This window comes from Pelophylax lessonae (assembly GCF_965119305.1).
Source record: "Pelophylax lessonae genome assembly, chromosome: 2".
NCBI lineage: Eukaryota > Metazoa > Chordata > Amphibia > Anura > Ranidae > Pelophylax > Pelophylax lessonae.
The window spans coordinates 326,487,055-326,559,143 of NC_138769.1; the positions used below are offsets into that span (position 1 = coordinate 326,487,055).

Consider the following 72,089-nt stretch of genomic DNA (forward strand, 5'->3'; position numbering starts at 1 on the left):
CTGGGGGAGGGATTTAACTGGGGGGGTGTATGGAGCTGGGGTGGATGTAGCTGGGGGGGTGGATGAACCTGGGGGAGGGATTCAGCCAGGGGGGTGTATGGAGCTTGGGTGGGCATTTGGGGAGGATGTAGCTGGGGGGGTGGATGGACGGACCTAGGAGAGGGATTTAGCCGGGGGGTGGATGTAGCTGGGGGAGGGATGTAGCTGGGGGGTTGGATGGACCGGGGGGATGTGTGGAGCTGTGGTGGGCATTTGGGGTGGATAGAGCTAAGGGAGGGATGTAGCTGGGGGGGGGTGGATGGACCTGGGGAGGTATTTAGCCAGGGGGGGTGGATGGAGCTGGGGTGGGCATTTGAGGTGTATGGAGCTGGGGGGTAGATGGAGCTTTGTTGGGTATTTGGGGTATATGGAGCTGGGGTGGGTGTTTGGGATGGATAGAGCTGGGAAGGGAGGTTGGGAAGGGGGTGAATGTAGCTGGGGGGGTGGAATGAGCTGACGGAGGGATGTAGCTAGGAGAGGGGTGTATGGAGCTGGGGTGGGCATTTGGGGTGTATGAAGCTGGGGGGAGGGATGTAGCTAGGGGGGTGGATGGAGCTGTGGCGGCCATTTGTGGTGTATGGAGCTGGGGGGTAGATGGAGCTTTGTTGGGCATTTGGGGTATATGGAGCTGGGCAGGGTGTTTGGGATGGATAGAGCTGGGATGGGAGGCTGGGAAGGGGGTGAGTGTAGTTGAGGGGGGGTGTGTAGCTGGGGGAGGGATGGAGCTAGGGGGGTGTATGGAGCTGGGGTGAGCATTTGGGGTGTATAGAGCTGGGGGGTGAATGGTGCAGAGTCCGACCCCTGCATTCTGTACATTACACTCCTGTCCCCTGCGCTCTGCACATTACATACTCCTGTCTCCTGCGCTCTGTACATTACACTCCTGTCCCCTGCGCTCTGTACATTACACTCCTGTCCCCTGCGCTCTGCACATTACATACTCCTGTCTCCTGCGCTCTGTACATTACACTCCTGTCCCCTGCGCTCTGTACATTACACTCCTGTCCCCTGCGCTCTGTACATTACACTCCTGTCCCCTGCGCTCTGCACATTACATACTCCTGTCCCCTGCGCTCTGCACATTACATACTCCTGTCCCCTGCGCTCTGTACATTACACTCCTGTCCCCTGCGCTCTGTACATTACACTCCTGTCCCCTGCGCTCTGTACATTACACTCCTGTCCCCTGTGCTCTGCACATTACATACTCCTGTCTCCTGCGCTCTGTACATTACACTCCTGTCTCCTGCATTCTGTACATTACACTCCTGTCTCCTGCGCTCTGTACATTACACTCCTGTCTCCTGCATTCTGTACATTACACTCCTGTCCCCTGCCCTCTGTACATTACACTCCTGTCCCCTGCCCTCTGTACATTACACTCCTGTCCCCTGCCCTCTGTACATTACACTCCTGTCCCCTGCCCTCTGTACATTACACTCCTGTCCCCTGCGCTCTGCACATTACATACTCCTGTCTCCTGCGCTCTGTACATTACACTCCTGTCTCCTGCATTCTGTACATTACACTCCTGTCTCCTGCGCTCTGTACATTACACTCCTGTCTCCTGCATTCTGTACATTACACTCCTGTCCCCTGCCCTCTGTACATTACACTCCTGTCCCCTGCCCTCTGTACATTACACTCCTGTCCCCTGCCCTCTGTACATTACACTCCTGTCCCCTGCCCTCTGTACATTACACTCCTGTCCCCTGCCCTCTGTACATTACACTCCTGTCCCCTGCGCTCTGCACATTACATACTCCTGTCTCCTGCGCTCTGTACATTACACTCCTGTCTCCTGCATTCTGTACATTACACTCCTGTCCCCTGCCCTCTGTACATTACACTCCTGTCCCCTGCCCTCTGTACATTACACTCCTGTCCCCTGCCCTCTGTACATTACACTCCTGTCCCCTGCCCTCTGTACATTACACTCCTGTCCCCTGCCCTCTGTACATTACACTCCTGTCCCCTGCGCTCTGCACATTACATACTCCTGTCTCCTGCATTCTGTACATTACATACTCCTGCACTATATACACAATACTGTACATTATATACTTCTCACTAAAGTCTTCATTGTCTCAACAGTTGCTGGTTGCTATGCAGTCTCTGACTATTTTAATGAAGCTCTTCTTTAAGGTAGGCTGAGCAATCAAAGCATATTTTATGAGTACTAGGAAGTCTGGGTTTTGTTTACCCTATCCCTTAAGCTCCTCCCACTGCTACACAATTGGCCACACCCACAATTTGCCGCGGCGCGCTACGCGCGCCACAGGTTGTATTCATCTTTTAGTGTCCCTCATTGCCAAGTTCAAAAGTTGGGAGGTATGAATCAGCATCTTGATATGTCACACCTGTGAGGTGGATGGATTATCTCGGCAAAGGAGAAGTGCTCACTAACACAGATTTAGACAGATCTGTGAACAATATTTCAGAGAAATAGGCCTTTTGTGTAGATATAAAGAGTCTTAGATCTTTGAGTTCAGCTCATGATAAATGGGGTAAAAAATAAAAGTGTTGTGTTTATAATTTTGCTCAGTGTATAAGGACAGCCTAGTTCCCAGACCACCCGGTGTCCATGACCCCCATATCCATGCTGATCTTCTGTCATCATCTGTGGGAACGCCCACCGAACACACCTACAGCACCTGTTCATTCCGTTACACCCCTCCCTAGCCCTGGCTCAGTCTATTGACATGTACCCCCTCCCAGCTTGGTACATCCCGTCCACTGAACAATCCACGAATAGACGGGAAGGCAGGCTTAGCAAAAGGCAGACCGGGTGCAACCACTCTGCAGACGAGACAGAAGGGAGGGGGGCAGAAAACCTAATATCACAGTCCTATTCAGGGTTTGTAGTCAGAGATCTGCTTGGCAGTTTGAATGTTAGATTCGATTAACAGGGGCATTGCAATTGTCGTGGCGTGGAGAAGTTCGGACTGTGCAGGTGGATGATTGTATCGTGCTCCCCCCTCTTGTTTAGTTTTGGTAGGTTCCCTTTCTGCTGCCCAGAGGAGAGATGCTGGGTCGAAGGATGCTCTATTGTCAGTAAGGGGCAGGGTGTGTGTCTTCCAGCTGCTGCATCTCAGCACACTAGGTGCAGGTGGGTACCCAGGTAAGGAGGTGGTGGATTATTGGCTATCTTTGTTACACAATCATGTCTGTGCTCAGTGTCTCCATGTGTCATCATAGCCTCCCCCCCAAAAAAGCAATCTATCCTTCCTTACCAAGTATGTGCACATCAGTATAGTTCTCCACCTCCTTTATAGATCACCAGACATGTCTTCTATGTAGAATACTCATTAATAACTACACTAACAAACTACATGTATGTTCCATACCTCCAAACTAAGCCACAAGTATACACAATGAATAAGGATCACCATACACAGTACAATCTGACCGTACAATCCACTTTACATGCACCAAAACTATGTAACACAAGGACCTACCTAATCCAATCAGGCAGGTCCTTCCAATACATATTTGTTGGTAGATCTAAAGGAAATTGTACAATTTGATCATAGTGTGTGTGGTGAGTGTAACATGCACTGGTCAGAGGTCATTTTTTTTTTTTAATTCTCTTGCCGTAAAGTAAATATGTTGTAGTATTACGTATCTCTAAAGCTAGACATATTAGACGTATTAGTATCTCTAAAGCTAGACATATGACCTTAAGCAAACCAATATAGAAAACAAACCTAGCAAGTAGAAATTATTAACACTAGCAAATATTTAGCCATTCGTGAACGGTGTCATTTTTGGAGGGCATTGATTGTTGTGATTTTGTAAAAGTAAAATGTTTAACTTTTATTTTGTGTATGCATGTGTTATGGCAGGGCTTGACAAATTTGCTTTGCTCTGCAGGGTGCAGAATGTAGGCCATGGGGTGCAGGAGATACATGCTGGGTGCAGAACACAAGACAAAGGGTGCAGGACATGTGGTGTAGGGTGCAGGGCACTGGAGAAGGGTGAGGTCACTGCAGGATATGGGGTGCAGACCGCAGGACATGAGCTGCAGGACATGTGGTGCAGGGTGCAGAACGCAGGAAATGGGGTGCAGGAGATACACGCAGGGTGCAGAACACAGGACAAAGGGTGCAGGACATGTGGTGTAGGGTGCAGAAAGCAGGACATGGGGTGCAGGGTACCAGGAAAGGGTGTAGGTCACTTCAGGACATGGGGTGCAGGATAAGGGTGCAGAGCGCAGGACATGGGCTGCAGGACATGTGGTGCAGAACGCAGGACATGGGGTACAAGACATAGGATGCAGGAGAGGGGTGCAGGACATGTGGTGTAGAATGCAGGACATGGGGTGCGGGGTACCAGAGAAGTGTGCAGGGCACCCCAGGACATAGGGTGTAGAATGCAGGACATGGGGTGCAGGACACAGAACATGGGGTGCAGGGTGCCAGAGAGGGGTGCAGGACATGTGCTGCAGGGCATGGAATGCAGAAGGCTACAGGGCATGGAGTGCATAAGGCTGCAGGGCATGGTGTGCATAAGGGTGCAGGACATAGTCTGAAGAAGGGTGCAGGACATGGGGTGCTGGACGCAGGACATAGGCAGCAGGGTCAGGATAGTAATGTATTACCCCACTGCCCCTGTGTCCTCCTGCATGTCCTGTGCATCTTCCCTAACAGTGCCTGAAAGCAGAGTGGATGCAGAGGGCAGCCTATGTGCATAAAACTTGTTCCTACTTAACTGGCTGCTTTGCGGGTTTGCTCTGTTTACTACTGTAAGGACACTGTAGTCTTTTTTTTCCAGCACCTTGTGGGGTTCTTTGTGGCAGTGCCGAGACAGCACCATGTTGGAGATTATCTTGCTCCTTCCTCTATGTTCTGCTGGAGGGCTGCCTGCAAGGACACTGGCAGCTGTGGGTGGAAGCAGGAGCCGATGCTCTGTCGCGAAAAGGAGAATTAGAAAGTTCGGCAGCGGGAGCTCAGTGAGGCGAGTCCTCTCATGCCGCGCTCGGCCGCTGTCCTGCCCGGTCCACCCCTGACTTCAAAGGTTGGGTGCCACTGCCTCCTCTGCTTCCCTCATCCTCCCGCCAGGCCCCACTCAGAACCACATTCCTGTCTGAAAAATGTGTCCGGGTTTTCAGGCAGGCACATTATTCATACCAACAGTGAGAATGGCCTGACAAGAGCTCATTTCTAGTCGATGACGACCTGGTGCCTGGGATTTGTCGAGCCCTGTGTTATGGAATAATATTCTTTTTTGTTCAGATGATAAATATAGCAAAAAGGGGAATCGGGGTTGAAAACATTTCTGACACATAAGACATGGCATATGAATGTAAAGTGCACTGTACATGCATAAGCTAGGGACTGGGCGTTAAGGGGTAAATGTACAGGGACTGCGTGCTGAGGTGTAAAAGCACATGGGTTAGAGCAGGGGTGTCAAACTCAGTTTCATTGCGGGCCACATCAGCATTATGGTTGCCCTCAAAGCGCCGGTTGTATCTGTAAGGCTATATAAATGTATTAAGTCTTTAACATATTAAATTATTGCCTCTGCATTCCATTATTACTGGTTTTAGTAATAACATAAGACTTAAGCTGTGAAGGGCAGGTGCAGACTGGCACAGAGCCCACTCACACTCCTGTACAGGTGATGTAAGTCTGAAAAGGAGGATCATTCAAAAGAAACTTGACTGGAGACTGCTCAGACAGAACTTGGTACTGCCATAATGTTCTGTCTGAGCAGTCTCCAATAAAGTTTCTTGTGGATGATACCAGCGGTGTGTGACCCTCCTTTTCAAAATGTATAGAATTGTATTATTCTCATAATAATTATAACCAGATGTCCAGAGCACCCCACCCTGCCTTACATTAGATGTCAAGAGTCCCCCACCATCCCTTACATCAGAGTGCACCCGCTTACCTTGTACTGCTGCTGGGCAGAAGTACTTGACCTCTTTTAACAAAAGGCCAGTAACGCTTTTGGCTGATTACCTTGCCAGGGCCTTTAAATGGTGTTCCTAGACCATAGAAGGAACCATCCAACTGGAGCATCCATGAAGTTTGAGCTCAAAAAAAAGGAATGCCCCACATAGCATTAAATCCAAAAACACTTTATTTAGGATAATGAAATTACACTTCTGTTTCAAAAGATTAAAAAGCACATAATAGATCTTGCTGGCCGGCATGAAAACAAACGCCCACACTTCTGGGATTTGTGGCATGCGAAGCTGTCATTGGGTCATCTTCCCTACGCGTTTCATCACAGACTGACATCGTCCTGGGCCTAGAAGGCTGGATTTGGCCTTCGGGCCTTGTGCTTGACACATGTGGGCTGGGGGGGGGGGGGTGTTACACAAGTGCAACAGACTTGGCACTAAGAGGTTAATGCACTGGGTACTGAAGGGTTAACAGTAAATGCACATGTTCAGGGAAGTGTACACTGAGGGGTCGACACACATACATTGTGAATTAGACAATAAGGGTTCATGCGTATGCCCCGAAAATTTGGCACTGAGTGGTTAACCACTTGCCGACTGCCTAACGCCGATCTACGTCGGCAGTCAGCCCCTCACAGGCAAAGTGACGTAGGGCTACGTCACTAGCTTGTGAGGGTCTAGGGAGCGAGCGCGCGCCCCCGGAGGCGCACTCCCGCTCCCGCGTGGTCACGGACCCCCCCCGCGCGTGTGACCGGCGGACCCGATGTCCGCCGGTCACTCGGCGATCGGCGGGGGAGAGGGAGAATGTCAGGCAGCTTGTGTAAACAAGCTGCCTGTCATTCTCCTTGCTGTTAGGATACTGATCACTCGGATCTAGTATGTAGATCCGTTGATCAGTGTCCATACAGCTCAAGCCCCAGCCAATCACAGTAGAAAGCACGCCCCTAGGGATACACACAGCCCCTCCCTCCCAAATAAAGTTAACCCCTTCACTACCAGTGTATTTTTACAGTAACAGTGCATATATATAGCACTGATTACTGTAGAAATGTCACTGGTAACCCCAAAAGTGTCAAAAATGTCAGTCAAGGGTCCGATCTGTCCGCCGCAATATCGCAGTACCGCAAAAAAAATCGCAGATCGCCGCCATTACACGTTAAAAAAAAAAACAACAAAAATGACAGAAATCTTTCCCTTTGTTAGTAAACGCGATAACTTTTGCGCAAACCAATCAAAATACGCTTTTTGCGATTTTTTTTACCAAACATAGGTAGCATAAAACAAATTGGCCGAAAAAGTAAAAAAATTTTGATTTTTAAATTTTTTTTTTGGGGAATTTCATATAAAAAAATGTGAAAAATATTGCTATTTTTGCAAAATTGACGCTCTTTTTTTGTTTATAGCGCGTGATCAAAAAATCGCACAGGTGATCAAATACCACCAAAAGAAAGCTCTGTTTGTGGGAAAAAAAGGACGCCAAATTCGTTTAGGTACAGCGTCGCACGACCGCGCAATTGTCCGTTAAAGTCACGCAGTGCCGAATCGCAAAATACCCCCTGGTCGGAATGGGGGTAAAATCTTCCGGGGCTTAAGTGGTTAAGGGGTTAAATTTGGCACTGAGTGGTTAAGGGGTTAAATTTGGCACTGAGGGGTTAATGCACATCACTGTAGTGGGCATTAGGTGCTAAGGAGCTAATACACATGCCCTCGAGATTTTGGGGTTGAAGAACCAAAGTGGTTGTAAACCCTCACATACTGTATACCCAGTGAATTGACTGGACTCAGGTGATACAAAGAGATTAAATAAATCCTCCTACGTAAGTTATACATGTTTATTTACAGTCTTCTCCCCTCTACATCCATTCAATATCCAGAATCTATAAAGCCTGTCTGAGCTGTCAGAAAAAATTGGGAGGAGAGCTGAGAGCTCTGAGAGCGGATTGGGGGGAAGGGACACATCCCTTCACACAGCTCACAGAGGAACAGAGCTGAGGCTGTCAATCAGCTGGAGCTCCCTCCCCTGTCCCCTTTTTTTTCTCTTGGTGTCAGGAAAACTTGTCAGAAGTGATTCATGCTGATAGCAGAGTAACGAAGCAGCAGACAGAAATGGCACTTAGTGCTCTGGAGTGAGACAAGTACATTTGATAGATGGATTTGCTTTGTTCATATTTCATGTCTGAGGTTTACATCCACTTTAAGGTACATGTGCTGACTGCTGGGGACTGGACACAGAAGTCCTAATGCACTTGAGCTGGGAACTGGACACTAAGGGGTTAACTCACATTATCTTGCAACTGGATTAGCTTGCATGGGCGCTGAACGGTTAAACTGTATGCTCAGCCCAAACTTGTTTGGTTCATTTTTGATATAATGTGGAAAGAGTATTAAAACAGCATAGGGATTCCTAATATCTAGAGTTCTGTTAACCAAACAGCGACTGCATCCAATCAGGTCTAGTCATTGTTCGGTATTCAGACAGCCACAGGCACTATGGCTATCTGAATTACAATAGCCAGCAGGGGAGATTCCTTTCTCTGCACTATTTACTAATCTATTGGTTTTCTCTTGTTCAGCCTGCGAACTGAATGAGAAAGAGCAATGCGTATATGGCTGGCATTACTCCAAAATCTGAACAAAACAGAGGCCTCAGGATATCAATAAAAGAGTTGAGTATGGTGTAAGTGAAACACTAATGAGGAGAGCAGAGAGGTGGTGCATGAACCAGGAGGTTGTAACTTTCTTTGTGTGTGGGGAGCCACCAGTACTGTTGACATATTCGGATGTGTTAATTTACATAGGAGAGCTCAAATGGGTAGCAGAACACTGAGGAGAGCGGAAAGGGAGAGGAGAGTATGTTGACTAAGGGTGTAAGGCTGAATGGATGTAAAGCGGAAAAAAGCTTTTGGGGCTTGACTCTTAGGATATATGAAGGATAGCTGTGTGTATTGGAGGAGCCCTCTCACTGCTGGCATTGATACTGAGAAGTGAGGCAACCGTGCTGGAGGCAGGAGAACGTTTTAATACTTTAATTGGATAGGAATGATGGACGAAATTAAATTATGAGCTTTTTTGCATTGGGGTGATAGGTTACCAATACTGTCCCATGGTTTCTTACTGTGATTCCAAAATAGCAACAAGCACCTTCCAGGGCATTTGCCATTACTTCTGAGATGAAGCTTGCTGAAGATGCTGTGTACTAGGGATGTTGAATATAATCGCAGCATCGAATCATCAATATTCAGACATTCGTGATTCGCTGGAAGTCGGGCGAATCGATTGCCGATGTCGTCATCCGGCGCTCTGTGCAGTGCTCTGTCTCTCCTGGAGAAACACAGAGGCAGTGTCTGCCCGGTGAGGCCCCCCCTCCCCTTCCAGGTGGAGACTGGAGCAGAAAGTCAGCTGATGAGCTGACAGCCAGTAGAGTGAGGGGGGGGAGGAGCTCGAGGAGACCCCACGTCAGCAGAAACATTACTGGAGGCACCGAAAGGGAGAAGAAAAGCACAGACACACGGAGAATGGAGGAGGGGTAATCAACTGACACTGAGAGCGAGTGCCAGTGTCACTGATCCCATTCCTTCCACCACCATCCCTCTGCCTGATCCCATTCCTTCCACCACCATCCCTCTGCCTGATCCCATTCCTTCCACCACCATCCCTCTGCCTGATCCCATTCCTTCCACCACCATCCCTCTGCCTGATCCCATTCCTTCCACCACCATCCCTCTGCCTGATCCCATTCCTTCCACCACCATCCCTCTGCCTGATCCCATTCCTTCCACCACCATCCCTCTGCCTGATCCCATTCCTTCCACCACCATCCCTCTACCTGATCCCATTCCTTCCACCACCATCCCTCTGCCTGATCCCATTCCTTCCACCACCATCCCTCTGCCTGATCCCATTCCTTCCACCACCATCCCTCTGCTTGATCCCATTCCTTCCACCACCATCCCTCTGCTTGATCCCATTCCTTCCACCACCATCCCTCTGCCTGATCCCATTCCTTCCACCACCATCCCTCTGCCTGATCCCATTCCTTCCACCACCATCCCTCTGCCTGATCCCATTCCTTCCACCACCATCCCTCTGCCTGATCCCATTCCTTCCACCATTATCCCTCTGCCTGATCCCATTCCTTGCACAACTATCCCTCTGCCTGATCCAATTCCTTCCACCACCATCCCTCTGCCTGATCCCATTCCTTCCACCACCATCCCTCTGCTTGATCCCATTCCTTCTACCACATCCCTCTGCCTGATCCTATTGCTCCCCTCCACCATCCCTCTGCCTGATCCCATTCCTCCCCCCACCATCCCTCTGCCTGATCCCATTCCTCCCACCACCTTCCTTCTGCCTTATCCCATTCCTCCCCACCACCATACCTCTGCCTGATTCCATTCCTTCCACCCCATCAGTTTGCCTGATCCCATTCCTCCGCCATCTTCCCTCTGCCTGATCCTATTCCTCCCACCTCCACCTCTCAGCCTGATCCCTCCCCCCTTCCCCACCACCATCCCTCTGGCTGATTCCATTCCTCCCCACCACCATCCCTCTGCATGATTCCGTTCCTCCCCACCACCATCCATCTGCCTGATTCCGTTCCTCCCCACCACCATCCATCTGCCTGATTCCGTTCCTCCCCACCACCATCCCTCTGCCTGATTCCGTTCCTCCCCACCACCATCCCTCTGCCTGATTCCGTTCCTCCCCACCACCATCCCTCTGCCTGATTCCGTTCCTCCCCACCACCATCCCTCTGCCTGATTCCGTTCCTCCCCACCACCATCCCTCTGCCTGATTCCGTTCCTCCCCACCACCATCCCTCTGCCTGATCCTTTCTTCCCCACCACCATCCCTCTGCCTGATCCCATTCCTCCCCACCACCATCCCTCTGTCACTTATTTGTGCATTTAGGACAGAAACCCATTTCAGGTCTTTGTTCAAACAATCTGCTGAGCAACCCAGAATTAGTTTGTGAGAGAGTCGGTCTCTTACGCTCAGCTCTTACGGCAAAGAAGCCTTTCCGTTTTCCCTCTAGATGTAAAGAATGCCCCTTTGTTCTCTGTATTGAACTGAAAGTGAATAACTTGTAGCCCTCTTTTGGGATGGTTATGAGAATTACCCTCCCCAAATAGGATATTGTGCTAAGAGCAAATGACAATAAAAAAATGGAGTTCTTCTGACTTCTTGAGTTATTGGATAAAAACACGGACATTTATCGTGATGCATCGCGGAATCAAATCGAATCGTTGATAGGATAATCGAATCATGAGACCAGTGAAGATGCGCACCCCTACTGTGTTTGTTTATTTTTTTTTTTTTTTAGCGTGGCATAACAAAAAGGTTGGTATAAATTTTGACATAGCCCAAGCTTTCTCTGTGGGCTTTGTACTGTATGTAATCCTTTATAAAGCCATTGTTTACAAGCACCTCGTAGTGTGGTTTACAAGACCTCAATCAACCCTTGCCACAAACGCATGTTTTACTAGTACTGTACTCGCTGTGTGTAGGTCCTTCAAATATTTCTGTGGAGTAACTAACTGGCTTTTACTGATCGTCTTACTTTATTACATCCAATGTCATCTAACTGGGACAAGCATGCAGATATGGAGTGTCTGAGGTCCTTAATCAGGTTACTTGATCCACGGCAGGAACTAAAGTATTAAAGCTACTGGCTCATCATAAAAGTCAGACAACTACAATTTTCAAAAGGCAAGGTCCACAATGGTAGTCTCTGTTTATCTCATGAAAGGTTTACTTTAAATTGGAAGAGAAGTTGAGGGGGAAAAAAAACCTTCTCCCTGCTAGGTAAAGTCATAATGTGCTAGTATGCAACACATATTAGCACATTATGAAAAACCTACCTTGAAATGAAGCCCTCCAGCAGTGCGCTGTCACAGCTGACAGGGCTTCCATCTTCACCCGGTCTTCCTTCTTTGGTTTGCTTTTGAGTGGCCAAGCCATGATAACATCACTCCTGCACATGCTCGTGGGAGTCACTCATAATGGCACAGGGCTCTGGAGGAACAGAAAAGGTATGCTGTTCCTTCAGAGAGCATGAGCCGGTGACTTCACCGGCTGAAGGAACACTGAATATCTCCTAAATGGTGCACGTTTAGGAGATATTCCTTGTACCTACCGGTAAGCTTTATTATAAGCTTACCTGTAGGTAAAAGTGTCCGGGGGGACTTCACTACCACTATAATATGGAATGACCACCATTATCATTCACATTTCCCTCGATCAGGCCTTGCCTTGTTTAATTTTTGCAGATTCTGTTGCATGTGATCTATTCCATCGCTATTTTCCCATACAGATATACAATAAATGCTCTTGTATTCTGTGAGACAGTGATAAATATTATTGTTGTTCAGGGCACCTATAATCTTTATTACTACACGAAGTGTCGGTTCACACTATGGCGATCCGACTTCGGGGGTGACCTGTGAAGTCGCGTGCACTGCGACTTCGGCGCGACTTGCACGGACTTCACATAATGGAAGTCAATGCAAGTCGCTCCGATGTCGCCCCGAAGTAGTACAGGAACTATTTTCTAAGTCGGAACGACTTGAGTCGCTCCTATTAGAACGGTTCCCATAGTACAGAATGGACCGCGACTTGTCAGGCTGACAAGTCGCGGTAGTGTGAACCGAGACTAATGGATCTCAAGAGGGAACTCCTCCTTGATACCACACTTAATGGATCTCAACCAGGGGTCAACTTTCTGTTCAATACATTTTTACTGAAAATATGACACAATACAGTATAAGTACAGACGTGATATAACCAGCTGAATGCAGACTTCCAGAGGATAGCAAGAAGAGACAAAAAGACCTTAAACAATCAATGCAAAGATTTAGAAGAAAACAACAGAATGGGAAAGACTAGAGAACTTTTCAAGAAAATTGAAGATATCAAGGAAAAGTTTTTTTTTTTTGCAAAGATGGGCAAGATAATAGACAAAAATGGCAAGGACCTGATAAAAAAAAAAGAGATGGCAAAAATACAGTACACAGAACTATACAAGAAAGATCTGAATGTCCCATATACCCACAATAATGAAGTCACTGACTTTGAACCGGTGTTCCCTGAAAAAGCCTACCCTCGTCACTTCCGGTGCACCTACGTAATTGAACAGCTGAGGAGCTTAGCATTGCGCATGCTCACAGCTCCGGATACGTCATTGAACAGCTGAGGAGCTTAGCATTGCACATGCTCACAGCTCCGGATACGTCATTGAACAGCTGAGGAGCTTAGCATTGCGCATGCTCACAGCTCCGGATACGTCATTGAACAGCTGAGGAGCTTAGCATTGCACATGCTCGGAGGGTAGGGAATTTTCACGGTAGTGTGTTGTAACGTTACACCACATCAGCTGTTGCCGCAGTTACATTAAAACATCTCGGCTTCAACATGAATCATCTCCGCTCCTACCCCTGTCACTTCCCTGATCTCGGCTACTAAATGTAAAAGCGGCGGCGGGTCTATGAAAATATAAATCACGGAGCAGAGATCTCCGTGATTTATATTTTCATAGACCACCCGCCGCTTTTACATTTAGTAGCCGAGATCAGGGAAGTGACAGGGGTAGGAGCGGAGATGATTCATGTTGAAGCCGAGATGTTTTAATGTAACTGCGGCAACAGCTGATGTGGTGTAACGTTACAACACACTACCGTGAAAATTCCCTACCCTCCGAGCATGTGCAATGCTAAGCTCCTCAGCTGTTCAATGACGTATCCGGAGCTGTGAGCATGCGCAATGCCAAGCTGCTCAGCTGTTCCATTACGTATCAACACAGGTGGCTCTGAGGAAGAGGTTGAGCCTCAAAAGGCGTCAGCCGTCATCTTATTGGATTATGGACTAACACATGGACTATTCCTGACACTGGAGCAACTGAGCTTGTTGTGATCATTTTTCACCTGTGTTTGTGAGTAGCCATTTTATATGTTGCGTGAATAAAGCCTATTATTGAGGATAATGCGCTAGGTGGGTGCGCCCTTTCTTTGTTTCTGTTTGTTCCATTACGTATATGACAGGAAGTGACGAGGGTAGGGAATTTTCACGAGGTAGGGATTTTTAACGTTACACCGGATAGAGTGAAGTTAAGTGGGCCTTCAAAAGCACTGCTAATAACAAAGCTAGCGGAAGTGATGGTATCCCATCTGAGTTATTTAAAATCCTAAAAGATGATGCTGTTAAAGTGCTGCACTCAATATGCCAACAAATTTGGAAAACTCAACAATACCACAGGACTGGAAGAGGTCCATATTACATTTTGATACCAAAGGGCAGCGCCAAAGAATGTCCAAACTACCGTACGATCGCACTCATCTCACACGCTAGGAAGGGTATGCTGAAAATTCTACAAGCTGGGCTTCAGCAGCATGTGAACCAAGAGCTACCACAAGTACAAGTTGGATTTCGAAGAGGCAGAGGAACTAGAGTTCAAATTGCCAACATTCGCTGGGTTATGGAGAAAGCAAGGGAGTTCCAGAAGAATGTCTACTTCTGCTTTATTGACTACAGTAAAGCTTTTGGTTGATTGTTTGGCTCACAAAAAGCTGAACTTTGAATATTTTCCCCACCTAATGTGAAGAGAGGACTCATTGGAAAAAACACTGATGCTGGGAAACATGGAAGGAAAAAGAAGAGGACGACCAAAAACAAGATGGATGGATGGGATCATCCAAACGATGAACATGAAGTTAAGCAAGCTCTGGGAGGCAGTGGAGCAGTGTTAATTTCGTAGACTAAAACCGACTAAAACGTTTTCGTTGACTAACATAATTCAGATGACTAAAATACGACTAAAACTAAAATGGCATTTTAGTCTTAAGACTAAAATACGACTAAAACTAAAATGGCATTTTAGTCAAAAGACTTAACTAAAACTAAATGAAAATTTAGATTTTGAATATTAGATTTTTCACTCCAGGACCAGCAGTAGTATATAATAAGTTTGGAAATTGTAGAGAAATGCTTAAATAATGCATTACAAATTACAATTGAACTACACCCATTCGATTATAGATGACTAAAATGAGCTTTAGTCGACTAAAATGTAAGACATTTAGTCGACTAAAATATATTGGTGTTTTAGTCGACTAAATACGACTAAAACTAAAACACTTTCAGAAGACTAATATGGGACTAAAACTAAAATGCCATTTTTGTCCTAAGACTAAAACTACATTGAAATTTGCTGCCAAAATTAACACTGCAGTGGAGGACAGAAAGGCCTGGCGCGCTATGGTCCATGAGATTATGGAGTCGGACACAACTATATGACTGAACAACAACCACAGACGGGAGGTACACACAGATGTGGTTACAGATATAAAGCCCGTAGGCTGGCCATGTTGGTTGCAAAATAGAACATGGAATGAGTTATTATTATTCTGACACTACCTGCCTGGAGTTTGCATGTTCTCCCTGTGCATGCGTGGGTAGGTTAATTGGATCCTGTATTTTAAAAAAAAAAAATGGCCCTACTGTGTATGTATGTGAGTTAGGGACCTTAGATTGTACACTCCTGGAGGGTAGGGACTGATGTGAATGTACAATGTATATGTAAAGCGCTGCGTAAATTGACAGTGCTATATAAGTACCTGAAATAAATAAATTATAATACAGAATTTATATAGCACCAACAGTTTGCGCAGCACTTTACGATCTAAATGAAGACAGTACAGTTACAGTACAATAAAATACAAGAGGGTTAAGAAAGCCCTGCTCATAATAGCTTACAATATAATAGGCAGTTGAGAACTGGTAAACCCAGCTAAGTGGGACCTTTTTCAGCGGGAACGCACTGAATGTATGTAATGTGAGGGGTTCAGGGTCTATTGATGCCAGCTTGCTGGAGGGGATCTATTTTTGCGGGGCAGTAGGGGTCTATTGTTGCTAAGGAGGTCTATTGATGCTGGTGGAGGATCTACTGTTGCTGGTGGTGAGTCTTATTTTGCTAGGAGGGATCTAGTAATGCTGGCTGCAGGGAAACCTGTTGTTGCTGGGGAAGGGGGTATTTTGTTGCGGGTGATCCATTGTTGCTGGGGGTCTATTGGTGCTGTCTGCAGGGAGATCTGTTATTGCTGCTGGGGGAGGGGTATTTTGTTGTGGGTGGCCCATTGTTGCTGTGGGGTTCTATTGTTGCTGGCTGCATAGAATCTTTTTAACTGCTTTTCTTGTTATCATAAACGCATTCCATACAAATTGCTTAGTACTACAATTGTTACTTGGTTCTGTGTTCTCTAAAAGGGGCAGTACTGGGAGGTGGGTAAGGAGTGGAACCAAAGAATGGTACAGGAGGTGGGTAGGGGGTGGAGACAAGGGGTGACTGAAAGGAGGAGTTTCTGCACATATTCTCTGAGGAAAAAAAGCCCTGCAGCTAAGTATATTGTGTTCTCTATCTTGGGTATCCAGTTTAAAAAAAAAAAAAAGGGGCATGATTATTGATAGTGCTAAATAATATGATATTGACTGCAAACCACAGGAGGCAAATGTTTTTATTGCCAGCAAGCTGCAATTATACTGGTGCAAGTACAGTTACTAGTGGTTAAAATGTGTTTTTTTTTTTTTTTGTTTTTTTTTAATGTGCTAAGTCCTGTACTTGCACATACAGGTCCCTCTCAAAAAATTAGCATATTGTGATAAAGTTCATTATTTTCTGTAATGTACTGATAAACATTAGACTTTCATATACTGTATTTTCTGGCATATAAGACTACTTTTGAACCTCAAAAAAATCCCCCAAAAATGGGAGGTCGTCTTATACGCTGAGTATAATATCTCCAAGGTAACCTAAGTATAAGTATTACCGGTAGATGAAAATTAGGGGGGGTCGTCTTATACGCCCAGTCGTCTTATACACCGGAAAATACGGTATTTTTAGATACATTACACACAACTGAAGTAGTGCAAGCCTTTTTATTGTTTTAATATTGATGATTTTGGCATACAGCTCATGAAAACCCAAAATTCCTATCTCAAAAAATTAGCATATCATCAAAAGGTTCTCTAAACGAGCTATTAACCTAATCATCAACTAATTAACTCTAAACACCTGCAAAAGATTCCTGAGGCTTTTAAAAACTCCCAGCCTGGTTCATTACTCAAAACCGCAATCATGGGTTAGACTGCCGACCTGACTGCTGTCCAGAAGGCCATCATTGACACCCTCAAGCAAGAGGGTAAGACACAAAGAAATTTCTGAACGAATAAGCTGTTCCCAGAGTGCTGTATCAAGGCACCTCAGTGGGAAGTCTGTGGGAAGGAAAAAGTGTGGCAGAAAACGTTGCACAACGAGAAGAGGTGACCGGACCCTGAGGAAGACTGGGGAGAGGGAAATGCCAAAATGCCTGAAGTCCAGTGTCAAGTACCCACAGTCAGTGATGGTTTGGGGTGCCATGTCAGCTGCTGGTGTTGGTCCACTGTGTTTTATCAAGGGCAGGGTCAATGCAGCTAGCTATTAGGAGATTTTGGAGCACTTCATGCTTCCATCTGCCGAAAAGCTTTATGGAGATGAAGATTTCATTTTTCAGCATGACCTGGCACCTGCTCACAGTGCCAAAACCACTGGTAAATGGTTTACTGACCATGGTATTACTGTGCTCAATTTGCCTGCCAACTCTCCTGACCTGAACCCCATAGAGAATCTGTGGGATGTTGTGAAGAGAAAGTTGAGAGACGCAAGACCCAACACTTTGGATGAGCTCAAGGCCGCTATTGAAGCATCCTGGGCCTCCATAACACCTCAGCAGTGCCACAGGCTGATTGCCTCCATGCCATGCCACATTGATGCAGTCATTTCTGCAAAACAATTCCCGACCAAGTATTGAGTGCATAACTGAACATAATTTTTTGAAGGTTGACTTTTTTGTATTAAAAACACTTTTCTTTTATTGGTTGGATGAAATATGCTAATTTTTTCAGATAGGAATTTTGGGTTTTCATGAGCTGTATGCCAAAATCATCAATATTAAAACAATAAAAGGCTTGCACTACTTCAGTTGTGTGCAATGAATCTAAAATATATGAAAGTCTAATGTTTATCAGTACATTACAGAAAATAATGAACTTTATCACATTATGCTAATTTTTTTGGAGGGACCTGTATAAGATAATACCTTCCAATTTAGGGTCAGTTTCCCCTCTGCTCAAACGGAGTGAGAAGCTGGGAAATTTCCTATTTTGAATATTGAAGAAGTGCTTATCTAAAAATCTGCCACGGGGGAGTGTGAAATTACTCACGCAGCTTGTCAAATGACTTCAGTTTACCTTGAGTCAGTTTAGGAACTGAGGAAAAGTTAGATATTCTCCATCAGGAAAAGGCTTCAGGGTTTGTGATTCCAGAATGAAACACGGAAATAATAAACGGTGTATGTGGGGACATTCGTTTAGCTGCCTGTTTGAAGGTGTGTCAATACTGGGTTATTTATGAGGCCTCGTTGAGCAGGAGTTTACTAGAACAGGTGTTTACATCTGTTTGAGGAGCAAGAATATGCCTCCAAAGAATCTCATTTAGCATGCAGAAGTACTAAATGCACTGACTGTGCTGCCTGGTAATACTTGGCCATGTTGAGGGAGACCGAGGTTTTTGTTTTGAATTATACATTTCTGGCCACACTTGGCCTGACTAAGGCTGGCCATACACTATACAATTTTCTTGTTCAACTTTCCTTTAGATTTACCAAAACCATATAATATAAGTTCAAACCTGAACACTTTCAATTTGTATGCAATCAGGCAGGCCCTTGCACTACATAGTTGAAGGTAAATCTAAAGGAAATTGAATAAGAAAATTGTATGGTGTATGGCCAGCCTTAGCCTCAAATTTTGAGATTTGTGTAGTAGGGATAACACCTAGGAGTGCCTGGGCATAATATAGAAATGGCATCATATTGACATTAGCAACTCTCCTGAGCTAAGAAATGCTAAGTGGGTTGCAAGTGATCAATAGGTGTTCAGTCAATCAATCAATCTTGATCAGTAGGCCTAAAGATGGGTAAATGGCATGGAAGAGAGAGAGAGACTGTAGTGATGTGTAGTTGAAGATATGGAAATCTGGTGGGGTCCAGATGAACAATGAAGAGACTTTATAACACAGCTCAGACTAGTCCAAGTCCACGATTCAAGGTGGGTGCTGAACCTCAGCTCGCCACCAGGAGAAGCATGAAAGAAGAAAACAGTCGCACACCACCCCAGAATCCAATGAGGAAAAGTTCTTTATTACCATAAGTGGTACAAGGTACAGCCGGGTAGGAAAGTAGACGCGTTTCAAACGACTGCTACATGCTTGTTCACTGTGAACAAGCACGTAGCAGTCGTGTGAAAGCCGTCTACTGTCCTACCCTGCTGTACCTTGTACCACTTATGTGAATAAAGAACTTTTCTTCATTGGATTTCGTGGTGGTGTGCGACCATTTTCTTCTTTCGGGGTCCAGGTGAAGTCAGCTCTGGCCTGGAGTTGTTGTTGTTGTTGTTGTGTGTGTTTTTTTTTTTTAGGTTTTTAGGGAGTGATATGTTTGGGGCTTTTTGTTTCTTAGATGTTTCTGAATTTTTGGAGTAGATGGAAAAGGTTAGGGAGGGATATTTGTGGCTGTATGTACTAGTAGTGGTACATCAGCTGAGAACTTGGTTAGTTTATGTGGCTATCCTGTTACTTCAATCCCAGAGATGTCATGGTTAAGCCTAATTATTTAAGGGCTTAATGGTAAGTACAAGTAGGGGGCAGCTGTGTCTTGTTCTTCTGACTATGGAAAGCATGTTTAAATGGCAATCGCTGTGTTTTATCAAGGCAGAAGGGCAGAATTATTAGGCCTTAATCCAATACTTTTATTCAAAGTGTTCAATCTGTTTGATTTGCACAAAAAACAACTGGCTCAATTTATTTGCCAGAGTGGTTGCCATTTTTAGCTATATGTACTTGGCTGTTAAAAATTATTATCCTATAAAATCGAACATGTATCAAAGCTTAGTGAATTAAGCAGATCTTCTTTTTTTAAATAGTGCTCTCTCGTATCTGGCCCAGATGTTATCCCAGATAGCTAATGTGTATGGCTTAAAATCTCTAATCATTTTTCTTATTAAACAGTCGTTCTTCTTGACATAACTGAATCTTTTGTAAGGAAGGGTCCATACCAGGCTCAAATGATTCATTAACACAATTCATGCTGATAGCATCAGAAGAGAAGCCGTCACGACTCATTAGGAAATGGTGTTATAACAGCTTGTGGATATGGCATGCTGCTGTATTGTGGAGTAAGGAGGTCTCTTTGTAGCTTTCTTGGCAGACAAAGGTGACTGTCACATGGAAATCAAAGATAGGTCTTTAATGAAGGGCAGGAGTTATACAGAGTGGAGCATCTGTATGCATGTGCAGTTGTGCATTATTTATGGGTTATAGTTCATCTGATCATTTGACATGTTCTCTTTAGAATTTTCAAAGTACGGCTACCCATAGGTGCAAATGTATTTAGTTTTTAACATCAATACATACAGTATATATGAATGTGATCAGCTTGATAAAATATATCTAAATACTTATTTTAATGTTTCAAAAACCTTGATTTTGTGCACAGTATTACCTGTAATTGAAATGTGTATGTGGAGGTAGCCAAATGTGTTTAGCCGACTGCTTAGCTTTAGTGCCGGTTCACACTAACGCGGCACGACTTCGGGGGCGACCTGTGAAGTCGGGTGCACCGCCACTTCGGCGCGACTTGCACGGACTTCATATAATAAATGTCTATGCAAGTCGCTCCGATGTCACCCCAAAGTAGTACAGGAACCTTTTTCTAAGTCAGAGCGACTTGAGTCGCTCCTATTAGAACGGTTCCGTAGCACACAATGGACCGCGACTTGTCAGGCTGACCAGTCGCCTGACAAGTCGCGGTAGTGTAAATGGAGTCTAACTGTGCAGCGAGCATGCTTTAACCACTTACCGCAAAGTGACGTATATATACATATATATATATATATATGTAACTTTGCGGGGGTATACCGGGATGATGCCTCTAGCTAGAGGCATCATCCCGGTACCGTGGTTTAGTGTCAACGGTCGGCTTTCCGTCGGTAACGACCGATGCGGCTCGGGAGCCGCTCGATCGTTACCCGGGTGAGCGGGGGACGTCCCCCTCCCGCCGCCTTCCGTGACTCTTACCGGGGCTCCCGTCCCACCGGGAGCCCCAAGCACCCAGCCGGCGCGTCCGCCGGCTGGATGGAGTCCCGATCAAAGCCGGAAAAAACGGCTTTGATCGGGTCTCCAATGACGTAACCTGGAGGCGGCGTCCATGACGTCACTTCCGGGTTAGTGTGCTGCAAAAGGCGGCATATTTAAAAAATGGATGTATGCAAAAACGCAGTTTTCGGCGTTTTGCATACATGGAAGTGTAGTGGAGGGGTCGAGGGTCTTTTAGACCCTCGATCCCTCCATAAAGTGTACCTGTCACTACATATTGGTGTCACAAGGGATGTTTACATTGCTTGTGACAGCAATAAAAGTGATCAGATTTTTTATTTTTTTTTTTTAAACTGTAATAAATTTAAAAAAAAAATAGGAAAGAAAAATAAAAAATTTTAGCCGCCGCCGTCACCACGATTTTAGTCGCCGCGATCGCCAGAGCGTGAGCAATAATTAAAAAAAAAAAAAAAAAAGAGCTACACTCTAACTCTAAACTGGTAACCGTTAAAAAAAAATTTAAAGCGTCGCCTATTGAGATTTCTATTGACCGTAGTTTGTCGTCATCCCACGGGGGGGGCGCAATTTTAAACCGTAACATGTTGGGTATCTATTTACTCGATGTGACATCATCTTTCACAATCTGCAAAAAAAATGGGCTAACTTTACGGTTTAGTATTTTTTAAATGCAGTGAAATGTGATTTTTCAAAAATTTTCCAAAAAAATGGCGTTTTAACCACTTAAGCCCCGGAGGATTTGGCTGCTAAACGACCAGGGGGTATTTTGCGATTCGGCACTGCGTGACTTTAACGGACAATTGCGCGGTCGTGCGACGCTGTACCTAAACGAATTTGGCGTCCTTTTTTTCCCACAAACAGAGCTTTCTTTTGGTGGTATTTGATCACCTGTGCGATTTTTTGATCATGCGCTATAAACAAAAAAAGAGCGTAAATTTTGCAAAAATAGCAATATTTTTCACATTTTTTTTTTTATATGAAATTCCCCCCCAAAAAAATGTAAAAATCAAAATTTTTTAACATTTTCGGCCAATTTGTTTTATGCTACCTATGTTTGGTAAAAAAAATCACAATAAGCGTATTTTGATTGGTTTGCGCAAAAGTTATTGCGTTTACTAACAAAGGGAAAGATTTTTGTCTTTTTTTTTTTTTTTTTAACGCGTAATGGCGGCGATCTGCAATTTTTTTTTTTGCGGTACTGCGACATTGCGGCGGACAGATCGGACCCTTGACTGACATTTTTAACACTTTTGGGGTTACCAGTGACATTTCTACAGTAATCAGTGCTATATATATGCACTGTTACTGTAAAAATACACTGGTAGTGAAGGGGTTAACTTTATTTGAGAGGGAGGGGCTGTGTGTGTCCCTAGGGGCGTGCTTTCTACTGTGATTGGCTGTGGCTTCAGCTGTATGCAGAGTGATCAACGGTTCTACATAGTAGAACCGTATGATCATCTCTCATACACAGGGGAGAATGACAGGCAGCTTGTTTACACAAGCCGCCTGACTTTCTCCCTCTCCCCCGCCGATCGCAGAGTGACCGGCGGACATCGGGTCCGCTGGTCACACGCGCGGGGGGGGTCCGTGACCACGCGGGAGCGGGAGCGCGCCTCCAGGGGAGCGCGCTCGCTCCCTAGACCCTCACAAGCAAGCGACGTAGACCTACGTCAGTTTGCCTGTGAGGGGCTGACCGCCGACGTAGATAGTCGTGCAGCGGTCGGCAAGTGGTTAAAGACCGCTGCGCAAATACCGCGTGACAAAAAATATTGCAATGACCGCCATTTGATTCTCCAGAGTCTTTGCTAAAATAATATATATAATTTTTGGGGGTTCTAAGTAGTTTTCTAGGAAAAAATACTAGTTTGCGGGTTTATACCGGGATGATGCCTCTAGTTAGAGGCATCATCCCGGTACCGTGGTTTGAAGCCGACGGTCGGCTTTCCGTCGGTAACGACCGATGTGGCTCGGGAGCCGCTCGATCGTTACCCGGGGGGGGCCGGAGGGGACGTCCCACCCCCCCATCCCGCCGCCTTCCGTGGCTTTGCCCGGGGCTCCCGTCCCACCGGGAGCCCCGAGCATCCAGCCGGCACGTCCGCCGGCTGGATGGAGTCCCGATGAATGCCGGAAACGGCATCGATCAGGGCTCCGATGACGTAACCCAGAGAGGCGGCATCCATGACGTCACTTCCGGGTTACTGTGCTGCAAAAGGCGGCAAATTTAAAAAACGGCTGTATGCAAAAATGCCGTTTTCGGCGTTTTGCATACAGGGAAGTGTAGTGGAGGGGTCTAGGGTCTTTTAGACCCTCGATCCCTCCATAAAGAGTACCTGTCACTGCATATTGCTGTCACAAGGGATGTTTACATTGCTTGTGACAGCAATAAAAGTGATCAGATTTTTTTTTTTTTAAAAAAACCTGTAATAAAGTTTAAAAAAAAAAAAAATAAATAGGAAAAAAAAAAAATTTCACTGTCACCGTTAGCTCGCGCACAAAAAAAATGTATACGCAAGTCGAGCCGCGAATGAAATCGCTGTTCAAACCCCACATGTGAGGTATCGCCGCGATCGCCAGAGCGTGCGCAATAATTTAAAAAAAAGAGCTACACTCTACTTCTAAACTGGTAACCGTTAAATAAATTTAAAGCGTCGCAGATTGAGATCTCTATTGACCGTAGTTTGTCGCCATCCCACGGGGGGGGGGGGCGCAATTTTAAACCGTAACATGTTGGGTATCTATTTACTCGGCGTGACATCATCTTTCACAATATACAAAAAAAATGGGCTAACTTTACTGTTTAGTATTTTTTAAATGCAGTGAAATGTGATTTTTCTATTTTTTTCCAAAAAAATGGCGTTTTAAAGACCGCTGCGCAAATACCGCTTGACAAAGTTTTGCAATGACCGACATTTTATTCTCCAGAGTCTTTGCTAAAAAAATATACATAATGTTTGGGGGTTCTAAGTAGTTTTCTAGGAAAAAATACTGGTTTTAACTTGTAAACAAAAAGTGTCCGAAATTGGGCTGGGGCTTAAGTGGTTAACTGACTCCAACCCATCTCCTGATAGAACAGAGCATTAGGAGTCGGGCTGCACATGCTTAGTTTGGCGTGTAATGCTAAAGAGCTTTTTTTTTTTTTTTTTTTTACTTGGGAGGGTGCATGTGATCAGCACAGGGTCAATCAGCACTGTCCAGACAGAGGTTCAGGGAAGAATGAAAACTTATCCTACAAGCTTTAAGCAGAGACTGATACAAGTCACAAGACTGCTATATACTGCTGATGAGAAAAGGTATTTAGCAGTTTATATTTACTAAAATAATTGCATTTCCATGTTCTGTGTACTGTGGGAAACCAGATATAGTGAATGCAGGTTCTGGGTTTAGTAACACTTGTCTCCCACTGCATGCCTTATGGACAGATGTGACCAGATTGCAAAAATTAAACTCTCTGGTTATCTGAACTTTTATCAACAGTCTTAAAGTGTTCCTAAACCCACAACAGTAAAATCATGCTTGCTATACTCACTGTGGAACCTAAGGGGTTAATCCTCTGCATTGTGTAAAAAGGCTGTTTTATCCTGTCTTCTCTGATCCTCCCCTTCTTCCACTGTCCCCAACTTATCTGCTGATAGAACAAAGCCTTGGGGGCAACCGGCACATGCTCAGTTTGGTGTGTATTGCTAGAGTTTTTTTTGTTTTTTTTCTTTTTTCTTGGGAGAGTGCATGTGATTAGCACAGGGCCAATCAGCACTGTCCAGACAGAGGGTTAGGGGTCCCGCAGCCTCCTAGGACAATAAGGAGAGAATGAAATATTCTCCTACAAGCTATAACCAGACACTGATGAAAGTCACAAGAATGGAGAATAGTATGTAGGAGCACTTCTGTTAGAAGGGTTCTCCTAGGTGCTGTATACAATCTGGATCATCAGGAAGCAGGATAGAAAACTGATAGGCACTCGAGCAGCAGTTATAGGAGAGAAGCAGGCTCTGGATAGACAAAGATATGCAGAAAAAGGCGCTTCTATGTGCAGTATGTCAGCAATTTTATTGAAAGGCAGCAGTTAAAAACACAGGATTGCAGAGTAATCAATGGCTGAAGTCCTTCTGAGATGGTCTTCCCTGTCACTGTGTTGGCCCGCAGCCGCAGGATCCGAGGGTCTGGAGGAGCAGGATGGCTGCCACACTTCCCAAAGCTATGAGCATGACAGGGGGCAGAAGTGATGTCAGCAAGGGGAGGTGACTAGTTTTGGAGCATGCTCAAAGGCCAAAGTGAAAGGGATTATGTTTTGATATGGAAACTTTGGGTTGTGGTGCCCTGGTCACCCATAAAACTAAAAAAAAAAATGTATAACTTATTCAAATGACCACTAGAGGGTGCATTTGAAAATGTGAAATTAAAATAATGAAAATGTGGAACAGCAAGCTTATAATAATGTTTCAGTCGCATCAAAAATGGCTTTCTGGTAAATTTTGCAATAACCTAAAGCCAGAAATCACAAACACAAATATCCGCACATGGGACATAATTTAAGGTTAGTAGGATGTGTCCCTTGTGCTGATTCCTCTTCTGTTGAAAATCTTCCTCTGTCATATCCCCACCCCCAGTGCTGTAATCCTGCGCTGCAGCAGATTTTAATGCAACTAATGGGCTGTTACATCAAGACAGCCCGACTATGCCCACCCTTTTCGCCCAGATTTGCCAATCAAAGAAGCCGTACTACAGCTTCTATGAATGAAACAAGATCTATGAATGGAGGGGATGGAACTGACTATAAGTTATGTCCCTTGTGCTGATTTTTCGGTTTGTGATTTTTGACTGCACTTAGGCTTTAAAATGCAGATGTTTTGTTCTTATTAAAATGCCTTCTAGTTTTGCTATAGAGTAGTAAGGAACGTTTTCTTAGTAGTTCGGTAACAATTTATGGTTTATAAAATTTAATGGATTTACATCCACACAAATAGGCACTATTCAGATCTATGGCAGTCTTCTTTGTGAAGACTGTAGGGTTAATGTTGAGTTGCGTAAGTATGACTGCAAGATCTTATGTAGAAGTACTGCATTATTTAATCCCATGCAAGACTGGGCATTCCTTTATCACATCACTAGGATGCTGTTAGATATTGGTTTCAAGCTGCCTGGCACAAAAATGTCCAAGTTTCCATAGTGACTGACTAACCTCTAATTACCTGCGAACTCAAGATTTAAGTTGTTTCTCCAGTGCATTTCTTTTCTGGCTGATCATCTCCATCTGTCACTCACACTAATAATGCATGATGCTATGTACCCTTCACTGATCACATACACGAATGCACAAACTGTTTGATGTTCATCCCTATGACTATTTCCATTGTCGGAGATGTGTTCAGTTACATGCCCTGGATCATTTTACCAGGATAACACCTGTGTGTGCCACCAATCGTCACATTGTAACAGTTTTGGTCTAAAAAACAATTTATATTGTTACCTAAAGTGATACTGAACACATTCTGTTTTACATTGTCACTTCTATTTCTGTATATGGATGACGGCACTGTAATTATTTTCTGGTACAATATTTTTTATTGGAAAGTAAAAAAAGGATACAGATGCAACAATCCCACGCAGGGGGGTACTGTGTTTATTTAAATATAAAAAATAAAATTTACCTTTTTTCCTAATCGGTATACAGTTGTCACATGACCCAGCTCTTTCCCAGCCAGTCTGTAGGGAAACAGTGGCAGGAGGAGCTTCTAGTTCTCTGCTGCTGGTCACATGTTCAAAAAAAAAAAAAAACCGCCTTTGGAATACAGAGTAAAAATAAATAATATCAATAATTGCATATGCCCAGGCAGTGTCACTCACATTGTTTGTTGGGCTAATTTCCTACTTGTAGACCATGCAGCCAGGAACAGTCCCCAATCTCTTCACATGTGCAACAGGCTTAACAGTAGGTGAAGGAAAACCAGACTTCAGCTTTGGAAAGATGCAGGTGGGATAAATACGCTTATAGTATAGATGAACTTAAAGCAGGAGATTTGGAGAAGAGGAGGTGTAACCGGTTCTGTTATGTTCCTTGTCTCAACGGTGAGTAGTGAGGTGAGGGCCAAAACATAAAATGTCAGGGAGTTGGAGTGCTACCCCCAGCAAGTTGTAGAGTGCAAGAACACCATGCCAGCAAAGCAAGTCTATTGTACCAGGGTAATACAAGTCTATTGTACCAGGGTAATACAAGTCTATTGTACCAGGGTAATACAGGTGTAATGTACCTGAGTGATACAAATCTATTGTACCAGGGTGATACAAGTCCATTGTACCAGGGTGATACAAGTCCATTGTACCAGGGTGATACAAGTCTATTGTACCAGGGTGATACAAGTCTATTGTACCAGGGTGATACAAGTCTATTGTACCAGGGTGATACAAGTCTATTGTACCAGGGGGATACAAGTGTAATGTACCAGGACCATACAAGACAAATGTATCAAGGTCATACATGTTTATAGTACCAGGGCCATACATGTCTAATGTACCTGGGTGATACAGTGCCTTGAAAAAGTATTCATACCCCTTGAAATTTTCCACATTTTTTTCATGGAACAACTTAATACTTAAATGTATTTTATTGGGATTTTATGTGATAGACCAACAGAAAGTGGAACATAATTGTGAAGTGGAAGGAAAATGATAAATGGTTTTCAACATTTTTTACAAAAACATCTGAAAAGTGTGTTGTGCATTCGTATTCAGCCCACCGAGTCAATACTTTGTAGAACCACCTTTCCCTGCAATTACAGCTACAAGTCTTTTTGGGTATGTCTCTACCAGCTTTGCATATCTAGAGAGTGACATTTTTGCCCATTCTTCTTTGCAAAATTGCTCAAGCTCTGTAAGATTGGATGGAGGGCGTCTGTGACAGCAATTTTCAAGTTGTGACACAGATTCTCAATTCAATTTAGGTCTGGACTTTGGCTGGGCCATTCTAACACATGAAAATGCTTTGATGTAAACCATTCATTGTAGCTCTGGCTGTATGTTTAGGGTCGTTGTCCTGCTGTAAGGTGAACCTCCGCCCCAGTCTCAAGTCTTTTGCAGACTCTAACAGGTTTTCCTCTAAGATTGCCTTGTATTTGGCTCTATCCATCTCACCATCAACTCTGACCAGCTTCCCTCTCCCTGCTGAAAAAAAGCATCCCCGTAACATGATGGTGCCACGGCCATGTTTCACAGTGACGATGGTGTGATCAGGGGATGTGCAGTGTTAGTTTTCCGCCACACATAGCATTTTGCTTTTAGGCCAAAAAGTAAAATGTTGGTCCTATCTGACCAGAGCACCTTATTCCACATTTGCTGCGTCCCCCATATGGCTTCTCGCAAACGGGACTTCTTATGGCTTTCTTCTTGCCACTCTTCCATAAAGGCCGGATTTGTGGAAGGCTCAACTAATAGTTGTCCTGTAGACAGATTCTCCCACCTGAGCTGTGGTTCTCTGCAGCTCCTCCAGAGTTACCATTGGCCTTTTGGCTGCTTCTCTGATTAATGCTCGCCTTGCCCGGCCTGTCAGTTTAGGTGGACGGCCATATCTTAGTAGGTTTGCAGTTGTGCCATACTCTTTCCATTTTCGGATGATGGATTGAATAGTGCTCTGTGAGATGTTCAAAGCTTGGAATTTTTTTTTTTCACCTAACCCTGCTTTAAACTTTTCCACAACTTTATCCCCGACCTGTTTGGTGTGTTCCTTGGCCTTCATGATGCTGTTTGTTCACTAAGGTTCTCTAACAACCTCTGAGGGCTTCAGAGAACAACACACAAGTTTTAGGTCCTTCCAACCCAACCACTGCCACAGCAAGTGTTAAAAGTGGTGGCCTAGTAGTACAGAATAAAAAAGAAAATTTGCGTTGTAGTAGCAAAAATAATGAGCACACAATTACTCTGTAACCAGAATACAAACTTATTTAAACTGCAAACTTTTTGTAGAACTACCAACCTATTTCTTTTCACTTTTTATGGGACAAGACACTGAGACTTTTTACAGCTTGAGGAAGACTGTGTTTGGCTAGACATACAGGGTCAATTTCAGTGCTGGTGATGACCAGAAGCTCAGAGGACAATAAATCAACATCACTAAAGCTCATCACACACATTATGAACTGATTGTAACTACAGTATGTATTGCAAAGGCTTGTCTAATTGGATACAAATGTATTGAACAGATTAGGTAGGTGCTCAATTTACATAATTTTTCAAAATCTAAAAGTGATTGTACAAAGTTTGTATGGTCAGAATTTAAAGTGTATGGTGACCCTAAGACAGCTAAGCGAATTCTCCTTGCTGCACAGCCTGAAAAGGGAATCTGTAAGTAGTGAAGATTCTGAGGTTTCCTACTATATATCTGACTTCAGCTTTTCATTATTAGAAACAGGGGTCAAATGATTATCAGAGCAGCCAATTATTATGGCAAATATTCAAATTTTTTCAAATAATCGGTATCGGTCAGAAACTTACCAACATTATTGATATTGGTCAGACCTCCCCTTGTCCCCACAAGGAACTCGCTGCATTCACTGCCAATCTCCTCCTCTGGATACCATTTAAATTGGCCCAGACTGGCCATAGGGCACACCGGGCATTTGCCCGGTGGGCCAGGGCTGCAGGCAGGGCAGGGCCGGGACAAAGTAGGGCCGACTCGCAATGCTCACCTGTGCCGTAGAATTGCAGAGTCGCAGCGGTGTGCGAAGTGCTCTCCTGCACCCGACACTACCTAGAAGGGGGGACATGGGCAGCCCCTAAGCCTTCGCTGCTCTCCTCTTCACTGGACAGTGGCTGATATCACAGGGCTGGATGGGAGTGGGAGCGGGAGCTGCTTGAGTTAACTTTTTACATTAAACAGTAGGTTATTGGTTGCTTGGCGATTCTAGCAACCAGTCACCAGCCTCGTAATGTGAAAAGTTTAACTCCGCCAGCTCCCTCCTCCATCCAGTACTGAAATACCGACTGATCTTTTCTCTGCTGTACACCTGTGTAATGTAGGAGAGCGCTACCTACACACTGGTGTGTGTTTGTGTGTGGGGGGGAAGAGAGGACACTACGGGGGGGGGTACAGGGGACAGAGGTCACTGCTATGAGGAGAAGTGGGACAGAGGGTAAAGCTTCGGGGGAACAGAGGAAAGTTCAATGGGGGGGGGGGGTAGGTTTTGTGAAGGGTGGACAGAGGACACTGTTTTGGGGGCACTGGACATTTCAGTTTATACCAGATTTGTTTAGAAATTGTGTTGATTTTTCAAAACTTTAAATGTACAGAATATCGTCTATCAGCCTGAAAGGCGGGGAAGTATCGGTATCGGCCTTGAAAAAACAATATCAGTCTATCCCTAATTGGAAAGTCATATAGATGGTCAGTGTCCAAAGCAACCTGTCCTACTGAATTTGTGTTTCTCTTTCGTTCATTGACGGACACAGCTCCTGTCATTCTTGATTCTTGGGTTATACTGCCTCCTACAGGAGTAGGACACTAGGCAGAAAAAAACTTCTGGCCACACTGATGGGCAGTCCAAGTCTCCCTGCTATAGTCACTCTTTTTTTCTGCCTAGTCAGTAGTAAGGACCTAGTTCCTTGCTGGGATCTCTGGTCCTGGCAACATTTTTTAGATAGAATTTTTTTTCCTCCCTGGATTTTTCCTGTGAGATCTACTATGGACTGCCGGACTGGGCGACGGGCTGGAACATCTAGATCCAGTGGTCACCGCAGTCTGGCCAGTGAGCATGCGCAGGCCTCCGCTCCGTGCTAGGTCGGCCGTGACATAGCCCCACTGGACTGGGGCTGGCCCTGCGTGTTAAACGTCTCGTGAGGTCGCATATGACCTGGCCTCGGCCTGAGTCGCAGCGTTCCTCCTGGCCGACAGTCCCCTCCTTTCAATGGAGAGGAGGATTTGTCTGGAGCTGTGCCCACCTGGTTCCTGGTATGGTGAGTAGCTGCCCCCCCCCCCGCCCCTTGAGGGTTTTGGGGTGGACGTGGGCCCCTCCTTGGGACGGTCGGACCCCTGGGTTTCCCTCATTCCCGCAGGTACCCCCCTGTTTTTGCTGAGTCCCTCAGCCTGCCCCCCCCCCCTCCACATACACTGGGGCTGTTTGGGTGGTCTGGGATGAGGGCAGAGCGCAAACTGGCGATGGGGGCCTAGGGGGGCCGCCGGTGACCGGACGATCGACTGTGCAGGGGGTGTTGTACCTGGTGGGGGCTCCTGCCAGGGCCCCCCGTCCTGCCTGGATCTCCCATTTTTGGGTCCCTGTATACCTCGCGGTGCTGCGCGGGGCCACCATTTTGTTGTAGCCTGTGTATTCCTTTACACAGCGGCCATGTTTGTGTAGTCTGGCGGCCATGTTCTTGTGGTTTGCATTGCAAATAATGGTCTGGTGGGGTCCTCTCCCTCTCTGCTGAGGATTGCTCTGTGCCTTGTGCTTGGCGACCGGGTGGTGCTACCAGCGCGGTGGGGGCTGTCCCTTAGCAGTGTGTTACACTTTTTTGTGGGGTTCCCCCAGTGACTCATGGAGTCTTTGGAGCATATTTCCCCACCTGATCCCCTCTCTGAGGCTGTGGGGCCCTCCAGGTCCTAACCAACCATCCATGCACTGACGGCGGTCTTAAAGTCTCTTGTGTCCCAGGTGGAAGTGGCTTACGGGCGACGGGCTAGCAAAAAGCACCTCCTCCTTCCCCTGTCTCATCAGATCCTGAATCTGATTCGGCTGCCACAGACGTGGGTCACCCTTCTAGGTCTGTGACCACACGCCTGGAATCCTCTGGTGGTGAGGACAATTTCTCCAACTATGACCGCTCATGAAAAGGTGCTGGTGGATGCACTGATTGTATCCCTGAAGACCCTGAAGATGGAGAATGCAGCTGAAGCTGTAACGGAGGCGCAGGTACCCTTTGGCACTCACAGGCCATCCAGAGCGGCAAAGGTGTTTCCTTTCCCTGCTTATTTTGACAGAATTGTCACTAAGGATTGGGGGCGACCAAAGCATCCCCATGGGGTCCCTAAGTGCTTTACTAGGCATTACCCCTAAGAGGAGTTCCTTCCTAAGAAATGGACTGTACCACCAGTGGTGGACCCTCCAGTTTCCAGATTAAACAAGGCAACCATGATTCCGGTTGAAGAGTCCCCAGCCTTTAAGGACTGGAAGGCGGAGGCTGTGGCCCGCACTATGTACATCCTCGCTGGTTCGGCGATGAGGCCAGGATTTACCATTGCCCTGGTGTAGCAAACTCTGAACGAGTGGGCTAAGCTCCTATGCCGTGACCTGGAGGGAGAACAGCTCCCTCCCTGCCTTTTGCTGAGCTGGCAGACCAGCTGGTCCAGAGGCTGCAGTTTATCTGTAATGCCTCTTTGGATGCAGCTCCTCTGATGGCTCGCCTCTCTGTTTTGGCGGTGGTCCTTCTGTGTGTCTTTTTGGCATAAATGCTGGGCTGTGAATCAGACTTCTAATAGGCCTTGACTGATCCTCCCTTTCAAGGAGTTTGCTTGTTTGGAGCTACCCTGGATGACATCATTAAAGGTCTCACAGGGGGGAAGAGTACCTTTCTTCCGCAGGCTACTAAAGGCAAGGAACCTCGTTGTAGACGTGGACCTTCCTTCTTGGCTCATAAGAAGTATTTTCGTCCCTCAGGGGTGACTGACAAGGGCTTAAAGCCTTTCAGGCCTCCTCTGGTGGATTCAAATGGATTCAAATGTATCTGGTCTGGCAAGCCCAGAGCAGGCTTCTCCAGACCTGCGGACAAGGCTCCTTCTGCATGAAGGTGCGCCCTCACCCATATTGGGGGTGGGGGGACGTTTTCACTGGTTTCCAGACCCGTGGACTTCCTTGGTACAAGACAAGTGAGTCCACAAAGTCATTCGGTCCGGCTACAAGATCGAGTTTCGCTCTTGTCCCCCGGCAAGGTTTTTTCCTTCCAACCTGCGGTCCAGTTACAGGGTCTTTTTGGGGCGGTACAAGACCTGTTCCTTCAAGGGGTGTTTGTTCCGGTTCGGACTTCGGAAAGTTTTTAGGGTTTTTACTCAAACCTGTTCAGTCCCCAGGAAGGAAGACAAAGTATGTCCAATCCTGACCCTCAAGGCACTAAACTGCTTTGTGTGGGTACAGAAGTTCAGAATGGAGTCTATTTGAACGGTGGGGGCATCCCTGCGTCAGGGGGATTTCATTGTCTCTATAAATAACAAGGATGCTTATCTTTTACATTCCAATATGTGCCAGTCACCAGTGTTTTCTCCTCTTTGCTGTGGGAGAGGAGCATTATCGGTTTGTGGCGTTATCCTTTTGGTCTCGCCTCCGCTCCTCAGGAGATTACAATACGAACTCTGCGGGAGTTCAGCTGGATTCTGAATTTTTAGAGATCTGCCCTGGTTCCGTCCACAAAGCTGGACAGTTTGGGCCTGACTCAGGACTCGGCCATAGCCAGAGTGCTCCTTCCTCTGGACAAACTCCAGAAATTGCAGGCTGCAATTCTTCTCCTGCTGTCCAACAGATGATCATCCCTCCACACTTGCATGCGAGTGCTGGGTCTGATGGTATCTACCTTCGAGGCGGTTCCGTTTACACAGTTCCATACGAGGTCCTTGCAAAGGGAGATTCTGACCAAGTGGGACAAGACTCTGCAGTCTCTGGACAATCAGATCCCGCTTAGTCGGGGAACAAGTCCCTGATATGGTGGCTTCACTCTCTGGCACTTTGGCTGGAAAATCCTTCCTCCTCTTGTATTGGACAGTGGTCACAACGGAGGCCAGCCTGTCTGGCTGGGGAGGGGTCCTCGGCAAGCATTCTGCTCAGGGGATCTGGACACAGGAAGAGTCCAGGCTACTGATCAATGTCCTGGAACTCTGAGCTATCTGGATCATTGAACAGATTGTCTTCTGGGATGCCCAGTGCACATTCAGTCATATAATGCCACGGTTGTGGCTTATCTCAATCACCAAGGGGCACAAGAAGTGCCCTGGCGGCTCTGGAGGTAGCCGGCATTCGAAGGTGGGAAACACTTCTTTCCTACCCTCTCTACGTACCCATTCCCGGGGTGGAAAATTGGCAGGGGAACTACCTCAGTGGGCAGGCGTTGGACAGCAGTGAGTGGTCCTCACACCCGGAGGTGTTTCAACAGCTGTGTCTCCGGTGGGGCACTCCTGAGGTAGATCTGTTGCCGTCCTGGCTCAACAGAAAGGTGCAGAGGTTTGTGACTTGGTCAAGGGATCCACTGGCGGACGCCACAGACACGCTGGTGCCCCCGTCAGGTTAGCTTTGTCTGATATACACCTTCCCTCCTCTAAAGCCTCTAAAGCTTCTGGCCAGACCCCTACACAGGATCGAGGCAGAAGGGATTCTGGTCATCTTAGTGGCTCCGGACTGGCCTCGCCGGGCTTGGTATGCCGATCTGGTGCGGATGGTCGCCAACGTTCCTTTGAAGCTTCCTCTCAGGGAGGATCTGCTGTCCTAACGACCGATCTTCCATCCTTCTTTACAGACGTTGGCTTTGATGGCTTGGCTGTTGAATGGCGGGTGTTAAAGGATAGAGGTTTGTCTGATTTCTACATTGTTAAAAGCTATGAAATCTACTTCAAGGAAGACTTACATTGCATGGTGTGAGTCTTTTGGGGTGCATCATCGCTCCTTCATGGTGGCTCGGATCTTAATGGGGGGTTGAACAGAAATTGGCCTTGAGTTCCATCAAGGGCCAGGTATTGGCTTTGGTGGTCTTTTTACAATGACCTTTGGCCACACACTCCCTGGTGCGTACTTATCTTCAGGGTGTCTGACATTTGGTTCCTCCAGTGCAGGCTCCTAATTTGGTGCTTTCAGCTCTACAGAAGCCTCCCTTTGAAAATATTTAGGAGATTCCCTGCTTACACTGGTGGCCTTTTTGGTGGCTAGCGCGCAGGGTGTCAGAACTGGCGGCGTTCTCCTCTCGTTCACCCTATCTGATGATTCACAAGGATAAGGTGATGCTTTTCCCCTGTCCGTCATTCCTTCAGTGGTCTCTGAATGAAGACATTGTGTTGCCTTCTCTATGTCTCGGGCCTAAACATCTGAAGGAAATTGCCTTGCATGTCTTGCACCATTTCCAGATGGATCAGACAGACGGTGGTTCGGGCCTATTCCATCAGGAGACAGGTTCCTCCTTTTCCTGTCAAGGCGCACTCTGTTAGGGCACTTAGTGCCTCCTGGGCCTTCCATTATCAAGCGTCAGAGACGCAGGTTTGCAAGGCGGCCACCTGGTCGTCGGTGCACACTTTTGCAAACGTACATAAAGTGGATGTGTTGGCATCTGCGGATGCTTCCTTTGGCCGCAAGGTTTTGCAGGCCGCTGTTGAGAGGACCTGATCCTCTTTGAGGGTGTATTGTGTTTTTCAGGTGGGCTCCAGTTGTTTTGGCTGAGCCCCTGTTGCCTGGTTGGCTAATGTTTTTAGCCTTGAGAATTTTTTGCTGCTTCCCACCCCTCATGTGTAACACTGCTTTGGATCGTCCCAATGGTCAAGAATGACAGGAGCTGTGTCCGTCAATAGACTAAAGAGAAAATTGGATTTTTGACTTACCGTATAATCCATTTCTCTGATGTTCATTGACGGACACCGCATCCACCCCTCTGTGGAGTTATATTTCTCCTGACAAAACTGAGTCACTTAGCAGGGAGAGGGAGAATACCCTCTGGGACTGCCCATGGGTGTAGCCAGAAGTTTTTTCCCGACTAGTGTCCTTCTCCTGTAGGGGGCAGTATAACCCAATGGTTAAGAATGACAGCAGCTGTGTCTGTCAATTAACATTAGAGAAATGGATTTTTACGGTAAGTCAGAAATCCAATTTCTCTTACGTCCTCCGACAGTCCCGCCCACTCATGCAGTCTTCACCAATGGGGTATTGACTTCCTCTCCACAGGAGTAGCTAGGCATAAGAATTGTTAGAAACAAAGCATTTACATAGACACACCCATGGGCGCTGTCCCACTGGTTCAATACCCCCCTGCAATCAGCCACCCCAGCTCAGTTTGTCTTCTGCGTATTTAAGGAGTAGATAGGCTTCCCTGTGCTGGGGCTACAGTCTCAGCCTTCTTCTTCTATTTTATGATTTTTTTTTTTTTTTTTTTTTTCTGCAAATGTAATTTTTTTCTTTGCATTACTAGCTGTTTTATTTTGTCAGCGTTAGTCGGATCTTCGGATGAAGACGGCATTTGCGGAGCTGGGAATCGGACTGGTCATCCTGGTTCTCCGGGACAGAGGGTCAGATGGAATCCCAGCCCGCCATCGAGCGTTTAATAGGCTATGTGTTCGCCCTGGCCTCACAAACGACCCATCCCTGTCCTCAGGGATGCAGCCTGTGAGGTGGCTACCTCACCGGACACAGCTACGGTTCGCCCGTGCACTACTGGTGTCCTGCGTTTTTCGGCTGACGGCACTCCCCTGCCATCTGAGGGCGGGCGGTTTCCCGTTTGATATGAGGCACCCCACGCCATCGAGCACAGGTAAGTACACTCTGTGTGGGGCCTCTGTCTGGGGCTGACAGTCCTGTGTGTCTGTGGTGTCCCCTTATGTCTGTGCTTTTTGGGCTCCCTGATCCTGGTCCCTGCGGGGGTTTTTTCTCTCACAGCCAGCGCTGTGTGGATTTTTGGGGGTCCCTCTCCTGTGTCACTTTAGGGTGCTTGGAGGTACAGACATGTGCGGCGACCGCTGCGGGGTTAAACACCGCCAGTCCGCCATTTTAGGTGTGGGCAGCATGGCTGGCTTCACTATGGGCGCTTATACAGCATGGTATGTAGTGTTTTTTGGTGCCTTGCGGCGCCATCTTGTGTGTGGCTAACGATCGTTCCGAGCACATGTCAGCGGCCATCTTGCCGAAGCCTCCCATTCTTTTCTATAGGCAACCATTTTCCCTTGGCCTGCAGCCTCAGTTCAGTCTCTGGTGGTGACATCACTTCCTTCCTTCACTCAGGAACGACCGACTGCGGTGGTAACACACTTGTGGGGCTCTGTTCTGCTGTCCTTTTGTCTTCCCTTGTACAATATCCCTGGCTTTCAGTTTGTCCCTGCAGGGGGTCTGTGTTCCACAGTCTTTGTAGCGGTGTGCTGCGGGGTCCGCGGCGCGCTTAAAGGGCCAGTACCTTACAAAAGAAAAAAAAAAAAACTTTTTTTGCAATGGAATCCCAGGACAGCAAATTTCCTCCAGCCTTGGTGGGGGATTCAGGTTCCTCTGAATCCTCTGCCCTGACTAATTTGTCTGCTGTAGTGGCGACTTTGGTGTCCAAAATGGATGTGCTGATGACTGAACGTGCTGCTAGAAAAAGGCCTAGGTTTTCTTTTTCTTCTGATTATGAATGTGACATGGTTGCTGTAGGTAGCATACCCCTTGAAGGGTCTCGCTCTTCTCAATCTGAGGGGGAGGCGGAGGTTGCAGGGGTGGATGATTCCCCCCCTGGGACGCCCGAGGAACACGCAGCTATGGATGCGCTGATTCTTGCCGTGAAAGAAACACTACATTTAGAGGATGAGCCCAATCCTCCGGGCATTGTGTCCTCTTTTGGTACACACAGGTCCTGCAACACGGTGCAGGTTTTTCCTTGCCCCGCTGAGTTTCATCACACAGTGAATGAGCAATGGCGCAATTTAAAACCCACCTTCACGGTGCCAAAAAGGTTTCAACTTCTTTACCCTTTTGCGTCTCCTACAGTTTCGCGCTGGTGTGTGGCTCCTCAAGTGGATCACACTGTGGCCAGATTGAACAAGGCTGCTCTGGTTCCCACCGAAGATTCTCCTGTATTCAGGGATATTACGGATAGGAGTCTGGAATCGCTTGCCCGCCATTCTTACATGGTGGCAGGCTCCATGCTAAAACCTAATTTTGCCTCGTCATTGTGGCTCAGGCTGTGGCGGATTGGACCAAGGTGATAAGACACACCCTCGTGGCGGATTCTGTCCCCCCTACTACCTTGGAGATGGTGGACCAGGTTTATCAAGGGGTCATGTATCTGTGCGATGCGGCCTTAAATGAGGCCCCATTAGCTGCGCGCCTGTCTGGTGTCGCGGTGCTTAACCGTCTACAGATCTGGTTGAAAAGCTGGTCGGCTGACCAGAAATCCAGAAAGACGGAGGCTGACATTCCCTATGCTGGGTCTCGCCTTTTTGGAGACTCCCTGGGTGAATTGGTTAAAGGAGTCACTGGGGTCAAGAGCACTCTGCTGCCCCAGAATCCTAAGGGCAAGTTTTTCCGCGGCAAGCGGGGTCCCGCCTTTAAACCAAACCAGGAGTCCTTTCGTGCCTTCAAGACACAGAACAAGGGGAAACCTTTCAAGGGCCAAAGTGGCCAGAGAAAGCCCTGGGCGGGCAAACCTAAATCCGGCCACGCTGGTGCGGCAGCTCATTCCACCTCTACCTGAAGGGACGCCCTCACCCATTTCAGGGGTGGGGGGACGTTTGCGCGGTTTCCTCCAACCTTGGCTGCTTCAAATTCCGGACAGGTGGGTTCAGGAAATCATTCGATCAGAATACAAGATCGAATTCCTTTCACGGCCGGCGGACAGATTCTTTCCCTCAAATCTTCATTTGACCCCAGGGCAGTTACAAGACCTGCATCAAGCGGTACAGGATCTCCTCGCCCAGGGGGTAATCATCCCAGTGCCTCATCGGGACAGATTTCGGGGGTTTTACTCGAATCTGTTCACTGTGCCCAGAAAGGAGGGCAAGGTGCGTCCGATTCTGGACTTAAAAGCTCTGAACCGCTTTGTGCGCGTTCGAAAATTCCGCATGGAATCTCTCCGCTCGGTGGTGTCCAGGGGAATTCCTGGCCTCTATCGAACTGAAGGATGCGTATCTACACATCCCCATTTTCGAGGGTCATCAGAGGTACCTCCGCTTCGCTATCGCGGGGATCATTATCAGTTTGTGGCGTTACCTTTCGGTTCTTCTTCGGCTCCAAGGGTATTTACCAAAGTGTTGGCGTCTGTTCTGGGCCTGTTGCGGGCACAGGGCATTGCGGTCTTGGGATATCTGGACGATCTCCTGTTAAGATCGAGTGCCAGTCAGAGCCTGTTGCGTGATCTGTCCACTACGGTCCAGACACTCCAGGAGTTCGGATGGACCATCAACGTTCAGAAGTCGACCTTGTCTCCATCGGTTCGTCTCCCATATTTGGGAATGGTTCTGGACTCTGCTCAAGCAAAGGTGTTCTTACCGGAGGACAAGCTCCGGACCCTGCAGTCCGAGGTCAGGTCCCTCAGGGACAACGAATCCTCGTCACTCAGGACCTGTATGCGGTCCCTGGGGTTGATGGTGTCAGCCTTCGAGGCGATACCATTTGCACAGTTTCACACGCGGTCTCTCCAAGCGGAGATCCTGGCCAGGTGGGACAGACCTACCTCAGTCCTTGGACCTGAGAGTGTCTGAGTCGCCAAACCAAAATGGATCTCTTGCGGTGGCTTCAGTCCCCGGCTGTGTCAGAAGGGAAATCCTTCCGGCCGTTACTGTGGACGGTGATTACCACAGATGCCAGCCTGTCGGACTGCGGTGGTGTCCTGGGCAACCTGTCTGCCCAGGGCACTTGGTCGGAGGAGGAATCCTCCCTTTCGATCAACATATTGGAATTGAGAGCGATCGGCTGTGCCTGCTCCACTGGTCGGATCGTCTTCAGGGCTGTCCTGTACGGGTGCAGACGGACAAAGCCACTGCGGTGGCGTACATCAACCACCAAGGGGGCACCAGGAGTGCCCGGGTGGCCCAGGAAGTGACCAGTATTCTGTCTTGGGCCCGAGACTCATGTCCCGGCGATATCAGCAGTTCACATTCCGGGTGTGGAGAATTGGCAGGCCGATTATCTGAGCCGCCAGACCCTGGACCAGGGGGAATGGTCCCTGCACCCGGATGTATTTCAAATGCTGTGTGCGAAATGGGGATCCCCGGATGTGGATCTGTTCGCATCTCGTCTAAACCACAAGGTGGAAAGGTTCGTGGCAAGAACGCGCTATCCTCTGGCAGACGCCTCGGATGCGCTGGTGGTGCCTTGGCATCAGTATCATCTGATATATGCCTTTCCTCCGATTCAGTTGTTGTCCAGGTTCCTTCGCAGATCGGCCTCGGAACAAACACTGGTGATTCTGGTGGCGCCGGACTGCCCACGCCGGTCCTGATACGCGGAGATCGTTCACCTGGCCGTCGAGCCTCCGTGGCGGCTGCCAATGCGAGAAGATCTGCTGTCTCAGGGACCGATCTCCCATCCTGCTTTACAGTCGCTGGCTTTAACGGCATGGCTGTTGAAAGCCAGGTCCTGAGAGACAGGGGTCTCTCCTCAGAGGTCATTACTACTTTAATCAAGGCTAGAAAAGCCTCGTCTGGTAAGGTTTATTACCGTACATGGAAAACTTATTTTGCCTGGTGTGAGTCCAGGGGCTTCTCTCCTCGTTCATACTCTGTGGCAAGAGTGTTGGCTTTCCTCCAGTCTGGTGTGGACCAGCGCCTTGCGTTGGCCACGATTAAGGGTCAGGTATCTGCACTGGCTGTTCTTTTCCAGCGCCCTGTGGCGTCTCATTCTTTGATTCGCACCTTCATTCAAGGTGTGCGTCACTTGGCCCCTCCTCGAAGGGAGCCCTTACCTCCATGGGACTTGAACTTGGTTCTGTCTGTGTTACAACGTTCCCCGTTTGAAAACATCAGGGAAATTTCATTACCTCTGCTGTCTAAAAAGGTTGCCTTTCTGGTGGCGATCACTTCAGCTCGCAGAGTGTCGGAGTTGGCGGCCCTGTCTTGCCGCTCCCCTTACCTGGTGGTTCATAGGGATAAGGTGGTCTTGCGACCTAACGCGACCTAACCCGTCCTTTCTTCCAAAGGTGGTTTTGGATTTTCATTTTAATGAGGACATTGTTTTACCTTCCCTTTGTGCGAATCCTAAGCATCCTAAGGAGGTTGCTTTACATTCTTTGCATGTTGTCAGGGCGATCAGGGTTTACCTGTCGTCGACGGAATCCTTTCGAAAGTCGGATTCTCTCTTTGTCCTTCCTGAGGGACCTCGGAAGGGTATGGCTGCGTCTGCGGCGACCATTTCAAAATGGATCAGACAGACAATTGTCCAGGCCTATTCATTGAAGGAACGGGTTCCGCCCTTCCCTGTCAAGGCGCACTCTACCAGAGCGGTGAGTACGTCCTGGGCTCTCCGGCATCAGGCTTCGGTGGCCCAGGTGTGTAAGGCTGCGACTTGGTCGTCAGTGCACACCTTTTCCAAATTCTACAAAATTGATGTTCTGGCATCAACTGATGCCTCCTTTGGCCGCAAAGTTCTCTGTGCAGCAGTACCGTAGGGATCCTTGGTTTTGTTGCGGGTCCCCGACTGTTGGGGTTGTTTACCCCCTTTGGTTATTTGCTTTCCTGGGTTGTTGCTCCTGTTGAGCTTTCTTGTTGCCCAGTAGGTTCCCTTGCTGTTCATGTAAGGTTCCTTTCTCTGATGTGGGTACTGCGTTGCCTTTTCTGACGGTTGCGTTTCCCACCCCTCATGTCTACACTGCTTTGGGACATCCCCATTGGTGAAGACTGTATGAGTGGGTGGCGACTGTCGCAGGACGTAAGAGAAAACTGAATTTTTGTAAAATCTTACTGTAAAATTCCTTTCTCTGAGTCCTCCGACAGTCGCCCCCCCGCCCCTCTTTTGGGGTTCTTATACACTTAACTGCTTGCTACCAAACTGAGCTGGGATGGCTGATTGCAGGGGGGTATTGGACCAGTGGGACAGCCCCCATGGGTGTGTCTATGTAAATGCTTTGTTTCTAACAAGTCTTATGCCTAGCTACTCCTGTGGAGAGGAAGTCAATACCCCTTTGGTGAAGACTGTATGTGTGGGCGAATTTTACGGTAAGATTTCACAAACATTCCGTTTTTTCTTCATATGCACAGAGATTTTCCTGGTTTAAATCCAACCCCCCCCCCCCCCCCCAATGGTGTGCTATTCTATTCTCTCCCAGCCCCATGACTATTATTATGCATATGGCATGGCCACTTATTAGATGCTTCAAAGTGGCCAACGTATAGTTTGAGGCAAAGAATAGGAATTGTAGAGCTCTGTTTATTTTATAAATAATTTATAGCTCAATACCTGTCCAGAACACCCAACCCTCCAAATCTTTTAGTTTAGAAAATTCTGCTGCAAAGAAAACATTCTAGAATTGTTGCACTGCTAGTGAGACCATTATTGGGTGCATTATTGGGTGTTTTATAGTGGACAAAGGATGGCACTACGCTGAATTTTAAATTATGCAGAAAGTCGCTAACACCCAAAAAATTCTCATATCCATTTCTTAACTTTAATGTATGGCAGTCACAAGTATACCCTAGGGCAGTATTTCAGGATTATACAGGATCCCTTTTCTAAAGTCTATGTATAGGGGAAAAAAAAATCTGTTCTATTTACCTGTCCACCCTGCTGTCAAATTTGTCAGTCTAGCAAAATCTGCAGAAAATCACAATTTTTCTGTTTTCCCAAAGATTGGGGCTCACTTTTAACAAACCTATCCCCGCCCAATGATAAAAGATGAATTGACACAATTTTGGCTTATGCTGAGCTACAGTCTGTGAAATAGATAGACCGATGGTCCTACAGATCCACAGGGGCAGCTAGAGGGCTATGAATCAAAGTAAGAGAAATTTAATTAGTGTTACAAGAGTGAGGTAAGGCCCCTGCAATCGCTTGCCGTTGGTGCTCTGTGACACTTTGATAATGTCACAGTAATGAGAATGCAGCTTGCCACTATCTTGATGTACCAAGCTTTGAAAAAATATGCAGTTAATGGTCATTTTATTTCCAGTTTCATAAATGACCTTTATATCTTGTGGCAAATCTTTTCAGTCTACTGGCAAATTGCAACTGATATTCCTGACAAATGCTGCTTCACCATGTTTATTTAATTGGTTCACTATTTTATATTGCATCTGCTCTTTTTTTTCCTTATACCGAACATTTTTGTACATTTTTTTTTCTCTTTTATTTGCACTATATATTTTAGCCAGTAGGTGGCAACATTGCAAAAGGATAAAGAAATTTTGAATAAAAGTGATGGATATGATCCCGCTATTTACATATAATTACAATTATACAATGTCTGTAATAGCAACTCCAATCTAGTGTGCGCTCGCCCCCCAGCACCACGCGCACAACCGACGTAGGGCTATGTAATTTCGTGCAGTCGAGCCAGCCTCCCGCAGTAAAACTGCGGCCGGCGGTCAGCAAGTGGTTAAAGGGATAGCTTTATTTAATTATCTTTAGCCAGGTTTTATGCATTTCAGTTTTATTTTTAGGTGGGAACACCAAAATCAGTCCAGTGTCTGCTACTGAAGGTAGCACACTTTTGTGCAATTTAGTCAAAGCCATTTTATCTCATTACAAATGCACACGATATCATGGAACAGAACGTCATGTCCACAGAATTCCAGGTCACGTTTTATCCGTGAGAAACTTTTCTTATCATTTTTGAGCCAAGATCCTCTAGTACAACATTTCTCACTGCTTACACTATGTATATAGCTTTCTATCCAGTCAAACGCACCTATGGGTTGCTTTTCTCCTCTTACAAATGTTTTTTCATGTTCATTTCTCACTTATCTGTAATATTCAAACTGTTTTAGTATTTTCATTACTATAATGCATTGTTATTGTTTCCTTTAAATAATATTAACTGATCTTTAGAGGTCACCACTTTTAACCTTTCAGCTTCTTCTCAATTTCTGAAATGCTGGTGTTCATTAGAGGAACTAAACTCCGGACGCTATTCCCCCCCCCCCCCCAAAAAAAAAAAAAGGGAGGCGAACTACAAAGGCCTAGTCAGCAGCTTTGCCTGTGGTCACCATGCAGCAAATCTTTCCTCCTTATTGACTTAACATGTTTTGTTCTGTACCATGTCTCTGTGTGGAGATAGCCATCTTGGTGGAGGCAGGGCTTTGCTTCCTCATGTCAGAACCTCCAGCAAAAAGAACAGTGAGCAGCACAGTAGTGACATCATTAAGTCTCCTGAGAAAAGCAATCGGAAGCAGTAGAGCCTTAGGCCTCATGTACACTGCATCTGCTAAACTAACATTTAGGAGCAGTTGGTCGTTTTTTAAGCAGCCCGTCAAAATAGCCAAGGAGTTTCCAGTCACAACTTACCAACCAGCCTGCGGCCAACCGAATTTACCTGTTTAACAGTATGCGTTAAAAACAGGGGTTTAGTTGCACACATTTGCAAATACATGCGTAAGCTGCAGGCCCCGGCAAGGCACCCTGATATAAACGGACCATAACTCTAACCATTTTATAACCGCTCACTGTGCTTCTAATGCAGCACAGTGGCAGCCCTGGGTCCAGCGACGTAGACCTACTTTTTCCGGTCTTAAAGTGGATAAAAATATGCTCATTGAGAATTTTTTTGTCAAAGACCTGTAGCTAAATACATTTTGGCCTAAATATATGACAAAAATTGAATATATTGGATATTTTTTTTTTTGTTTTCAAAAGATTTTTATTAGAAAGTCATGAAAAACAGTACAGATCATTTTCAACATATATCAAAAAATTAGAGCTATACAGTGATTACACCTCATAACAAAGATATATGGAGAAGATGGAAATCTGCATCCAATTTGGGAGGTTGATTGGCATGAGAGAACATTTGGAGAGATTAACTCCTAAACCTGAGATTGAGCTAAATTGTTGCAGTTCCACCAAAAGTTGAGGAAGGGATATATGAGGGTGGGACAAAAAAAGAAGAACATCATCAGCGTAAAGATATTGGATATTTTTTAACAGTCAAAGTAGAAAATGTAAATTTTTCGCAAAAATTTGGCTTTTTTTTTTTTTTTTAATATCGCAAAAAATCTAATTCCACCAAAAGAAAGCTCTGTGGGAAAAAAGGACGTAAATTTTGTTTGGGTACAGCATTGCATGACCGCGCAATTGTCAGTTAAAGTCACGCAGTGGGTTTATAAAAACTGCACTAACCTCTTGATTGTGTGGGTTGTACAATTTCACTACTGTAATGTGCTTATGCTATATTAAACCTGCTCTGTGTGCCTTTATAAATTATATATAAATATATCAAGAAAATACACCGTAAGTGATGTCACCATCAATAAGTGCAAGTGTTTTTAGCTTGGTATATGAATACCATCCATAAAGTGCATAACAAGTGCTAGCTAACAAATATTGTGCAATAACGTATATAATGTGCAAATTTGCTTAAATACGAAAGAAAACCAGGGACTGTGACATCAATGGTTTATATACATCAGAGCGATGCAGCGTGCGTATCAACTTGATGCGTTTCGTCAGAGATGTGACGTCTTCGGAAGCTGTGCGTACGCTGCGTAGGTAAGATTAAATAGGGAATGCAGAAGCTGTTTCCGCTATTCGGTCCTCCCCCTTTGCAATCTTACCCATGCAGCGTACGCACAGCTTCCGAAGACGTCACATCTCTGACGAAACGCGTTAAGTTGATACGCACGCTGCCTCGCTCTGAGCCCATCAGTGAACCGCACGCCAAGTTCCCACTTCCGGGTACGGCGTTTCAGTGTGAGCTTCACCCAAAGACTCTGGAAAGCAGCCGCAAGGCTGAAACAAGGCTGTAAAGGGCACGAGCGGACATTTTATATATTTATCCGTTTTACTTTGGTTACGAGTGGACAATTTGGAGTGGCGTTTTAATGATATTTGTGTGAAGAGTGGCTTATCAAACGTTGATGTTCGTGTGCAGAGTTTTTCTAAAAATAAAAGGAGTTTTTTAACCCTCTACACGACGAGGAGCCTTTTTTTCTTTCACACTTTGAGCCACCAGCCGTATCCAGAGGACCTACATCTACACATGAGGATCCCGGGGCATATGAAACCAAGCGCAGATTGATTCTTGCTGGCGTAAGCCAACAGGAATCCACGGAATCTGGTAAGTGAGTTACCTTACCATTGGGCACCCGAGGTGAAGTGGAGGGTCACACCACTACTGCATCAGCACTTTTTTGGCACGGAAAGGATTATATTGCACAGTGCACTTTCTGTTCAGCACAGCAGGATGGATTGTATATAAACCATTGATGTCACAGTCCCTGGTTTTCTTTCGTATTTAAGCAAATTTGCACATTAAATATGTTATTGCACAATATTTGTATATATATTTGTCAGCTAGCACTTGTTATGCACTTTATGGTTGGTATTCATATACCAAGCTAAACACTTGCACTTACTGATGGTGACATCACTTACGGTGTATTTTCTTGATATATTTATATATAATTTTATAAAGGCACACAGCGCAGGTTTAATATAGCATAAGCACATTACAGTAGTGAGATTGTACATCCCACACAATCAGAGGTTAGCGCAGTTTTTATAAACCCACTTGCATATACATAATTATCATTATAGTATTTGAACTTGCGGCTTACCATCTCAGAAATTACAATCCAGAGGCGCGAGTGAATATATACATATAAAGGCACGCAGTGCCAATTTGAAAAAAGGGGCCTGGTCATTGAGCAGCCAAATCTTCTGGGGCTAAAGTGGTTAAAGAGTCTTCACAGTTAGAGCACATGTATTCTGCAGGCTGGTTGGTAAGTTGTGACTGGAAATTCTTTTGCTTTTTTGACACACGTTTGCCCTTCCAGTGCTCCTTGCTGTTAAGACCAGTTATAGGAGAGGGAAGTGACCATTTTTTGTTTTCGTTTTGACAGCAGCCCCTGAACTCTCCTCAATGTTATCTTATGTGTACATGTACACTCAGTTGCTTATAGTAGTTTTGAGGAAGTTGAGGTTAGTGACATTTTTTTGAAAGCAGAAAAATTGCGTTCAGGTCTGCAGTTTACCGGCATTTCAAACGCAAAATGCATGTAAAGCGGTAAATCATAATAGGCGTATATTGATTGGTTTCTGCAAAAGTTATAGCGTCTACAAACTATGGGATATATTTATGAACTTTTTATTTATTTATTTTGTTTTTACCAGTAATGGTGGCGGTCATTGTTTTTTAGTGGGACTGCAACATTGCGGTGGACAAATCCGACACTAAGTGACACTTTTTGGGGACCAGTGACACCAATACAGTGATCAGTGCTAAAAAAGAATGCACTGTTATTGTATAATTGACACTGGCAAGGAAAGGGTTAACACTTGGGGTGCTCTTAGAAGTGCTTTCTAACTGAAACTGGGACTGGACGTACTAGGGCAGCCATCAGTAAATGGCGGCCCGTGGTCCGAACACGGACAGAGCGACGCTCCTGTACAGACTGTCAGGTCACCAGCCTACAGTGCCACATCCCCCAATTCACTGCTCAGCAGTCATTGGTTGCTTGGACTGCGGGCGTCCCTGCAATCAATGATGTTGTGTGTGCTGCTTACTATCTTGTGGCTCCCAGGCTGGGCCACGAGGTAAGATGTGATGTCACATGTGCGCCCCTGCTGCTTATCTCGCGGCTTCACTCGGCCGGCCGCGAGGTATGATGTTATATGCGTGCCCTGCCCCCTTCAGCAAGACTCCCGGAGCAGCTCCCACCCCCCTGCAGCTTATTACCTCTGCTGGCTACAGCTCCCCGCTTGCCTTAAGGTATGTGAGGTGTGATAATTACAGGGGCACACTGATGGGCACATTTTCTGTAAGATTCACTCTAATGGGCACAACAAAATGTGCCCATCAGCATGCCCTTTAGCATAAAATGTGCCCATCAGCACGCCCTTAACATAAAATGTCCCATCCGTGTGCACCTTTAACATAAAATGTGCCCATCAGCGTGACCTTTAACATAAAATGTGCCCATCAGCTTGCCCCTTAACATAAAATGTGTCCATCAGCATGTCCCTTTATTTTATGTTTAGGTTCACTCTGATAGGCACATTTTATGTTGAGGGGAACAATGATAGGGCACATTTTATGTTAAGGACCACCCTGATGGGCACAACAAAATGTGCCTATCAGCATGTCCCTTAACATAAAATGTACCCATCAGAGTGCCCCTTAACTTAAAATAAGTGGCATGCTGATGGGCACATTTTATGTTAAGGGGGCACTCTGATGGGCACATCTGATGTGATGGGGACACCCGATGTAAGGGGCATTCTGATGGGAACACCTTATGTAAGGTGGCACTGTGATGGGGATACCTGATGTAAAGGAGCAATCTAATGGGCACACCTAATGTAAAGGAGCACTCCTAAAATAGGGGCACACCTAACGTAAAGTAGCACTCTGATATGCACACCTGATGTGATGGCGACACCTGATGTAAAGGGGCACTCTGATGGGGACAAATAATGTAAGGGAGCACTCTTGATGGGCACACCTAATGGAAAGGGGCACTCTGATTGGCACACCTAACGTAAAGGAGCACTCTGATGGGCACACCTAATGTGATGGGGACACCTGATGTAAAGGGGCACTTTGATGGGGACAAATGATGTAAGGGGGCATTCTGCTGGAAGACACCAGATAGACATCCGTGGGCACTCTGATGGGAATTTAAAAAGAAAAATTCAGCGCTGAACACATGTGAATAATAAATGGACTAGCAGCTGACACTCAAGGGCAACCTAAAACACCTTTGATGTACATAAGAAATTATAGTGCAGCGCAATCCTAAATATAACAACCACCAATATGATGATAATCAATAATAAATGTATATCAAATATAAAATATAGAATAGTCCAAAGTGCAGAGCCAGATAACCGTGGAGGAGAAAGTCCTTTGATGCAGATGATGGAAATGAGAGCCCAAACAGACTGGTGAATATTCAATACAGTGTGCCTTCTCACTCAGTGCTCAAAAGTTCCCACCACCAGGCAATTTCTGCCTCTCACCTTATGGCATAGACCCTGCAGGGTCAGACAGCGCTTATCTCGTCTACTCTCAGGGTACACAGCTTCCAACGGAATCAATACACAAGCTATGCGAGATTTTCTCAGCAAGATGTCCTAACTGGTCAATAGTATCAATTCCAGAACACCTCTCGCAATATGCAAAAGAATCAAACAGGATCTGGTGCTCTCTGTTTGCTATAAGCTTTATTATGCAGTAAATGATATGCACTTACATTGTATCCTGATTAAAACATCCAAATTGCAGAGCGTGCAGAGTGCTGTGTTACTTCCTGGTATATTCATTAAAAATGGCCGCGGATCACATGCCCGGTGGTGGGAACTTTTGAGCACTGAGAAGGCACACTGTATTGAATATTCACCAGTCTGTTTGGGCTTTCATTTCCATCATCTGTATCAAAGGACTTTCTCCTCCACGGTTATCTTGCTCTGCACTTTGGACTATTCTATATTTTAGATTTGATATATATTTATTATTGATTATCATCATATTGGTGGTTGTTATATTTAGGATTGCGCTGCACTATAATTTCTTATGTACTCTGATAGGAATACCTGATGTAAAGGGCACTCTGATGGGCACACCTAAAAGAAAGGGGCACTCTGATAGGCACCTGATGTAAAGAGGCACTCTGATGAAGGCACCTAATGTAAGGGGGCAGTCTGATGGGGACAAATGATGTAAGGGGGAGCACTGATGGGAGACACCAGATGTAAGGGGGCCTTCTAATGAAGAAACCTGATGTAAGTAAGCACTCTGAAGGGAATACCTGATGTAAGGGGGCATCTGATGGAAACACCTGATATAAGGAGGTACCATGACAGTGGCAACTGATTTATGGGAGTAGTTTGATGGGGGCACCCCATATAAGGAATTACTCTGTTAGGGGCACCTGATGTAAGGAGGAACACTATTGGGGATGTTTTACATTTACAGAGTATTACCAGAGTGTGTGGAGGAAACTGTAAGAAAAGCGCTAGAGAGCGTGGTTTGCGGCAAAAAAGGAAATCTTACAATCTTTAATGGCACAGGCTTGTGATCTGGACCTCGGCCGGGAAAACATTTTAGTGACCGGACCTCCTTGAATTTTAATTCACTACCCCTGTACTAGAGGAAAAGAGAGATCTGTGTTTCAGCTTAGCTAAAGCACAAGATCTCTCACTTCCCCTAAGACAGAACAGTGGTCTGCCTTGTTTACATAGCCTGATTGGCTTCCGCTGTGCCCAATTACAGCGGGAACGGGGCTCCGGCGGCGCGAGTGCGCGCTCCTGGAAAACCATGCACAAAATCACATACATGTACGTGATTTTGCACAGCCGGGCCACCCTGCCGCAGTATATATGCGGTGGGTGGTCCAGAAGTGGTTAAAGTGGTTGTAAAATCCTATAATCCACTTTTACAGTATTATATAATGTACAATGTGTGTGTTTCTGTAATAATATTATGCCAAATACTTTCCTTACAGCTGACCTGCTGCTCTCCTCCTCTTCTCCCGGCTGTCAGCGAGGGATCTCGACCCCTCCCTCTGCAGGCTCAGAGCGGGGAAAAAAGGCGGGTCATGTAAGCGCCCAGCTTCGCTGTAATGAAAGTATTTGGCACAATGATATTACAGAAACACACACATTGTATGTTATATAATCCTGTAATAGAGTGGATTATAGGATTTTACAACCACTTTAACTCGGTTTTCACTGGGGATTCCTGAGAGGCAGGGAGGGAGAGGGGAAGAGAAGATAGGGGACACATGAAATGGAAACTACACATTACATGCTAAGACCTACCCCGGAAAAAAGCCCTACTGTGTATTTTGTTGCCAAAATTAATAGAAGACCTGGTCTTATTTTCAGGGGAACACGGTATACATCTATGAGGCTAAAGGCACAGAAATCCCTGATCATCCTCGAATGTTTCAGGAGAATTTCCAGATAACTAGAACATTTTCAGGGCACTACCTAGGCACAATTAACACTTCTAGATGTTTTGTATAACTGCTTGCTGACCAGCCACTGTAGTATTGCTGCTGCAGGTCGGCTGTGTCCCACGAAACGACGTATCTGTACGTCGTCGCTAGCGGGGGCGCACGCGCACACTCATTGGCCACAGGGGGAGCGATCGCTCCCTGTGGAGACAGAACGGCGGTCTGCCGTTGTAAACACGGCAGACCACTGTTCTGTCAGTTATGAACACAGGGATCCTGTGTTCCTCTTATTTAGGATTACAGGTCTCTGTGTTCATGCAGTAAGCCCATCTCCCCCCACAGGTAGAAAGCACTCCCTAGGGTCACATTTAACCCTTTGATAGCCCCTGATGTTAACCCCTTTTGTCAGTGTCATTAGTACTGTAACAGTGCATATTTTTAGTACTGATTACTGTAGTAATGTCACTGGTCTCCCCCAAAAGTGTAAAAAATGTTAGGTGTCCCATCTGTCCGCTGCAATGTCGCAGTCCAGCTAAAAATCCCTGATCGACACCATTACTAGTAAAAAAAATAAATTAATTAAAAATGACAAGTCTTTCCCCTAGTTTGTATGGATGCAATAACTTTTGCGCAAACCAATCAATATACCGTATACTTTTTTTACCAAAAATATGTAGCAGAATAAAAATTGGCCTAAAATGATGAAAACATTTGATTCTTAAGTTTTTTATTAGGAATGTTGTATAGCAAAAGGTAAAAAATATTGTGTTTTTTTTTTTTCTTTTTTTTTTTTTTTTCAGAATTGTCGCTCTTTTTTTGTTTCTAGAGCAAAAAACAAAAATCGCAAAGGTGATCAAATACCACGAAAAGAAAGTTCTATTTGTGGGAAAAAGGGACATCAATTTTATTTGGGTACAGCATCACAATTTTTAGTTAAAGTAACGCAGTGCCGTATCGCAAAAAAATGGCCTGGTCATTAAGGGGGTAAATCCTTCCAGTCCAGAAGTGGTTCATGTAGCAAATCTTTAGTTTTTTTAAGTTTCAGGTCTACTTTAACATTTTAATAAATGATAGCTGATAGAGTCACTTTAACAATCTTTTAGCTTACATCTTGTGCATATATTTGGTGCACAAAGAGCAAAGATCATGTGTACAGTTAAATAACCTATAGACATCAATACCCTTGTTGATTGGTTTTATCTCTTGCACTTTGGATTTTGGTCTTTGTCTTCTTGAAGAGGTCATAAACTGATAACCGAGACATTTGGAAGTTTTGCAGTGTTCTGTATAGCATTGTATTTGTTTTCTCTTTGTTATTCAGGTAAAGATGACAGAAGTGGAGCCAGTTCTGGATTTTGCCTCTTCTTCAAGGACGGGACGTAGGAATGCTCTTCCTGACATTTTAGGTTCACCGGCAGGAGTAGCACCTTCTGATCTCCCTCTCAAATTAGCTGAAATGTCTCTAAATACAGGCAAGCTGATATAATGGTTTTCAGTTTCTTCATTACCATAATTCATGAACAATACACCATTTTTTTTGTGCTGTAGCATTTGGTTTCACATCAATCAATGTGTATCGTACTTGTTAAAATACAGTAGTAGGAAAAAGTAGGTGAGCCCCTGGGAATTAACTGGTTTTCTGCAGTAATTTGCCATAAAAATGAATTCTGCTGACTCATCTTTAGCATATTCTAGCCAGTGGTGGCCTACTTCCATTCTCCCAAATGCAGGTTAAATATGGTATTCCATCTAATATGCTTTTTTATTCCATGCAATTAAAACCTGCTGTGATGGCTCAGCGGTCCCTTGGGACCTCAGAGTCGTCCCCCCACCCCTGTTTTTTCTTACATACAACAAACCTCCCCTACCAAGAGATTTATTTCCACATGTTATGTCATGCTTATGGGGGTGTACTTGGAAAGCTTCCCAATCTCTGTATGCGAGAAATGGGAATGGGATGTGGGTGATATACCTAGTGAACTGTGGGAGGAGGCTTGGGATTTGGTAAGGCTCTGCTCTTAGCGTGGCAAAGAGACTTCCCCAAATGTATATCCTACTAAGAATTAATCGCACCCCATATAGGCTTCACACAATGGGCCTGCGCCCTGATCCATTATGTACTAGATGTAATGGAGATGTTTGAGACCTAATTAATTTGCTGTGGAGATCCTGAAGCTACATAGATATTGGGGCTCGGTTATCTCCACAGTGAATACCGCCCTGCAGGTGTCTATCCCCTTAGACCCTAAGCGCTGCATTTTGGGTATGCTTGATGCCGTAATCAATGGCAGGAATGCTAGAGGCAGCTACTAGAGCCTTGTTTCAGGCCCGCAGGCTCCTTTTGCTACATTTGACCCCTCCCACCCCCCCAACACTCAAGATGTGGATTACACAGATGGGTTCAGTGCTAAAAATGGAGACATTGCTATATCAACACAGAGGCAGCTACTTAAAGTTTGAAAGAGCGTGGGGAGGTTGGCTAGCTACCCTGGAACTAGCACTGACTGACTGACTTAGTGTTGGACAGGATCCTACCGTAAATTATGGAATGCATTCCATGGTGTCTTGCTTGGACGCAGCAGATGCACCAGGTTTGGCACTCTCCAGTTTTTAGTAAATCAATACCATTGTATTTGTCCATTATTGTGACTTAGATAAAGATCCAATAATATTTTTGGGAAAATTACGGCAGAAAACCAGTTAATTTCAAGTGGTTCACGTACTTTTTCTTGCAACTGTATACAGCAAAATCCAGAGTGTTTTACTTTTGTGACCACATGAATATTGTTACACTTGATATAAACATACAGGACCTGAAATGCTCAAACTGACATTGGGCATGATTACTTGACATGCTTCTTTCTATGATTAGTGTAATTAGTTGCTTTTTCAGCCTGACCAACAGCTATACGCCAATTTTGTGCAAAACATTAGGTATTGCTAGTCATCCCTTAAATATTAAGTGCCCCTCTCAGCTGAACTAGCAAATCCAACCCTCCCCATCTGCAGATGCATACTTAGATCCAACATCAACGGCCTCCAGTTTATATCTAGTGCCGCAAAATCTCTCTCCCTGCTCGCATTAATGCAGTGGAGCCCCATAGACTTCTATGAGGCTAATCTACTTCCCATCTTCCTTGTCCTGGAGATGCAGGAAAATGAGCCCCATAGACTTCTGTGAGGCTTTATTGTGCATGTACAGCTAGGAAAATAGGTTTTGGGGTGTTGGATGTCAACAAACTGGAGGCTGTGGGCATCAGATCTCAGTAAGTATGAATGGGCAGAGTTGGATTGTGGGATCTGTTAGCTCACTGGCCTGGGGGAAAAAAAAAAAGTGAATATCTAAACCAAAACCTTTTTTTTTAATATATAGAATAGGGAAAATTGGCCTTCATGTCAACTTTTTATTGTTTTCCGTGTTTCTACTAGGTAGATTCACCTTCTCAGTCACCGAGAAAGAGGGGTGGGAAAATTTACGCCTGTCACCAGAACAGGAGTTGAAGGGAAATCTGGGCGTACCTGTTATAGTGACAACTGCCTAAGAGGGGGAACCCCCTTTGTAGCGATTTACTACCCCTCCCTGTATGCTTCTTTAGAACAAGACGTGAAGGGAAATAAACAAGACGTGAAGGGAAATATCCCTAATGTTACCAGAAAGCAAAAAAAGAAAAAACGTACTGGGGGCTGGTTCTCACCATAGAAACACGGGATGCGTTCCGGATGTGTTTCTGCATGTGCCTTTTTGATGCGTTGTGGTGCATTTTTTCCCCCCTGTTTCTTTCTTCACCTTAAAGTGGTTGTAAAGTCACTACAGAGAAATCCTATAGTCCCTTCTTTTACAAGAAAGTATAATGTGCGGTATCTGTGTTTTTTTAAAAATGACTCAGCAAAATACCTTATTTTACAGCCATTATTTATGCTTTCCTTCCAATCCGAGCACTACAGCGGGAGGGGCTGAGCTTCCCTGCTGATCTCAGCTGGGTGGAGAGGAGGAGAGCCAGCGCTATGTTCTACTTTATTTTCTGGAGCTGTAATGCACTGGAACTGACCGCACTGGTGTGAACTATGTCATTGGAAAACATATAAACTACTATCCATGCATTTTTGATGCAGAAAAAAAAACACACTGGACTACATGTGGTGTGAACCAGCCCTGAGATTTTAACCTTCCCTGTCATCCATTTAATTGATTTAAACAAAAGAGTTTTGGCTATACATATACTATAAGTGCACTTTGTCCAAAGTTTTATTCTTGTATAGTACAGTATCCCACAAAAGTGAGTACACCCCTCACATTTTTGTAAATATGTTATTATATCTTTTCATGTGACAACACTGAAGATATGACACTTTGCTACAATGTAAAGTAGTGAGTGTACAGCTTGTATAACAGTGTAAATTTGCTGTCCCCTCAAAATAATTCAACACACAGCCATTACTGTCTAAACCGCTGGCAACAAAAGTGAGTAAACCCCAAAGTGGAAATGTCCAAATTGGGCCCAATTAGCCATTTTTCTCTCCCCAGTGTCATGTGACTCATTAGTGTTACAAGGTCTCAGGTGTGAATGGGGAGCAGGTGTGTTAAATTTGGTATTATCGCTCTCACTCTCTCATACTGATCACTGGAAGTTCATCTCATGGCAAAGAACTCTCTGAGGATCTGAAAAAAAAGAATTGTTGCTCTACATCTAGATGGTCTAGGCTTTAGGAAGATTGCCAAGACCCTGAAACTGAGCTGCAGCATTGTAGCCAAGACCATACATCGGTTTAACAGGACAGACTCCACTCAGAACAGGCCTCGCCATGGTCGACCAAAGAAGACGAGTGCACGTTCACAGCGTCATATCCAGAGTTTGTCTTTGGGAAATAGACGTATGAGTGCTGCCAGCATTGCTGCAGAGGTTGAAGGGGTGGGGGGTCAGCCTGTCAGTACTCAGCCCATACGCCGCACACTGCATCAAATTGGTCTGCGTGGCTGTCGTCCCAGAAGGAAGCCTCTTCTAAAGATGATGCACGCAGAATGGCCGCAAACAGTTTGCTAAAGACAAGCTGACTAAGGACATGAATTACTGGAACCATGTCCTTTGGTCTGATGAGACCAAGATACATTTATTTGGTTTAGATGGTGTCAAGCGTGTGTGGCGAAAACCGGGTGAGGAGTACAAAGACAAGTGTGTCTTGCCTACAGTCAAGCATGGTGGTGGGAGTGTCATTATCTGAGGCTGCATGAGTGCTGTCGGCACTGGGGAGCTACAGTTCATTGAGGGAACCATGAATGGCAACATGTACCTTGACATACAGAAGCAGAGCATGATCCGCTCCCTTCTGAGACTGGGCCGCAGGGCAGTATTCCAACATAACGACCCCAAACACACCTTCAAGATGACCATTGCCTTGCTAAAGAAGCTGAGGGTAAAGGTGATGGACTAGCCAAGCATGTCTCCAGACCTAAACCCTATTGAGCATCTGTGGGGCATGCTGGTGTAAGAGCGCAAGGTCTCTAACATCCACCAGCTCTGTGATGTCATCATGGAGGAGTGAAAGAGGACGTCAGTTGCAACCTGTAAAGCTCTGGTGAACTCCATGCCCAAGAGTTAAGGCAGTGCTGGAAAATAATGGTGGCCACAAAAAATATTGATGCTTTGGGCCCAATTTGGACATTTTCACTTAGCAGTGTACTCACTTTTGTTGCCAGCGGTTTAGACATTAATGGCTGCGTGTTGAGTTATTTTGAGGGGACAGCAAATTTACACTGTTATACAAGCTGTACACTCACTATTTTACATTGTAGCAAAGTGTAATTTCTTTAGTGTTGTCACATGAAAAGGATTATTAAAATATTTTCAAAAATGTGAGGGGTGTACTCACTTTTGTGAGATACTGGTATATGTGCAGACATTACCCAAATGTACCTTCACATAACCTTCTTCCCTTCTAAAGCATGTCATTGCACAATTTTTTTACTTTTTACTTTCTTCATGTAGTGAGAAAAAATCTTTTATTACTCCCTGTGGCATAATCTCTGGGCTTGTTAAATTCTTGCAGGGGCAGTGTCTAGAAGCTTAGATCCTTTTGACAAAAGCATGCCCCCAGATCTACATATCCCAAAAGCCCTTTCCTTACATTATGGGTAGGCTCTCGTAGGTCAAAGACGTAGTATTGTTTTGCTAGGAAAGGAACTCTGTAGACCAGCAGGCAGGGTGAACAATGCTGATTAGAATTTCACTGCAGAAAAGGCACTGTTTTGTCAGCTCAAACAGGAAGTTAGGAGCACAGTAAGTTGTGAGTTAAAATTCCTGGCCAATCCATTATGTATTATGTAATTTCAGCTTTTTGAATGGATAGAATATGAGGACATTTGCATGTATGACCAAGATGTACTAAATATGTTTTTTTAGTTTTCCCTGAAATACAGTTAAATATAAGTTGATCAGGTGAATCTTATTATGAGATTGTGAAAATGGAACTCTGGGCAAACGCAAGCGAAGCTGAAATGTTTACAGTATATGTGCACTGTTCTGCGAGGGTTAGAAAACCGTGAACAGGTGATAGGTACAGGTTATAGCCATAGTTCTAAAGATTTTCTTTTAAAAAAAAAAAAAATTTAACATAAGGTCCACTCCAACTTTACGCTACATACGAGCGTATGCCTACCAAACCCAGTGTATCTAAACCTCGAGCAATTTATTTATTTTATTTTTTTTTAAAGAATAAAGTTTTTATTAAGTTCTTGGCACAGCAAGGAAATTCAGGCAAATGTAGTGCATTAATATCTAAATAGGCATGAATAACAAATACTCAGAACAACAAGCAAGTAACATTGACTATAGTTCAATCGAAGGAGTAGGGTGTGGGTTGAAATCCAACAGCAAACAAGTGGTGGGCCCAAGTGACCGCTTGAACAGTCACAGAAGTAAAACTGGAGTCAGTTTAGCTGCATAGTGACAGCTTATAAATTAAGCTGGGTTCCGGTATTGAGTACTAGGAAGTACAGTGCCAGCTGAAAAAGTTGCTAGAAGAGACTGGAACCATAACAATTAGGGGCCACTTTTATTTCAGGGTTGTGAAAGAGAAGAAAGGGAGAAAAAAGAAGGAATTGGATAGATGGAGAGGGGAAAGTAAGGGAGAGGAGGTGTCTGACGGGAAGGAGCACCCGAGCAGGGCAAGTAGTTTAGCAAGTTCGGGAATATCCGTTATTTGAGGACGGGTAATAATTTAGGTGATGTGGAAAATTCCATCCATGTAAACCACAGGTCTCTAAATTTGTTGTAGTTTTGGTTAGCAGAGTAAGCAGCTCTTCCATCCTGATTGTGTGGTTGAATTCAGTGATTCATTCCTTAATTGAAGGCGACTGTGGAAATTTTCCACTGCCAATAATTTTATACATTGCAGCTTACCAGTCCTTGGATGTGCTGGCTACTTTAGTTTTCTGTTTTCCTGCATTTTTTTTTTTTTTAATATTTCTTTTCACCTGGGGATCCTGCCAGTAAAATACTTCCTGTCCTAGGGTGACAACGCTCGCTCACTGCACTTAATCTATGAAGCAGTAGTGTTGCCACCTTAGGACAGGAAATGGGACTACAGAACACTTCCCCCTTCCCTTTTCTCAATAACCAGGGGGTCTTTTTAGGCTGTAGAAATAGTTTGGAACAATGTACTTAAAAAGAGTGCAGCACAGTTAGACAGCACAGGAAACTTATCGGCTCACAAATTTCCCAGCAGGATCAACGTGTATTTTTTGCACTTACGAAAGAGATATAACAAAATACTTTCAATACTCTATTTAATGGACTAAATATAGCTTAAAAAATTGTTGGGGTTTACCTACATAAAAGAAAAGTAGGTTTTTCCTGTATAAAGCCGTTTCAGAATGTGGGATGCTATAAGCTTTCTACACTCTGCATGAGTCACAACAGGGCAGTTGGGGTCACTTAGCATTGCAACTGCAAGCTGCCTATTTCAATTGTTGTGCAAAACCCATATCTTTCAACAGAACCTTTTTAACTCATTAAAAAAGAGAAAAAAAAGGAGAAAATGGCTAATTGGTAGATATGTACTAGGCGAACTGGATTAGAGGAGTGTATTGGGCACACTGCCAGTGTATTTTAAGAGCTTTGATCATCTTTAATCAGAGACAACAAAAGCATCATGAAACAATGGATTAAAGCTCAGGAGAGCTAGACCATGTACAAAAGGTAGACTATGTTGCTCTGATCGGCTTGCCTGTTGGTGAAAGCTGGTTGAAAGTGGATGAAACTGCTGTATGCACTGATCGTCATTTACCTATTTCATATTGTCATGCTGTGATTATAAAAAATGTAACATGTTGTTCCTCTTTTGGGCATCTGTATATATTTGCCTAGAAAACAAGTTTATGTGTGCCTTTCAAATCCTCTTCTTTGTAGATCGAGGTCCAGACTTACAGTCTCCTTCTAGTGATTTAGCCCAGCAGCCTTCCCATAGCCCTGAACTAAAAGACACATCCTAAACATGTCTAACTTTATAGTACAGAGGGCATTTTTTTCCTGCATAAAAGCTGGACAGCAATACAGAAGTCTAAGAAGATTTGGACAACGGGACTGGCCATTTACTGCCTGCTAGAGTGTGGAGAGCCTGCTTATGTGAGAGTCGGGGAAACAAAGAATGCTTGAAGAGACATCACCTCTCACCTTCAAAGATCAGTGCGTAAAGCTGTTTTTGGTGTTTACATCCAGATGTTAAGAGCAAACATTTTTCAGAAGAAAAAAAAAAAACACTGGACATTAATTAAGGATCTAATGCGTGATGTATATCCGCATGTATGTATGTGTGTATTTATAACGTGCGCATATCTATTTATACAGTACACTACTGTGATCATTTGGTAGCACTAATTCGTTGAATATAGACTTTCTATGTTCTGTGTTTGGTATTGCAAAAAAATAGGGCTGGGTATGGTGGAACAAAGTAATACTTTTTTTTTTTTTTATTCTCTACTGCTGAAAATAAAAGTATGTTGGAAAGGAGTAGTCAAAAGCTGTGAAGACAATGAAGAAGCATTAGGTACCGAGGATAGAAAGACTAAAGAGAGGGTGTATGTAATGCAGGGTTGTGAAGAACTTCTGGAGAACAGAAGAATCAAGCAAGAAAAGAGAGCAATATGTTATATTTGTGATGAATCATCATTTTTAGCTTTTATATCAAGTATCACTGGTTTACACGTTTGTAACAAGATAAATTGTCTTAAGGGGGGATAGTTCATGAGAGCACGGAACTCGTGTTGAACAAGACAATGGCATTTTCATCAATAATAATTTTCATACCTGTGTCACATGGCAAAAAATGAAATTTTGGTTTTTCTATAGCTGGCAGGATAGAATTCTACAATCCAACATACTAAAACTATACCTTCTCCATTCATTTAGGAAACATTTCAAATGCATATAGCCATGTGCTAAAAACATTTTTTTAAACATCTTTTAGGTGCATACCTAAAGCAGCAAGTTATATAACCACCAGGTTGACTTGATTTCAGTTTTAAATTCTTACAGGAAAAATTAGACCAAATATATTTGCAAATTGTTGTACAATAAAAGTTTTTAATGTGTCGGGGGGATGAGAGCCATATAAAGCATTTCAGTCTTACCTCTGTAATCTATTAATGCTATAAAGTGAATACACAATTTAGTTGCACCAAAAAGGCAGAGAATGACCATGGCTTTAGGGTTATTGTGGATTGGTGGTTTGTTGTCAGCTAATTATTTTCAACATCTACAATTTCTAACAAACCATTGTACTTACCATGAGCAGTAACCCTTTATTTTTTTTAAAATTTTTTGTAAGGAACAAGACGTGGTACTCATGTATTTATCAGCATTGGGCACTGTTGGCCCACATACAATACAATCATTTATTGTAAGCATACTTACAGATCGTTACAGTATTCAAATCCGGACTAGCAAAAAAAATATATTTAAATGATGCATTGAGTGACAAAAGTTGTTTCGTTGATGGAAATCCTGTCTTGGTACAACTTTCACATTTTTAATCTTCTTTTAAACTAGAGTGCACCGAATCGTAATAACATCCTAATTTTTGGTTAATGCTCGATGGTTTATTCACTATTCTGATTCTTACAAAAACTTGAGGATCCCAAAAAGTGGATCCAGGCTCACCAAACACAACCATAACCATGGCTGTTTTCTGTCTTTATGCTAAGCAATGTGGGTACCTGGCTTGTGTTGTTTTCTCACACATTTGAGAATCCATTAGCAGCAGCTGACTATATTTTTTTGTATGAAGTTTAGCATGATTTGTTACAGCCATAACAACAGGTGGTGGGGTAGGGATCTGAAAGCAAATCTTTTTTCAGGACTCTGATACTTCTATTTAAGAATTAAAGAGTGAAATTGGCTATAGTATGTTTACCACATCCATAATATTTAGCACTTCAAAAAAATCTCTGTTGGTACCAGGGATTGGAAAAAAAAAAAAAAAAATATATATATATATATATATATATATATATATATATATATATATATATATATATATATATATATATATATATATATATATATATATATATATATATATATATATATATATGAGATATTTTATTACAAATGTTAAAAAGTATTAAAACCCTAAGGGAACAATCCCCATCAAGCGATGTAAGCCATATATGTTACAATACCTTGCTGGCTTTGCTGAACTGTCCAAGGGGGTTGACACGCTTCACTTCTATGAGCTTCTTCAGGACCTTTTATATCTTGGCAGCAAAGAGAAATAGTCTAAGCATCACTTAAAGCAGAGTTCCACTGTGAAAGCTCTGCTTATCTGCTTTCTCCCACCCTCCGGTGCCGCATTTGGAACCTTTCGGGGGGAGGGGGGGAACAGGTACCTGTTTTTGACGTCCCACTTCTGTAAGAGCCCGTGCGGCAAGGTCCCTCGGAAGTTTGGCCTCCCTCATCCTTCCTTCGCCGCCAGGCCAGTTAGAAAGCACAGCAGGCTTCGCACGTGCACAGTAGGGAACCAGCTGTGAAGCTGAAAAGCTTCACTGCCAGTTTCCCTCACCACGAATGGCAGCAAGAGCACCTGAGAGCTGATCCAAAAATCGGTTGGGGTGCCAAAATGCAGGATCCCTGGACAGGTAAGCATCTTAATATTAAAAGTCAGCAGCTACAATATTTGTATTTTTGTGTGGGGGGGCGGAATTTATTGGCTTTAATGAAGATAGACACACCTTGGTATGCCATACTGCTGATCCCATTCACATGTATTGGAGTCTATCTGTGACCCCTCTCTAAGTTTGAAAACATTTCTTATTATCAAGTACCACCACTATTGCCTTTATTTGCTGCTTTGTCAGCAACATATGTTTGACATTAACACCTGCCGTGTGACCACTATCTCTTTGCCATACTCATTAAGCAATGTTTAAGCTATTTCTATTTGCTGCCAAGATATAAAAGGTCCTGAAAACTCATAGATGAGAAACACGTTGACCTCTTGGACAGTTCAGCAAAGCCAACTATGTATTGTTAACATTGGTGTGCGCAGACTTTTGCATTAGGGTGTGCACCCCAAAGCTCAAACACACGTGTGTGTGTGTGTGTATATGTATGTGTGTATATATATATATATATATATATATATATATATATATATACACACACACAGAACGACACACATATATGTAAACAAACATTTTATAATGTACTAAAACATAGACGGTGTCAGTAGGGCTGTGGATGGTGTCAGTAGGGCAGAGATTGGTAGCAGTGGCAGTAGTTTTCTATTTTATATATATTTATTTATTTTTATAGTATTTTTTCTTTTCAATTTTTTTAGGAGCCCCACTGGGGGCTTTGGTGAAATATCAAGGGTCTAAACAGACCCCTGATGTCTTACTTTTGCAACAGAGAAAGGGACTGAGGACAAAGATTCCCCAGCCCCTTTCTCTGCAGTTTTAGCTGCTCTAGAGAGTGAATGAATGGGAAATGCTGTGTCTTAAGCGGCGTCCCGTTCATTCACAAACAGAGGCCTAGTAAACACAGTTTACTAGGCTTCAGTTATGAATGAACACAGTGAGTGATCTGTATCAAACACTCCGGTAAATGACATGGGCCTCACTCCGGTAAATGACATGGGCCTGGGCAGCAGGGGCAATCTACGCCGCATGGGGGTGATTAGGGTGTGCCCAAGCACACCCCCTACGCACGCCTATGATTGTTAATATACATGGCCTTTATTGCTTGATGGGGATATTTCCCTTAGGGTTTTAATACTTTTTAACATTTTTAATAAAATATATTTTTTTTCACATATCTGTATGTGTCTGTCCCCTCTCTGGTACCAGTAAAGTCCAACAACATATGGTTTTTTTTTTTAAGAAACTTTAAGAAGTTGACAGTGTGACTGATGTGATTATGCTAGTAACACAATATATAATAAATAGAATTTTAGTGTATACTCAATCCCTTATGGGAATTTACAATGTCACAGGGGTACCCCTAACCAAACAAGACCAGGGTAAATTAGATGGCACCATATAGTGGTTTGAAAATATTTTCATCGCTGACAAATATATTGAAAGATTACTTTAGTGACACCTTTACACACTAGAAAGTTGCATGGGAAAATAAAATGTGTGTGTGTGTGTGTATGTATGTATGTATGTATGTATGTATGTGTGTGTATGTATATATATATATATATATATATATATATATATACATATACAAACACAGTGGGTAAAATAAGTATTAAACTCGTAACCATTTTTCTAGGTAAATATATTTTTAAGGGTACTATTGACATGAGATTTTTGCGACACGCCGGTAACAACCCATGCATTCCATACATACAAAGAAACTCAAACAAATAAGCTCAGGAATTAAGTTACGCATAATAAAATGGAATGACACAGGGGTAAAGTATCTATCAGTAATTAGAAAGCAATCCTGCCCCTTGTTAGTGCAAATTAGTATTGGCTATTTCAGTCTCAACTGATGGCCTATAAAAAGGTGTTTCATTACCAAGATGTCACACAAAAATCTCATGATGGGTAAAGGCAAAGAGCTCTCTCAAGACCCTTTGAAACCTTATTGTTGCAAAACATATACTGATGGCATTGGTTACAGTAGGATTTCTTAATTTCTGAATGTTCCAGTGTGCACTGTTAGGGCTATAATTCGGAAGTGGAAAGAACATAATTTCACCATAAACCAGCCACAACCACGTGCTCCTTCCAAGATTTCTGAAAAAGGAGAAAATTATCAGAAGAGTTTTCCAAGAGCCAAGGACCACTTGTGGAGAGCTTCAGAAAGACCTGGAATTAGCAGATACAATTGTTTCAAAGAAAACAATAAGTAATGCACTCAACCCCCATTGCCTGTATGCGCGCTCACCACGCAAGACTCCATTGCTAAAGAAAAAGCATGTTGAAAGTCGTTTAAAGTTTGCTGCACAACATTTAGACAAGCCTGTGAAATACTGGGAGAATATAGTCTGGTCAGATGGAACTGAAGTTGAACTCTTTGGATTCTATAATACACTCTTTGGAGGTCAAAAGGCACTGCACATGACCCCACAAACACCATACCAACAGTGAAGATTGGAGATGGGAACATCATGGTGCGGGGCTGTTTTTCAGCATACAGTACTGGCAAACTTTAAATCGTTGAAGGAAGGATAAATAGAAAAACTTATCCAGACATTCTTGAAAAAATTCTGCTGCCTTCTACCAGGATGATGAATATGAAATGAGGGTGGACATTTCAGCAAGACAATGATCTCAAACACAAAGCCAAGGAAGCTCAGGTGGTTTCAAATAAAAAAAAAATAAAGCTACTAGAATGGTACACTTGATTTGAATACAATAGAAAATATATGGAAAGAACTAAAGATTAGAGTACATAGAAGAGGCCCATGGAATCTTCAAGATTTGAAGATTGTGTGGAAGAATGGGCCAAAATCACACCTTAGCGATACATGCGACTAGTTTCTCCATACTGGAGGCGTCTTGAAACTGTCATTACCAACAAAGGATTTTGCACGAAGTAGTAATTATATTTCAGGTAGCTTGTTCAATACCTTTTCCCTGTGTCATTCCATTATATTACACATACCTTAATTTCTGAACATATTTGTTTTGGTTTCTTTGTATGTATGAATTGCATGGGTTGTTACCAACGTGGTGAAAATTTCATGTCAATAGCACCTTCAGAAATAGATTTCCCTAGAAAAATGGTTACGTGTTCAATACTTATTTTACCCGCTGTATATCTCTCAACACTAACTGATACATTTCCAAGCGCTTGTTCTGTTGAAAAACAACCGACTTTCTCGCTGGATCATCAGATCAATATACAGGAAAGAAAGCCTAAAAAAGAAAACGAATGCTGCTATCACATCTATGAATTGGTAAGCTGCAATATAATAAATGTTTGTTTTGTGGGTTTAATAGCACTTTAAAATGCATCACCGATGACAGAAATATCTGTTGTGTCCTAGGTACAGACTGAATAGGACATACATGGCTAAATAGCAGCATTTTAGTTGCTGTATTTATAAACCAGCAGCATAACTGACATGAAACATTTAGTGAAGTAAATTGACAATCCTGGCTGATCGGTCAGAATCAGTATTTGTGGGTGCAAGCCTTAGATGTTTGAAAAGCCTTAAAAAACCCTTTTAAGAAAAAAAAAAGTTTATTGTAGTGTATACATACTTTACAGTTGGGAACAACGATTGTTCAGAACTGGCAAAAGTATTAACTACAGATAAATGAACAAATAAAACTCATTGTTGATTCATTGGATCCATTCAAATAATCCATTTCACCAGATTCCGAACTGTCCACCTTTTCTGAATAACATCAGCCCAGCACACCAGGTTTACAGGGTGATAAACTCATAACAAGAGGACTGTGAGCATGCGAGTCTCCTGTTATGTCACTACAAAACTCTACGTTCTTAAGAATCAGGTGGATGGGTGATTTAGAGGACTAAAATACAAATGGGGTCCCCAGCTTAAAACATCAACCCAAACTATGAGGCACTGGGATCTTCACTGCTGCATCACCGGGGCCCCCAGGAGTATTTGGAAAATTATGATAGTGGGGGGGGGGGGTCTGTGTGGAATTTACCAAACAGGTAAACAGTCCTTAAGAACAATAATTGTTCACTTTAATAAAAGTGAAAGTGTAAGAAGTGTGAAAGTGTAATAATTTATATTAAAGTTTTGTGAAAAAAAAAACTAGTTGCAATGCTTGGTTATTTTATAGTATAAAATGCTTTTTTTTAAATGAGTATAAAAAAAAAGCACGACAACCAGCAAATTAAATAAAGGGTTAAGGATGAAGCCATGGGTCTTTACTCTTCATAAACCCATACCTGGTAATTTTTTCCATTAAAGTAAAATTTATTTTGTTTTGGTTGGAGTATGCAACTTTTACATTTTTTTTCTTGTTTTTTGCTGGTTGTGCCTCTGTTGGCAAAGTTTCCCCATACTTTTAGACCCCGTTCACACTGGGGCGACCCGACTTTGCCGGGCGACCTGTGAAGTCGCGGTGCGCTCATATCATTGAAGTCAATGCAGGTCGCTCCAGGTCGCCCAAAAGAAGCTCCGGACCCTTTTTCTAAGTCAGAGCAACTTGTGTTGCTCCTATTAGAACGGGTCCTGTGCTGCTCTATGGCAGGCGACCCACGGCAACTTGTCAGGCGACCAGGTCGCCTGACAGGTCGCCCCAGTGTGAACGGGGTCTCAGGCTCCATGTACACGGGACGTTGTAAATGGCCGTTTAGGAGCAGTTGGGCGTTTTTTTCAGAAGCCCCTGAACCCACCTCCATGTTATCTTATCTGTCCATGTACACAGGGTCGTTTACAGGCAGTTGAGTTCAGGGACGTTTTTTGGAAAGCAATTATTTGCGTTCAAACGCGTGTTTCCCGGCGTTTCAAACGCAAAAACGTGACCGTACGTGATGACCCGCGTTTAGCGCTCGCGTTTTTCCATTTTAAAGGGGAATGATTTTTTTTACCTCTAGGAACGGTTTTAGACGCAAACGCCCGCTAAACGCGGGTGCAAACGCGACACAACGGAGGTTTTAAACGTCCTAAAAATTCCAGCATTTTTAAGGGACTTTTTTAGCGTCCTGTGTACATGGAGCCTTAGTGTGGTCGATGGTGTGAGCATAATTTCTCAAAACACGAGAGTCAGAAATAAATACGGTTTGTGAGCTAAGTTAGGAAGATTTTTTTATTGCTGTATCCGCTTCACTTTTGTTAGATGTCCTAAAAATGTGAATTATGCCCAACCAAAACGTAAGATACACAATAACAGTATCTGCCAATTTCCTGTTTCTTCCGTCAAATCTTGTAAGTTATTCTTTGCTACTAAGTTTGCACATTATTTTAGTATATTCTTCACATAAAGTATATTTTAGTTGCTTCCCCAGTACTGGTAAGAGCTAAAAACAGGCATTTGGTGTTTTTTTTTTCAGTCTGTAAATGCACCTCTAGCTACATGCCACCTCTAGGTTGTCCATGGACGTCCTTGGTTTGCGGCAGGTATACCAGGATGATGCTTGCACCTACAGCCATCATCCCGGTATTAAAATTTTCAGCCGGCGATTCCCTAAACGGCATAAGTGATTTGATTGGCTAAATAGCCACAGGGTCCCGCTGCCGCCTTTCTCAGGCTCTGCTGTCCAATCGCAGAGCCCAGAAGCAATGTGGCCGGCGGCATAGGCTGAACGGAAGAGAGAGAGAGGAACTGACGTTGATCTCTCTGTAACCCCAGAAACCGGGAGTGACGACTATGTCTATACTTCTGGTTCCACCTCTTTGTTTACCTGGCTGTTAGCGGCCAGGAAAGCAGTTGATCAGACTTATCTGTGTCTGATCAGCTGCACTGGAGGCCACAGGAGAGATTTGGGGTCTAATAGACCCCAGATCTCTCCATAAAGAGGACCTGTCACGGTCCTTGCTGTCACAAGGGATGTTGTTCATCCCTTCTGATAGCAATAAAGTTAATCCAAAAAAATTAAAAAGTGTAAAAGAAAGGTTTTGTATAAAATAAATAATAATAATAAAAAATTTAAAGCATCCCCATCCTTACGTGCGAACGCATACATTACTGCCTCTACGGTAATTGCACCACACATGTCACGATTGTCCGAGCGAGAGCAGTAATTCTAGTACCAGACCTCTTGTGTAACTCTAAACTGGTAACCTGTAAAGGCATTTAAAGCAAAACCTATGGAGAATTTTAAGCACCGTAGTTTGTCGCCATTCCACAGGCAGACGATCGTTTAAAACATGACGTCTTATGCCCCGTACACACGTGCAGATTATCTGAAGACTTTTGTCTGCAGACTTACCTTTTCTATGTAGTGCAAGGGCCTGCCGGATTGCATACAAATTGAAAGTGTTTAGGTTTGACCTCATATTATATGGTTTTGGTAAGTCTGCAGACAAAAGTCTTAAGATAATCTGCACGTGTGTACGGGGCATTAGTGTATATGGATGGACAGATAAGATATCATAGAGGAGAGTTAAGGGGCCGCTGAAAAAAAGGCCTAACTGCTCCTAAAAATCCGTTTATCAGCAGCAGTGTACATGAGGCCTAATAGTACCTGCAAATAAGACTGTAAAGGGCTGGCATGTAGGGTCAATAAAGATTACGAAACTTCTGACAAAATAGAGTCTAACACTGACTGAATATAATGATCAGCACCAAGATCTTTAAAAAGATTGAAGAAAAGAAGAGAGGGGGGAAAGAAGAAAAAGAAAAAAGTAGTGGAAGAAAGAAAAAAAATAAAGGGGAGGGGGTAAATAGAGAGGGTAAATAGAGCGGTTGCAGGTAGTGTCCAGATAGCCACACACCATTCGATCTAAGATAAGCATAAGATGGTCCATAAATATTGAGAATATTCATCAGAGAAATTAAACTGATCCCAGTAAAACCATCTGGTTTTATGTTCTTCCGATTTGTCCCGGCGAGCACAGGTCAGATTCTCCATGTTTCTATATCATTCACTCTGGCGAACCATTGGGCAAGGGTAGGAGGAGATTGTTGTTTCCACATGGCTGGGATACATGCTCTAGGCTGCATTAACTGCTTGCCGACCAGCCTCTGTAGTTTTACTGTGGCAGGTCGGGTCTGTCCCGCAAAACGACGTACCTGTACGACACTTCGCGGAACCGCTAGCGGGGGCGCGTGCACTCATTGGCCACAGGGGAAGCAAATCAGTGGATCTGGAGGCCACGATTGCCGCCGGGCATATGTGATCGCTACCCGTGGAGACAGTAGGGCAGTCTGCCGTTGTAAACACGGCAGACCGCTGTTCTGTCAGTTATGAACACAGGGATCCTGTGTTCCTCCTATTTAGAAACACATGTCTCTGTGTTCATGCAGCAAGCCCATACCCCACACAGTTAGAAAGCACCTTCTAGGCTCACATTTAATCCTTTGATCGACCCCCCTTCCCTGCCAGTATCATTAGTAACAGTGCATGTCTTTAGCACCGATTACTGTAGTACTGTCACTGGTCCCCCCAAAAGTGTAAAAAATGTTAGTTAGGGGTCTGTTCTATCTGCCGCAATGTCGAAGTCCCACTTAAAATCGCTGATCGCCACCATTACTAGTAAAAAATAAATAAACAAAAATTATATAAATCTTTCCCCTAGTTTGTAGACACGATAACTTTTGTGCAAACCAATCAATATACACTTATTGCGATTTGTTTTACCAAAAATGTAGCAGAATACAAATTGGCCTAAAATGATGAAAAAATTAGATTTTTTAAAAAAAACTTTATTGGGAATGTTTTTTTTTTTTCAGAATTTGTTTATAGCAAAAAAAATAAAAATTGCAGAGGTGACCAAATACCACCAAAATAAAGCATTAATTGTGGGAAAAAAAAGGACATTTTTTTTTTGGGTACAGCGTCACATGACTGCGCAATTGCCGGTAAAGTAACACAGTGCCATATCGCAAAAAATGGCCTGGTCATTAGGGGGTAAATCCTTCCAGTCCAGAAGTGGTTAAGTAAATGTTTAAGCAAAGATTTATGGTTTCCAGGAAAGAGGGGTCAGGTTGAACCTAAACGCTTTTAAACCTGTCTAAATGTGGCTAAACGCTAGGCACATTTAACACTTGAGCATTCATTCATTCCAATGGAATGAATGCCTAAATGCGTTTACAAAACATGGCTGTAGGTGCTTTTTTAACCCCTTTGCGTGCTCCCACCGCCCCTTTAAGGGGTTTGGCATTCCGGTAGGCAGGGCAGGGCAGATCGTGTGACCAAGTTAACGCTGTGATTGGCTGTCACATGATTAGAAAACTCCCGATCGTAAGACGCAATCAGAAGCTTTTCGTTAGTCGCCGGTCACTGTGCTGGGAGCGTGCAGGGCGGGCATTCTTGGCACAGCTCTGTCGCAGCTAATGCACACAAATTTGGGGCGCACGAGGGTGCAGTTGGCACCTAGGTTTAATCTGCTACCAGGAGCAAGGGCTTTCAGAGGAGCTGGGCAAATGCCCTGTATGCATGAGGCCTAAATGAATGTAGAGATTAGCATTTTAAATACTGTTATTCCTAAGGAGTGGAAGAATATTATATCAGCCAGACCACAGGATATTTGAGATTACTTCTGGGAAGAGAATATGTTATGTAGAACTGTCCAAACATATGTTTACAATAACTTAGCCATTTGTTCCTATAATGAAGCATTAGAGTAGTCTGATTTGGGTAGCAATTACAGTCAAAGTGAAACTCCACTTTTTTTCACGAAAAAATAAAAATAAAATCCTCTCCTAGTCAAATAAATACATTGCCAGGGTTTTTGCAAACTTCAGTGCAGATCCTTACGTGTTCCGCAGATAGGTACAGGTTACTATTCTTCATGAATAGCATAGTAGGAAGGAAAAGTTTTGTAAAACTACTAGAACAACCTGGATTCTTGTATGAATGACACCAAAAATATGGTCTGATTCCTAAAATACAATAAATAATAAAATTTGCCTAAAGTAGAACTATAGGCGAAAACTTTTTTTTAATTTTGAATAGCGTAAGGGAAGGTTATAACCCCTGTCAGATTTTTTTCCGCCATCTGTGTCCCATTTCGGAGATCTTACTTCACTTCCTGATTTTACACAGCAGATGCCGATCACTGGGTGCCGGACAATAGATTACCGCCGGCACACGCTGATTGTTGGTAACACAAACAGGACAGGGCTCTGCCTATGTAAACAAGGCAGAGCTCTGTCCTGTCAGCAGGAAATTATTTGATTTACTTTACCTGCAAAGCAAAGAATGAAATTGATTACTTCCCCTAGTAAAAGCACCTCACACAGTACACAAACACTGGTCAGGCACACATTTAACTCTTTGATCGCCTCTGAAGTTTAACCCGTTCCCGGCCAGTGTCATTAGTACATTGAGAGTGCATATTTTTAGCACTTATAACTGTATTAATGGTTCCCAAAAAGTGTCAGGGTTATAATATCCACCACAATATCACATTCCCGCTATGAGTTGCTGATCGCCGCCATTACTAGTAAAAAAAATAAATAAAAATATCTCATAGTTTTTTAAACGCTATACATTTTGTACAAACCAATCAATGTACGCTTATTGGGATTTTTTTTTAGCAAAAATATGCAGCAGTATAGATATTGGCCTAAATTGAGGAAGAAATTAGATTTTTTTAAAAAAAATGTTATTGGATATGTTTTATAGCAGAAAGTAAAAAATATTTTTTTTTTTTTTTCCAAATTGTCGGTCTTTTTTTGTTTATTGCACAAAAAATAAAAAACACAGAGGTGATCAAATACCACCAAAAGAAAACTCTATTTGTAGGGAAAAAAGACATAAAGGGGGGGATGAGCGAGCACTGGGCACTGGCCCAGTAGTTGTGGGAGTGTGCGGGGAGCAGGGGATGACTGGGCCAGGGGCAGGGGGACAATTGCCCCCTGGGCCGCTCTGATGTCCTGTAAAAAGGCTGCACTGCTTATGCCACAGACATGCCTAAAGGATTCCTGGTAAAGAGAAGTAAAAAGTCCCCACTGCTGACCTACTGAGTGTGAGTTGAAGACAAGGACAGAGCACAGGCCTTACCCCCAGCATGAATGGTGTAAACTGTGTCTGAGCAGAGGCCGGTTCCATGCCCCACTGGAGACTTTCCTCCTCTGGTCAGCCCCAACCGAGCTGTCCCAGCTCCCCCCAACCTCC

At 44.3% G+C, this 72,089-nt stretch overlaps 1 protein-coding gene across 1 annotated transcript; it reads left to right on the top strand.

The window, feature by feature from the left end:
• Positions 1–3,043: 3,043 nt before the first annotated feature.
• Positions 3,044–59,826, top strand: LOC309546154 (cAMP-dependent protein kinase inhibitor beta-like). The gene is made up of 3 exons (XM_082245694.1): positions 3,044–3,105; positions 52,196–52,346; positions 59,280–59,826. The coding sequence occupies exons 2-3, from the start codon at positions 52,202–52,204 to the stop codon at positions 59,360–59,362; spliced, it is 228 nt and encodes a 75-aa protein (XP_082101820.1). The 5' UTR covers positions 3,044–3,105; positions 52,196–52,201; the 3' UTR covers positions 59,363–59,826.
• The last annotated feature ends 12,263 nt before the right edge of the window (positions 59,827–72,089 follow it).

Bases quoted from the DNA above. Each gene is read 5' to 3' on its own strand.
- LOC309546154 (XM_082245694.1), top strand. From the start codon at position 52,202: ATGACAGAAGTGGAGCCAGTTCTGGATTTTGCCTCTTCTTCAAGGACG. The intron at 52,347-59,279 runs GCAAGCTGATAT...TCTTCTTTGTAG, and splicing joins TGAAATGTCTCTAAATACAG to ATCGAGGTCCAGACTTACAG.